The 72,089-nt window shown below is 43.8% G+C and overlaps 3 protein-coding genes and 2 pseudogenes across 3 annotated transcripts; 2 read left to right on the top strand and 3 right to left on the bottom strand.

Annotated features, from left to right (window-relative positions):
- The first annotated feature begins 22,658 nt into the window (after positions 1 to 22,658).
- LOC148935045 (uncharacterized) lies at positions 22,659 to 26,887 on the top strand (annotated as a pseudogene).
- Positions 26,888 to 35,666: 8,779 nt separating this feature from the next.
- Positions 35,667 to 39,332, bottom strand: LOC148935044 (uncharacterized; annotated as a pseudogene).
- Positions 39,333 to 41,508: 2,176 nt separating this feature from the next.
- LOC148935043 (uncharacterized) lies at positions 41,509 to 44,295 on the bottom strand. The gene has a single exon (XM_089082456.1). The coding sequence runs from the start codon at positions 44,070 to 44,072 to the stop codon at positions 42,096 to 42,098; it is 1,977 nt and encodes a 658-aa protein (XP_088938582.1). The 5' UTR covers positions 44,073 to 44,295; the 3' UTR covers positions 41,509 to 42,095.
- Positions 44,296 to 52,276: 7,981 nt separating this feature from the next.
- Positions 52,277 to 52,630, bottom strand: LOC105423011 (uncharacterized). Its single transcript, XM_011632629.2, has one exon. It carries the CDS (start codon positions 52,628 to 52,630, stop codon positions 52,277 to 52,279), a length of 354 nt encoding a protein of 117 aa, XP_011630931.2.
- Positions 52,631 to 68,676: 16,046 nt separating this feature from the next.
- LOC148935042 (uncharacterized) lies at positions 68,677 to 71,805 on the top strand. The gene has a single exon (XM_089082437.1). It carries the CDS (start codon positions 68,703 to 68,705, stop codon positions 70,683 to 70,685), a length of 1,983 nt encoding a protein of 660 aa, XP_088938563.1. The 5' UTR covers positions 68,677 to 68,702; the 3' UTR covers positions 70,686 to 71,805.
- Positions 71,806 to 72,089: the final 284 nt, after the last annotated feature.

Here is a 72,089-nt window from a genome sequence, read left to right as displayed (position 1 = left end):
ACGTGACACCCCCCCCTTATAATAGAAATGGAGGCACTCCGACCGACATTTCTCATCTTAATCCTAAGTACAAAAGATATAAAGATATAAAGGATATAATAAATGATCAAATATCAGCTAAGACATTACCTAAAGGTTTTAGGAGATACAATTTCTTTTACATTATTTTATAACAACGCTTAATTTAGTGTTTCTTACATTCGTTCGTTTTCATGGAGATATTTTCGCAACTCTGCGTATGATTGTTCCGGCACTGTTTTCACTTCACTATCCTTTTCTTGAGGGGATGGCGCTGATGCTTCTTCTTGCCGTCCTTCTTCTTCGTTCGTTATCTTAGTTTTGCTGGATTTTCCCAGGAATAGCAGGAGGTGAGTTACTGACGACCAGATAGCTCCGATTAAATGGATACTCCAGCCATAGATCGAGTGTAGAGCATAGCCATGGATTATCGTGTCCACTAACAGTTTAATAGTTCTGCCGATTATGAATAGTGCCAAGACACCAGCACTCGCCGATCCAAATGTGATAAAACCGTCCCAAAGTTTTCTATCTGCGTTCTCTGCGATATGGTCTAATGAGGCTTCGTCCAAGAGGTTGAGCATTGCTATAGTTCCCTTGGGTATTTCTCGGCCCATTGCGCCACGCGCAATTGTATTAAGCATCGAAGGTTTCTCCACAGGAAACATAATATGGTCTCTGAGTCGATCCAAGTCTTCAGATGTGTAAATCCCGCTGGTGGCCAATGCATCAGGGCTCACATACTTCCACGAAGGTTTGGTGAGTGGTTGTATGGTTGGTGGGGGTAGCGATTCCGTTATACTACCTGTCAATCTGTACCAGATGGTATCAATCTTATAGAGATTGGGTAGCAACTCGTTGCAGTCTTTGGGTGTGCCCGTCTTTGAGAGGATGCGCGATCTTGGTTGCAGGTATAGTGAGTGATTTCGATAAGTCACTGGGAGTTCGTTATAGCAATTGTCGGTGCGTCGTAATTTACATTCCACCGGTATGCACTTTATTATGTGGATAACTTCACCGGTGACTGCAGTATAACCCGGTGTTTTCATGATTCTGAATGCCATTTCGTCTGGAGCGATGCTGGATAGTGAGAGGGCGTTTTGCAGGATTTGTTTCTCCAGGGCACATTTTTGCTCCATTATATCCTTGTATAATCGTGTTAGTTGTGTTTTAATATGTTTCTCTACGTATACAAACTTAGAGTTAACATATGAGAAGATATCTAGATTGTCTACAGAGGTTTTAGTTTTAGATTGGAAGGATCTTCCGGGCTGCGTCTCAAAAATGAGTAGTTTGGGATGTTCCGTGTGGTATAGCTTGTATCCGCAAAGATTTGTCTCTGTAGTTTTAGCTAATGCGAAGGTAGTATCCTTCGTGGTCACTGTATATACTTCGGGTGCTTGCTCGTATTTCTTTGGTGATAATTTCGTTGCTGTACCCTCGTATAAAATATCATACTTGTTGAAATGGCAACCGTCTGTGTAAGGGAGATTCCAAAATGTCTCCGTGCCGTCCCAGTCATTGCAGCCTCCTTGCGCTGATGGACACTGGGTTCCCGAAGGCAGATTCACTTTACCTATCTATCTTTTAAAAGGCATCGTGAACGTGCGCAGAGTTATTTCAACGGCTGCTTGCACCACGACGTTCTCCCAGGTTCCGTAGCCGTCCGTATATTGTGTGCCTGCGCAGCGACCATCAGTAAAAGCTTGTCCTGCCAGTGTTACGCTGCGATGGTTAGTGGCATTATTTATTAGCCGGTCAACGAAAGCGGTGCCAATGGCCAAGGATCCGGTTTCGTGTATCTTTTGGCAGTTGTATGCTCCGATTTCTTTCACATATTGTTTTCGACCCTCGGTTACTATTGAGACATGTGAGTGCATTCCGCAGTAATATATTGTTCGGTCGATCTTAACCTTGCACTGGTATGCAGAGATTGTCTCGTATTCGGCCGTCTGGAGTAGTTGTATATGGACAGATGTTTTGACTGGTTCAATATCTTCCACGTCGCAGTCTCCTACGTCAAGGAGGGAGAGAGTGGTAATGTTGAGTCCCGTTCCACCGCAGTCATATCCTGTGAGGCAGTGGACTGTTGCTGGTAAGAAGATGCAGGCGATGGTAACGATTATCGACATGTTGACTTGTCTGGGGTCCGTCGGTAACTGGCTGCGGTAGCACACTCCTTACTCCTCGAAGTGCCATCTGGTGGGGAGTCAGTTGTGGTGGGGCTCCGATTCCCCGGTGTCTTTAACTTATCTACGTGTACAACGCGCGTTTTTCCTGATTTCAACGCAATTCTTACATTATTATTTTTGAAAATCTCTAAGATTTCATGCGGGCCAGAATCTTGGTCGGACAGTTTATTCTTCCTAGGTTCGCTAAGTAAATATACTTGGTCGCCTATACAAAAGTTTCTCTGCACCGTTCGCTTGTCGTAATATTTCTTAGATTTTATTTTAGCGTTTATCAAATTACGTCTGGCCATTGCCTGAGCCTCGGAAATTCTATTATATAGCTCCGTTAGGTAACGCGTATAACTTTCGTTTTCGTCGTCGTCTGGCGCCGGTTCGCTAGTAGGAGTCCTTGCCAACCTACCATAAACTAACTCATGGGGAGTGAATAATGTCCCTTCGTGTACGCTGGTGTTATATGAGAAGCTTGCTAGCCTAAGATGATAGTCCCAGTCGCTGTGTTTATTCACAAATTACTTTAAGTATTCCCATAGAACTTGATGGGAGCGCTCTATGGAACCGTTCGATTGCGGTCGATACGCTGTGGTTTTGTAATGTTTTATCCGGAATTTCCGTGCAATATTTCGCATTAGATTATTAAGGAAATGTGTCCCCTGGTCTGTCAATAGAGCTTTCGGAGCACCGTGAATACATATGAACTCATTCGTAAATGCTTCGGCTACGTCGATTGCCGCGGGATTTTTTAAAGGAACGGCTATTGAATATTTCGTCAACAAATCTTGAATAGTTAAAATATAAGAGTTTCCGGCGGAGGTTGTCGGCAACGGTCCCATGATATCCATAGAAACCTTATCGAACGCCTATCGGGTGTATCCGTTAAAATCATTGGTTGTCTTGGTTTTATTCGGACTAGTTTTTTAATATGGCATTCCTGACAGTTATTTATTACATTCTGTATATCTCGTTTCATGCCGGGCCACTGATATCTCGTTTTTAATCGATTGTACGTTTTAGTTATGCCTTTGTGTCCGCCCATTGCAGAGGCGTGGCACTCTTTAATTATTTCGTCGCGGTTTTCGCTATTAGGTATACTGGTTAAGTTATTACAAATTGTGATTTTCGTTCCTTCGTCCCAGAAGGTATCCCTGAGCATTCTATATATTGTTCGCCATTCTATCGTGCCTACGTTACTTTTACAAATCGATAATGTGGCTAAGTCTAATTCTCGAGTTGCATCAACTAACGAGCCTATTGCAGTTCGAAGGGCTTGCATTTCTGTTAGCGCGGAGATTCCCTTTCCTTGTTCAATTACCATGGCGATTATGTAACGTTTTTTGTCGCGTGTTACCTTTACTTTTCCTATCGATAATTCATTCATGGCAGGATATCTGTTACTTTCTTTTAGGTCGAATGCTCCCTTGTCTAGGGGATCACCGGTTTGAGATACGAATATCGCTAAATTATCTTTTCTCCAAGACAAGCGTTCGTTCGTTTCGTTTAAAAATCGTCTCTTAAGTTCAAAAGGGGTATTGACTCTGTCTACAAGCGGTTCATTTTCGGAGCCGTCGTCGGAGTCGGTCTCGTCATGGTCGTCATTGTCTGAATCTAGTTCCGTGCTCTCTTTATCGCTCTGTGGAATGTCGGCATGTGATCCGTTCGACTCTTGAGCGTTATCTTTGTTTATGTTACTGAAGAGGGGTTCGTCTGAATCGTCGCTGAGCGGTGCCGCATGTTTCTGCGGTCGGACTGGGAGAATCGGATTACGGGAGAGTGCATCAGCGTTGGCATTTATCTTTCCTGCTTTATAGATTACTTCGTATTCGTATTCAGCTAATTTAAGACGCCATCGAATTAAACGTGAGGTCGGATCTTTCACCGAGTGAAGCCAGGTTAATGGTTTATGATCCGTAACTAATTTGAATTTTTGCCCATATAAGTAAGGGCGGAAATGATTTACGCAGTATACTATTGCCAATAGCTCCTTCTCGATAGTTGAATAATTTTGTTCGGCGGTGTTCAGTATACGCGATGCGTATGGGTAGATCTTTTCCTATTTCGCCTTGACTGAGTACGCCTCCCACAGCGCTTTTGGAAGCATCGGTCGTGACAATGAATGGACACGTGAAATCGGGGTATTGTAGTAACGGTTCGGTACACAGGGCTGTTTTTAAATAATCAAAAGCGCGTTCCTGTGATTCCAGCCATTGGAAAGGTGTGTCTTTTTTCAATAATTGAGTGAGCGGTTTCGCGACCTTAGAAAAGTCAGGGATAAATCGCCTGTAATAGCCGGCGAGGCCTAGGAATTGTTTAATGTTTTTAACGTTGGCTGGTCGCGGAAATCTTTCCACTGCCTTTGTTTTCTCGGGGTCAGGACGTACCCCGTCTTTTGTGATTACGTGTCCGAGGTATGTTACCTCTTTCCGCAAAAATTCACACTTGTCTGGCTGCAATCGCAGTTTCGCGGCTCGCAGTCTATTCGCCAACTTATTAAATTTCGCTTCGTGTTCCTTCAGGGAACTAGCATATATTACGATATCATCGAGGTAAACAAATAATTCTATTCCTTGGAGTCCGGTCAGCACTTGATCCATAAGCCTTTGGAAAGTCGCGGGAGCGTTTTTTAATCCAAACGGCATTCGTTTGAAATGGTAGTGCCATAGAGCGTAGAAAAGGCTGTTTTCGGTGCGTCGGCTTCGTGCATGGGAATCTGGTGGAAACCGGATGCCAAGTCGAATATACTAAAGTATTTAGCGCTGCCTAATTGGTCTAATATTTCTTCGATGTTAGGCAGGGGATACGCGTCCCCTATAGTTTTTTCATTTAATGCTCTAAAATCGATAACCATCCTCCATTGTTTATTGCCCTTGGAGTCTGGTTTTTTGGGCACTATCCACAAGGGAGAATTGTAAGGAGATTTTGAAGGTGTAATCACATCATTTGTCAAAAGTTTATCAACTTGTCGCGTAATTTCTTCCCTGTGGATAGGCGGATAGCGATACTGCTTAGTGTTTATTGGTTGCTCATCACGGGTAACTATGCGGTGCGAACATACGTCTGTGTGATCTAAAGAGTCTCCCGGCAATTGGAAAAGATCTACGTTGTTCTTTATTAAGCCTTTGACATGGCTTGCTTCAAATTCATTCAAATGTTCCAAGCGGAGCAGTTTCTCGATATTGGCAATTCTATCATTGAAATTCGTGACTTCTACCGAATTAATTTGGGAGCGCCGCGCGGTGGGTCTAGCTTCCTCCGCGCGTTTATTAGATAATGCCTCGATGGCTTGTAACTCGATTGTAGGGACCGGCACTTCGCGGTCTGTATTTCCCGTATTAATCGCATGGAGGTAGGCTCTGCCACAGCGATTTGTAACGACTGCCTCGCCTATATATACTTCCGATTCTGTCGCGATGCGAGGGACATATTCTACTTGCACGTCATGATTTAAAACGTTTACATAAAAAGCAGCGCGGGATCGCGCTGGGATTACTATCGATTCGCGTTGCGAAAAGGGCAAGGGGATACCTTGCCATATTACGACTTTCTTTGCGAAATCTATCGTGGCGTTATCGCGTAGGAATTCGGATCCTAAAATCCCTTCCTGTTCTATTGGAAAGTCGTTCGGCACAAGGTGTAATTTAATTTTATTTCCGAGAAATGTTGTATTGATTGATCCCAGAGTGGGGATGGTACCTTCTGTTATGCCACTAAGGAACAGCAGGTCATGTTTGATTACTTCCGTCTCGTCTCGTACGTTACGTTTTTTTATTAAATTGGGGGCGGCCCCGGTGTCTACCATAAATCTTACGCGGGGTAACAACCCGTTTATAGATACGCTTACCGTTGGCGCATGACTGAATTCGTTAGGGTTTAAGGTAGCTATTCTGACTTTTGATCGTTCGCGCTTGTTATATTTTCCGTCGGATTTATTAAGTTTATTGGACGCGTTGGTCGCGGCTGATCCGCCCTCGCCGCGTCCTGTCTGCGAGGCGAATCGTTCGCGTTTCCCGACTGGCGCTCGTTATAATATTGCCTCTTTCTGCATTCGTCGATTTCGTGTCCCGAATTTTTGCAATATCTGCACCACTTAGTTTGTCGTTGATTTTCAACGGCGCGCGAGTTCTCATTGCTTCGCTGGAATGAGCCAGTCCTTTCGACATACGTCGGACGGGCGGCGCGGTTAGTGTAGGAATTATTTGTATTAGATTGTGATATCACGGGCGGAGTATCCGCATACGCCCTCCTGGAATTGTTTTCTCCGCGACGCGGCGGGTCCTGATATCTCGCGCTATCTTGTTGTGTACGGGAAGTATAGTGCCCGGATGTTTGTCGCGGTATCGGAGATATGCGAGCGCTGTCTAATCTGTTGTCCGACCGGTTATCATATCGCTGTGTTTCTAGACGGGAAGTGTAGTGTCCGGATGTTCGTCGCGTTATCGGCGATAAGCGAGGGCTATCAAGCCTTCCGTCCGGACGATTACCATATCGTTGTTTTTCCAACTCTTCCCTCTTGGCGATTGCCTTAGCGGCGGCAAAAGCATCGGACGGACAATGGTAATGCTCGGGTTTAAGCTGTAATCTGTATACTGTTGGGAGTCCCTCACAAAAACTCTGAGCGGTGAGGTCATCGATCTCCCTTGTTATCTGACTATTGAGAAAGCCTTTGGCGCGACGTTCCCCGTCTCGGATAGCCGCGCGTAATTCTTTGACGCGATCTATATAATCAAGAATATGTTCACGAGCTCCCAGGTGGATCGCGGTTAATTCTCCCCTGTACTGCGCGACTGTTTTAAATGACCCAAACGCTCCTACCAAAAGATCGGATAATTGCGTTACCGAATCGCACGTCTGCTACTGCCGAATGCGCTCGGCCGCGAAGTTTTGCTATCAAAAGACGCGTCAGCGATTTTTCGTAATTAGCAGGGAGTATATCACGGGCTTGACGGCATGCACTCAAGAATTTAGAGAGGGGAATGTTATATCCATCAAAATATGGCACGAATTCGGTCGCCTCTCGGTATGTAATTTTAGGAGCAGGCGGCAGCTCAGATATCGAATCATTCAGCTCGCTCGTTAATACGGGTGGTTCTGAAAAGCGTTGCCCCGACGGGCATTCTGCAGGTTCACGGCGTGTATCTACTTCTCGTCGTAATGAATTGAAATCGCCCCGTAAAATAGTAAGGGCTTCCATCATTTCGCGGAGCATTGTGTTACTGTTTTCGGCCTCGCATCTCTCTTTACGCAATGCTCGGAGTTCTGCTTGGCATTCCGCTCGTTCGCGAGCCAGAATCTCCGAATCGGTTTGTAATTTAGCGCTGGTTTCTTCCTGCGCAACGCGAACACGCTCCAGCTCCTCTTCCGAAAGAGGTTTCCTTGGGCCTTGTCGCGTATTCATATCGATATTTTTCGCGGCCTTGACAGGTGTCCGTTGCATTAATAATTAAGGTGAGAAATAACTGCTTCTCTTACACGCGCGAAATATTGGCAATGACGATTATTGTCCGAATTATTAATAATATTACGACTCATTCGGATATGAAATTTAATCAAACCGACGGGAGCGGTCTACCGGGTTCGATAAGCGGCGTGGTGGAATACCCAAAAATGTATCTATCCCACCGCTGTCACCAATTTGTTGTTACGTCGCAGGCGAGACGTGCTACGCGTGGAGCGAGTCTGCTCGCACTGGGCTGCGTGTTGGTTTTTTTTGCAAAATAACTTGACCGGATTACTGATATAAATTGCGGTTGTATAATCCGTATAGAAAAGTCGATAGTCTCCTGGAAAAGACGATATCATGCGGTCCTATCTCTGCGTCTACGTCAATGACGGTAGGATTCGGTAAATCGTAAAAAAGAAGTACTTTCTTCGCGTAAATATTCCAGAAATGCCACGAATGCCTCGGAGCAGGGATCGCAGTCGGTTACCTCGCGCCAAATAGCCAATCCAGTGCCGCAAGAATTGCAAAGCCTTTCTTCTCGAGTAGTCCCAACGTTAATATAATGTCTTAAGATAGCGGTGAATTGTTGATCGAAATTATACTGGGATTTACACTCTAGGCATATAAGACTGGCGGAATTTGTATCGGTAGCTATACCGACAAGACCATAACCGAATTCGACTACACACCGAGAGATACTTATTTGGTCGTTAAAGACGGCGGCTGGATGTGTTCTTTCCTGACGCGAGCTTCCCGATCGTCCTCTGCACATAACGCGTTTCACGAACAAGAAATGAAAATTCACTTACCTTTCGTTGGCCCGATTCCTGGATTCGGGCTTCCGATTCTCGTTGTCGGCCTGGCGGGTCTCGGGATGCACACTAGGGTGCGGCGTTGCTGAATTCGGAGGACTTGGAGCCCACAGGCGGTTCTCGAAATACGCTTCGTATTCCGGCTGGTAGGTTTCTTCACACCCGAGCAGTTCACTCAAATCACCGGTGAGCGCGGATTTAATTTCGTATAAGGCGCGGCGAATTGCACGCTGACGTCCGGCACGGTTTTTACGATTCTTAGGCATCGGGAGTGACCATGAAGGGAAAATACTACTTCCCTTACAAGTTACGAGTATTAAATTGAACTTTCTAACGCGATGACAATCTGTAACCCTCTGTGGAGAGTAGTGCGGGTGGACGCACAACTTGCTAGCCAAGAGGCGGGACAGGTTATCAGATATTTCGTAATTTGACGGTTTAAAAGTGCGTGAGAAGCGATACCTCTCTTGGGGGTAGTGCGGGTGGACGCACAACCTGCTAACCAAGAGACCAAGCACGGCCTCCCTGGACGCTTGCGTTTGATTGAATTTCGCGTGGTCACTCTACCTCGCGAACTCTGTCGATTGTACGTTTCGCTAGGAGGGGTGGAAGGGTTTGGATTTAACACTGATCACTTTTCACTTATATATATATATATATATATATTGTAGAATATTCAGATACAAGATTAATACAGAGATTGATTAAATTGTAAACGCTTTTACAGTTAAGTTTAAATTGAATGATGTTAATAAAATTGAATTGATTCGAATTTATTTCTTAACACTAGAATTGGAATTGATTTGAGTTAACACTTAGAATTGGAATTGATTCGAAATTATTCTCTTAGCACTAGAATTGGAATTAGTTTGAAGTTATTTCCTACTACTAGAATTGGAATTGATTTCTCTTAACACTAGAAATTGAATTGGAAGAGGGAGTTCACGGACTGGAGGTCCTCTCCAGTCGTATTCGCGGGATGAACTGAACGCAGTCGGCCGTGCACTGATGTGCTTCGATTCGGCGGCTCGAAACTGCGGCGACGCTATGGTGGGGTGCGCGCCCAATGTGGGAAGCGCTGGCGGTGGGAGTGCGGCGCTCGCGTGGGAGGCCAGAGAGTTGCCCTGGTGGGGCTCGCGGTGGCCTAGGGACGTATCACGTCTATTCCTTGTTCCGTGCTATACAAAAATTATCTCTATAAATTTGAAAGGAGTAACATTTTTACCATAGGGCATAAAATTATTAATTTATTCGTTTATTCTGACGCGACAGACGTGACAACGGCCTCCCTGGACGCTTGCGTTTGATTGAATTTCGCGTGGTCACTCTACCTCGCGAACTCTGTCGATTGTACGTTTCGCTAGGAGGGGTGGAAGGGTTTGGATTTAACACTGATCACTTTTCACTTATATATATATATATATATTGTAGAATATTCAGATACAAGATTAATACAGAGATTGATTAAATTGTAAACGCTTTTACAGTTAAGTTTAAATTGAATGATGTTAATAAAATTGAATTGATTCGAATTTATTTCTTAACACTAGAATTGGAATTGATTTGAGTTAACACTTAGAATTGGAATTGATTCGAAATTATTCTCTTAGCACTAGAATTGGAATTAGTTTGAAGTTATTTCCTACTACTAGAATTGGAATTGATTTCTCTTAACACTAGAAATTGAATTGGAAGAGGGAGTTCACGGACTGGAGGTCCTCTCCAGTCGTATTCGCGGGATGAACTGAACGCAGTCGGCCGTGCACTGATGTGCTTCGATTCGGCGGCTCGAAACTGCGGCGACGCTATGGTGGGGTGCGCGCCCAATGTGGGAAGCGCTGGCGGTGGGAGTGCGGCGCTCGCGTGGGAGGCCAGAGAGTTGCCCTGGTGGGGCTCGCGGTGGCCTAGGGACGTATCACGTCTATTCCTTGTTCCGTGCTATACAAAAATTATCTCTATAAATTTGAAAGGAGTAACATTTTTACCATAGGGCATAAAATTATTAATTTATTCGTTTATTCTGACGCGACAGACGTGACACTATCGTCATTGACGTAGATGCAGAGATAGGACTGCATGATATCGTCTTCTCTAGGAGACTATCGACCTTTCTATACGGACTATACAGTCGCAATTTATATCAATAATCCGGTCAAGTTATTCTGCAAAAAACCAACACGCAGCCCAGTGTGAGCGTACTCGCTCCACGCGTAGCACGTCTCGCCTGCGACGTAACATCCCTTGTTGGTACTTGTTGATTTTATTGTCGCGTCTGATGTAACTATTTTACAATTACTTGATAACATTATTTTTCCTGTATTTGTAATAGTTCTACAAATTTCTTTATTATTTTTACATAAAATTGTAATAGTTTGTTTCGCTGGTGTGGAATATAACCAAGAATATGAATTATTTAAGGCTATCCATATGCTATTTTTTATTGTTATATATTTAATTTTACAATTGTTATAACAGTTGTCGTTTTCTACATATATATCTATTTCGCATAGCGGGTCGGTTTTTACATTTCTTGGAAAGATTTGTTCACACAAGTATTTGTATTTATTTGCTTGCATTGTCAACTTTTCGTGAGTCAGTTTTGCGTACGTGTGTCTGTCAGTATCCAAAGCTATTTATGGATTGTTTGTTTCAATTAATGCGGATATGTTTTGCTTGTATGGTACCAGTAGTGGAATTATGTTTAATATTTCGTATAATTAATATTTCGTGGAAGTGAAATTAGCGAGAATTGTTTAGGATTGTATAGATGTTTGTTTTGTCACAGTGTGCGCTCATTTTCGTTATTTTTTCTATTTTAGGCCAATCCTCTTCCCTTATTTTAAACGGAAAATATGATCCTTGCGATATTTGTGTGATTGCTTCCTTAAGATTCTTCATTATTTCTTCTAACAGTATTAGTCGCTGGTGTAGTATTCCATTTTTTATCGCAGTTAGATATTCTAGTGTGTCCTCCGCATTTTGTGTCACTGCGGCAAGTATTGTGTTGATGATTATAAAGTGTTCTTTTATGTTTTCGCTACTTATTTCCGCTGTTAGTGTCATTTCTAATTTTTTGATTGCGTTAGCTAAAATGTTTTCATTATTTTGGATTATTTTCTCGTGATTACTTATATGCGCTATCGTCGCGTTTATAATTTTAATTTGATTTTTTATTATATGCTCTATTGTTTGTTGTTTGTTATATAAGATATTTAACTGTTCATTGATTAGTTTTCTGTCCTCATTGTCCATTGTTCCGAATAATGTTTTGGCAATAGTTCCTATTCCATCTATCAGCCCTCGTTTCGTTTTTGTATCTTGTGTTTTATACAGAGAGTTTATTCTTTTTGTTAAATGTTTTAACCGCTGATAATTGTTTTCAATTATGGTATTATAGTTATGACATGACCCTTTGTTTGTAAATTATAACATAGTGCATATGTTTTGCGTTTTTAGAACGTATTCTTCTATTTGCTCTGCTCGTTTTTCGATTGGTGAGATATCTATTTTTATAACTATTTTCCAGAATGACTCGATTATGTTTAGTTTTCCTATTTCCTCGAAGTATATTCCGGTATGGTGTATGAAGCTCTCTACTTCAAATGGTAGTTTTTCTTTTCCTTCTCCATTGGTTATCCATATCTTTATTCTGCAATGTTAAAATAAAAAATTCTTATTTCTCATGAAAATTTTGCGGTGCTCGAATTCGGCGTTTCTTTTTTGTCATATTCCCTGGCGTAATATTACTTTATTCTTATTTCACTATTTTAGTTAAAAAGATTCTCTTTTAAATCTGTTGAGCTTGCTTTTTATAATGTTTATCATTTCTCTTGGTGTCCTATTTATTATATCGGTGTTAGATATTCCGTGTGACCCTTCTAATATTTCATTCTTTTGCGATGAGCTTTCTGGCTGCATATTGTCAGTTGTCGAAGTACCTTTCTTGCGACATCATGGGTTCCCAGGGGAATTGGGACCGATCCATAACGCGTCTAGTTTTTTTGATCTCCCTCGCCGAACTGTTTCGTCGTATAATAGGACTTCATCTCCTATTTCGATTGTGCGTATTTTTGTTTTTCTGTTGTAGGTTTCCTTCGCTTTTTGTTTTTCCTCTTTTACGTTTTCTTTCGCTATCTGATTCGCGACTCGTATTCTTCCACGGAGTTCTTGCGCATAATCATCGTATGTGTACGATGGTTCGGTGACCTAGTCAGGGCCGTGGGTAGTGCCTTGTCACGTCAAGCGCGTAGACATACCTTTTTCAAAACATATTTTTCTTCAGTTTATTCAATTCTAATTATAACGTACAATTCTATTATTTCAGTGTTATATATATATATGAATATATAAAAAATAAAAGACGTGATGCGTCTCTGGGTAAAGAACATCCCCACCACGGGGAGCCGCCGTGCTCCCCCACATGATCACCGGGGCCCTACCATCAGCGCCTCCCACGCAAGCGCCGCCGCTCCCACCAGAGCGCCGCCGCACTTCGAGCCGCCGAAAACGAAGGAGTCCAGTGCAGAGGCTCCTTCGTGCAGTTCACATCGAGTCTCCAGCCAGGAAGGTTCCTGGCTCGTGAACACATCCTCTCCTAGGATCGGATGCGAGTATTCTAAGTTTAATCCTCGGCACGTTAGCGTGTTAAACCGAGAGTTTTCTTTATTTCAATTCTAATTGTAAGAATTACTATTCAATTCTACTTATAAGACTAGTGCGGTTAAGTCACTAATATTATAAAGTTCATTATACTACTCACTCTTAATTTCAAATATACGAGGTGAAAATTGAACCGCGAGTGATCATTAGCGAATCCCACCTATCCTATCCCAGCGGAACGAATGAAACGATCGAGTTCGCGAGGATAAAGAGATCTTTTAAGCATATCGAATAAATTAAAAACTCCGAATGAAAACACACTAGTTCGTTGTATCGACCCTCTGGATTGACGCTGCTACGTGTTTGACACGCCGGCGCCTCGACGAGGAACTATAACGATCTATTTATTCTAAATTCCAAATTCAAGTATATTTTCGTTATCAAGGTTTCGTGTACTCGTGCATGCACCAAACGTGCGGCGCTCCTGAGAGTCGCCCGCGAGACACGACACCTTGTCGGAATCGTGGACAGTGCGTAAAATAAACGCAAATTAATACGGAATATTGTGTTCTCATGAAGCATTGAGTTGCGGCGCTCATTGCAGAGTCGCCCGTGAGACATAACAAACCGTAGATAACGCTATCACTTGCGTCACCAAGCGCATCTCTCTGTGCAAGAGCACAGCTTAGAGTCACGAAATAAAATTCATAATGAATTATTGCAGTAAGATCTCTTTGCGATGCCACCGAAACGTCGCCACCGTTCAGGCCGAAAACAATCACTGAAAAAACTTTTTAATAAATTGAACTATCAACTTCCGCGACATTTGCGAAATCTACTGGGTGTCGAGCCAGCCTACGACAAAAACTACGAACAATTATTCTCCGGAAGCTTTTGGTCACCGAAGCCGCCTCCAACGTGGAAGCTGACCCCCATCACCTTCCGTACCCCGAGATTGCCGCCGCTACTGATGCTCGCCACGGATCCACGGAAGAAGAGATATATGGAAATTAGGAGTAAAATCCTCTACAACTATTATTAAAGGTAGGACAGATTTTTATTGCTGCACGTACTCGAATTTAGAGAACCGCCAATGTGCAGGGGACAACTCGAGAGACCGCGAAAAACGAAAACTTCCCCTGCTGCAATATATACGCGTCGCATAAGTCTTTGCCATTGCATTACTGAATTCTGTTATGGGTTGTTCGGTATCGCCAGTGATTACAATGACGCGGGACTTTTGTGCCATCAGTGCAAGCTAGACTGTGAACGAATTCACCCCGAACAACAATTTCGATTGGTATTAAGACATTTTATTCATATCGGAAATAGTCCGGTGTCGCGAAAGTGCGAGCACTGCCCGACCGAGTTGTCCATTTGTCGTGAAATAAATAATTGTGACGCATGCATCGACGCCTTCGTTGCTTTTCTAAACCATTTACGAGAAGGAAATCAAACATTCGAGTCGTTGCCGGACCCGACTATCATAGACGTTGACAACAGTATCGGGACGCACGAAATTATTTTCTCAAGAAGACTTAGTTTCTTCTTACATAATTTACATAGGCGAAATACCCAACGAGACAATTAAGGTCTCTCAATCAAACAGAATCTTTGCCGCTCGAGATTCCGTCATCTAAATTTAAATCACTACAAACTTTTAATCTAGAACCTTTGCCGCTCGAGGTTCCTTACCATTACCAAAATAAAGTTTTTGGAATTTCCCCCATACAGCCCGGTGCGAATACGATTCGATAAAATCAAGTCAAATTTCGCTCGGACAAAACGACGTTGCGTCATTCGTGACGTAACAAACTGGTGACAGCGGTGGGATGGCGTAAAAACCACCGTATGAATGAATTTCTCCTCTAAATTCGAGTTTCGACGTAACGCTTATATTCTTGCATGTCCATTAATTGCATGAAAAATAATAAATACTCGGGCTCTCCGAAAACCGATTATGCATGTTATTCCTACAAATTGTAAGAGTTTAAATCATTAAAACTTTAAGTAATCCACAAGGCTCTGATTGGCGGGAAAACCGGGAAAAATTCAGAATTTATACGGTTTAAGAAATAAGAGCGAAGTCTTGAGACCAGCGACGACGACCGTAGCGACCACGATCGCGCAACACGGGCGATTCCGTGGATCTGTGCGCGTTGCGACGCGTCGACACGGTGTTGGTGTTAGAAAATAGAATATACGTGGCATATCGACGCTACTTATAGTCGATCGACTTAAATGGAAAATCTTATCGCAGATCGTTATTATTGACTATCTGCGGTTCCTTCCCAATAATTTTACACGTTTGGCGGGCGCGTATCAACGACCCTCGGGCTAACTCGTGTTGTTCGTAGATGATACGGTTTATACGGCAGAATATCCGAGTTTCGAGTTGGTACCGAGGAAACTAAAGGATATGAATCTTTCTCCTAACGCGAAAATCAACGCTGTAGTTAATACTAACGCGTGACGAACGTTCGCTATTTACAACGACGAGATCGTGGTCGAGATTGACGACTGCTCGATGATAGCCGTCAGACATAACGTTGCACGCAATATTTCCGGGGATTTCACCCGCCGTAACGTCCGCCATTCGATACATTGACGGTAATCTGTACTTTCTCGTTAAACGACAGTTCTTCAAGTACAACGAGTTTACCAGAAGTTTAACTATGGCTGGTAAATTCGATCCGGAGATTTTTGATATCGTGTGTCCAAGGGACGGACTGTTAGAACAATTGCGCGCTCTTTTGAAAAGACTCGCTCAGATGAGGAATGTATTTTCGAGCGAGGACGATTTAGAGGAGGAGAGGGAGGAGGAGGAGGAGCTACGGAAGTTTTCGTACAATATATAGAGCGAAGGATACGAAACGTTTACGAACGATCGCGCGATCTTTCCGATCGTAAAGATATCGAGCATTCGCAGGGTTCCTAGACGCATCAAGTCGACGAGAGCGAAGAGGAGAAAGTGAATGCTCTACGATGAAAGGCCGATCGCGTCGAGTTATAACAATGCCGGTTGTACGAATAATCCAATTAGAGTTCTAGAACGAAAATATTCCTTGACTAAGACGGGATACAAGTTCCTCAACGTATGCGTCACTCTTGAACATTCCTCGCGCGTGAACATTATCGTGGGAGATAGTCATGGCAAGATCTCGATGTCACTCGATATGTGGAGGCAGCTTCTCAAGCAACGACACGTTCTCTCGAAGTTCTGCAGAGTACAAACGGAGAACCGTCCTTTCCGGCTCCGTCGCATATTGAAAATATGACCATGCATTTCGGAAGAATCAACAACCTGATTACGTCTCAACAACGATATTACGCGTCACAAGCCTCACGTCTACGTGATCGCGCACGTTCTCCATTGTCTTGCCGAAAACCGCATTATTCATCAGCTTATACAGATTCCTCTCGAACTCGTTGCTCGCGCGAGTTCTTCGTTCCGTATTGAGCTCGATGTACGCGCGCAGCCAAGGAGACTGCGCGAACCGCAACACGCGATAGATTTTCGTCACGCGTAAACTGTGTCGCACGTACTGTTGAAGATTGCGATAGTGCGTCACATAACGCGATTTGTCATAGACCGTGGCGAGTAGCTTTTTGTTTCGATTTCCCGATTTCGCGTGTCGGACAGAACGGAAGATCCACATGGCCATCGTGAAGATATCGCGGATATTCGAGATCGACTTCTAGAATATAACCGATATCGGAGTCAGGTGGCACGGACATAACGTCGAGACCTTCGACGTCTTCGACCCACCGAAATTCTGCGTACAGTAAGGGCTCGTACATGGCCCTCGTAGAGATTATTCACATCGTAGTACATGAGATACGACGACGGTTGAGACGAGTCGTATGACAATTCGTATTGGTTGTTACTCGCGCGTATCTGTTCGAGCATTGACTCAGACCGCCGCGTATACCGCGCTCTACGAACATCACCATATCGATATCGGTAAGCAGATCGAATCGAACATTCGTGTATTTCAACATAGCGTCCCACGTGTATCCCAGTAATGTGAAATAATGCGCTGGATCCAAACCGTAACTCTCCATACAGGTATCCCGAAAATTTTCAAAAACATTTGCCAAGAGAAGCACATCCGTTTTCAAATATAGATGGCTGTACTCGCCGAGAGTCCTCACGCGAAAACGCTTCCATACCCTTCGCGCGTGCTCGTAATCGCTCACAGTTTCGCCAGTTAAAGAACTATAAAAAGCTTCGATCGGCGGTAACTCGATCTCTAATAGTTTATCAACGCTGTCGTACTCGTACGGAAATACGCCCTTGCGCGTGAGCAACTCGAAATCCTCCGCGACGAGACCGAAGAATTCGAATCGCGCGATCCTCAATTTTTCCCGATCTAGATACGAAGCTACTTTTTCTAAACTGGTATTGAGAAACTTAAACGAATCTACGAAACGTAGCTTAACACAATTTTTCCATTTTCCGTACACCGAATCGTTGACGGTTTTCGAAAATGCGATGTAATTTTCCTTAATCAGCGGTAACAGACTCTACTTTCGAAAGCGTTCGCTACATCCTTGATAATAAAATGCGCGTCGTAACTGGATAGATTATGAAAGAAAACGGAAATAACGAACGCGTTCTGATAGTTCAAATTGCAGCTCGCGTGCGCGAGTCCTCTGTAACGTCCGAGAGATGACAGTGATCGCGCGAACGTCGTACGGCCCAAAGATCCTTCCGCACACGTGACAATTTGTCGTCCTTTGAAAAGCGCTCCGTTCGTCCGGCGTAAGCCCCGACATCGGTACGCTCGCGCAGAGAACCTTCCTCACGCGACACGCGAGAGCGCGCAGCTCCTCGACGAACCAAGAGACGCAGTCATCGCCTCGACAAGATCTATACGCGGATACGATTTGTACGATTTCGTTGCACGATTTCGTTGCTATGCATAATATCCCACGCTGAACGCCTTGTGATGTTGTAGGTGAATCTACTTTCGAGATTCTCCGTGAACTGTCGAGCTCCCTTTTCTAAAACATACTCCAGATCGGCGTACACGACGAATCATAATCTCTCCAAAAGGACCAAAAGGTCGTGATTGCGGAAGGAGAGCCACTTGTCGTCCTCGCTCGGAAGAATAACGGCGCAATCGTTCGCTCTTCCGCACTCGACGCTATGCGCGACCAATTTCTCGTTCGAGTAAAAGTAATGCAGACATCTGAAAAAACAATTTATAATTAATACAAAATTTATCTCGTGACGAGCATAGTCTCTCTCTTACGCTTACCGCATATGTACTTTTTCTCCTTATGCTTGTTTATTTGTGACGTTAACAGTCAAGACAGGTGCTTTATCCATACGAAGTGACCGACATCGCCACGCCGCTCGTTCGACAGATAGAGCAAATTCACGTAGACTTTTTATTCCCCGTGAGCAACAAAGGAACAACCATGATGCCATTCCTCTCCCTTTTCTCTCGAATGGCAAATACATTGATAGACAACTCGTTAAGACGTTCGAATCTAGCGATATTTCGTAGCGTCATAGGAAAGTTGATACGTCGAAATTCAACACTAATGAATAATGAGTATACGACGAAGGTCTGTCCGAATGTAGATCAACAGGAGCGGCCATCACCACCCACGCGAAGTCGTTTGAATGTATGTTGATCACGTACGTTGATCACGGCTTTCTTATATCTTATCTTCGGAGGAAGTGACATCCAACATCCAGCGTGCAGAATTACACTTGTTCACATTGATCATCAAATTTAATATCCGAAGTAATGCCCAACCACTGTTGCGTTCCTGAAATTTTTCCAGCGATGTCAAGATAATATCCTTAACATCTTCGTTGTACCATTCTCGTAGATCGGACATATCGAATAGCTGAAGATTCCTTGTACGAATGCTTTTAACAGCGCTGTTATTATTCGCGACGAAACGCGGTGTTGACCTTCAAACACGCGTGCGTCTCGAGATCGACGCGCACTCGCTCGAGCCATGTCTCTCATGTCTTCGAGAAACCGGAGCTTAACGTACTCGTTGTTTACTACTGCATCCGTTTGTACGCGAAGGCCATCTAAATATCCACCCATTCGAACCATCGTATCCCGCACCCGAGTAACCGAAACGTCGACTCAGAGCGAGTCACGCACCCTCCAACTGCGCTACTCGAGAGATCAGAGAATTTATCGTTCTGGTAACTGTAGGATCGACTCTATTCTCGCACCTATTTCTCAAAATCTCGAGACACTCGACGCATTTCCGTTCCCAAACGCGATAGGCGTACACTCCTTCAACTCCCGCCGCGCTCGAGAAGATTGCGATTTTTCTCCATATCGCACCTCCCACACGGTGTTACCCCGATCGTAGGAACAATGAATTTGACGTCTCGAAATTTTCTCTCTCTCGCTATTCTCTCGTAGATCATCGTTCTGTCGCTCAGAGCGAGCAACGATCCACAGTTTTTCTCGCGGGCTCTCCGTACCGATCTCCCGTCGCAAGTGATACGTGACCACATTCCAGCGAATGTCCTCTCTCATCGCGATCCACTCCTCGTCGTTGCTAGGCACGATAGTCTCGTGACACTCTAAACTATCGTCATTCTCGGTAACCGAGTCGCAGTTATCGTCATCACCGATATCGCTGTCGAAATCGCGATGCGTCACGTTATGATCGAACGCGCGTAAAAGCGGATCGTCACTCTCGCTCGAAGACGAACCACTATTAAGCACGACTTCTACCATATACCACGTTCTTGGAAAATGGAAAAAACTGTCTTTTGAGACTAGATATATATATTCCGAGGCAGAGTCGGAGACGCGCCAAATCGCGACAATCGCGACATCCTGAAATGACAGAACGCGCAGCATCCTATATAATCAGAACACGCGCCTTCCCATCGGCGCGAAAACTGGACGCGCTAGACCCCGCGGAAAACGCCTAGACACAGTACGCGCGCCTAATCGCAGTATCCTAAAAACTTCTTTCCTCTTTTTACATTCCTAATAAAATATTCTCTCCGTCGTTATCATTAACACTTCTATGACGATCTTCTCCTCGCGCGACTCCTATCTCTCGTCTCTCATACGTTCCCGATAACGTCGCCCTTGATATCGCAAATTGACTCCCTCGTTATTATTAACACTCCTATGACGATTTTTCCTTGGGCGACTCCCACCTCTCGTCTCTCTCATATGTTCTCGATAACGTCACCCTCGGTATCGCAAATTGAAAATTTCCGGCGCATCGCCGATTCACCTCTCATATTTACGATATGTAAACGAACGAGGAAGGGAAAGGGAACTTCGTCTTTCTCGCGATTAGTTAATCGCTACAATAACGATGCGTATTAATAGCGATTCACATTGTTTTTTTTATTTCAGTATATCTCGTACATATATTCATTGTTTTTTTTTATTACTCAACACATACCTATACGAATTCGTTATATTCGTATATATTTATATTCTTATCATATATTCATATTGGTATACATATATTTATATAATCTTATACATAAATATATACTCGCACAAATTCGCTTTCTCGCGATAATTCGTACGTCATGGCGATACATCCTTACTCGCTGTCGCACTCGCTTTCGCTTTCCCGCGCACTCCGGTACTCTCCCCAGATCGTCGGCGGCCCGATCTATCAACTGTCGCACCAACTCCTTCTTCCGATCCGACGCGAAGTTTAAAAATTGAACTCAATTTCGCGTGTTTCCACCAATTGCGTTTCTTCTTCTTGATTATATCCTTAACGTTATACACGTACATTCGAACCAACTCGCAATCGATCCCCTTCTCGGGAGATCTCGCCTCGAGCTGTCGCCCATCCTCCAACTTCGTCACATACTGAACGAATCGGTCAGTCTCCTCCAGATAGGGACGCGAATAACGCGTCTAAATCGCTGCCATAACTCTCGTCGTTCCTCCTCTTTTTCACCGTAGCCAGACGCTCAAGATACTTCTCGTACTCGTCGTCGAGATTCTTCCTCGTCGTATTCAGACGCACTAGATATTCCCCGTACTCTCGTATCCAGCTCGAGGAAGCCTCCCTCGCTATCGCTATCTCCTTAGCGACGCGCGCTCGTCCGGCGTCGCAGAACTCTCGACGAAGAGAACCGTGCTCTCCCCAGAACAGTACGAGTTCAACAGATCTTTCCAACTCCACATGTCGGTGACGATACGTATAACGCTCGGCCTCGCGTATACGCGCGATCGATTCCGTTCCTCGACGAAGCGTCAGATGTCTAGACAGAAACGCCATCATCAGCCGCAAATTACATGTCGTCGAATGCATAGACGTCCACATCGCGTGTATCAACTCGAGCGAGTAGATCGCGTCGCTCTCGGCTTCCGCCGATACCCTATCTTCCTCCTCTTCCAGCTTGATCGTCGGTCATTTCTCTCGTTCCATCATCATCGCGCGTTTCTCGAGCTCCACCATCTTTCGTTCCATCGTCATCACGCGTTTCTCGTGTTCCACCATCTCGCGTTCCATCTCTCTCGAGAGCTCGAGCGGTTCGTCTAAGAGCGATATTATCTCCAAATCCTTTAATTGACTCTCCAGACTTAGACTGACTCTCCATCTCGCAAACTAACGATATATCGTCGATACCCTTAGTTAAATATATATTCCAACGCAACATTGAAAACGCGTCAACCTACAGGACGCACTAGATCCTGCGGAAAACGCCTAGACACAGGAAGCGCGCAAACGGGACGCGCTAGACCGCGGAAGATGCCGTGACCGCCCGGGAGGAAACCACCCCGCGAACACCAGGCGGAGGGAAAAAACTGCCCCTCACCGAGAAAAAAACAGGAAAGCCACCACGCGACCGCCAGAGGGAAACCATCCCATGACCGCCTAGGAGAAACCACCCCGCGACTGCCTAGGGGGAAATCATCCCGCGACCGCCTAGGGGAAACCACCCCGCGACCGCCTAGAGGAAATCACCCCACGACCACCTAGGGGAAACCAGCCCGCGACCGCCAGGGGGAAAGAAAACCATCCTTACCGACGTGGCCTCCGGATGCGAACTGCTTGGGAATCTCATGACCCCCCCTTCCCCCTCCATCCTTGACCCCTCCGAATGCGAATCCCCGGGGGATCCCATGATCCCCCTCTTCCCCCCTTTCCCCCCCTGGGAGCTCAGGACCCCCTTTGTTAATCTACTAAACTGTATATGTAAAGAAAATAGCAAAATAGAATTATGAAATTTATGTCCTTTATGTCCTTTTATATATTTTATGTCCTTTTATATATTTTATATCCTTGAAAATACAATTTTGTTACAAATAATTTTTGCATTATGTAAACTTTTCAAAGTATTGAGCATGTTATGTGTGAAATTCATCCTATCTAAAATAAAATAAATATGAATATATTTATGTTATTGAAAAGTTCTTAAGTAAATATTATATTATCCGATGTACGATTAAGTTTTTAAAATAAAATTATTAAAAAGTATCTTTATTTTAAACATAATAAATAATGTACTAATATAAACTATAATGTACTAATATAAATTTATAATTATAGTAAGATTTTTTTGTAAGACTGCCCCGAAGATTTCAACACTCAATTTATAGATAAATATAATTCATTCCTTAGTGAATGGTCTTTATGATTGTATGACGAAAACACATGCAGAAGCTTTATTAATGTACATGATACTAAGTTCTTTAACTTTAACTGCAACAATTGATATTTTAAAAATGATAAATCTAATTTTATGATAAAAAATGTAAACTTCCCGATAGCAAACATAAAGTATCAAAATATTTTTCAATACAACACAAAATACAATAAAATATTACTTCTATTACCCTTTTTGTATAAAGTATTTAAAAACGAATAAAAATAGAAGCAAAAAAAAATTACTTGTACGTATGGTTTAATAATTGATGAATCAAGTGCAAATGTTTTTATAACTTTAAATTTTTACACTCAATTAAAAAGTTTATTAGAAAATACAGATGTACAAGAAAGTCTAAAAATTAGATATTATAAAAGAAACAATAATAATTTTTTACAATATATATGCGGTGCAATATATAAAAAATTATGCGAACCCAACAAAGTTTTAACAAATAAATGGAATTTTTCATATACTTTTAATACAGATGGCTGTCAAATTCTAGTAAAGTTACTATTTGGCCTATTTGCTACATTAAACGAATTACCATATGAAATTAGAGCAAAATACATGATGTTAATTGGTATATAGGTCAATAAACATGAATCAAACATGCAAATATTTTTACAACCTTTTGTAAAAGAGACAAATTATTTATGATATGCAATAGCAATATAAAAATACTGTAATTAATACTGTAACAAGTCGTATTATTATTATGTTGTTGCGTAGATTCAGTTGCTCGACCAGTCATACTGAATATGAAACAATTTAATAGTCATTATGGTTGCACATTTTGTGAACATCCTACCGAATACGTAGAGAGCTATTGAAAATACACTGTTTCAACAAAATGTATCTTTTAATAGAACTGATCTATAAAGCGAAATATGATTATTCATGCTAGCTCGATTCCTGTTAAAGGCGTGAAAGGACTTTCGCCATTAATGAATTATTAATTAATTTAAAATATTTTGATTTGGTAAATAGAATGGTTCCTGATTATATGCATTCAGTATTCTAGTCTTCTTAGTTATAAGACAGTTAACGGAAATATATTTATCTTCAACAGAACAAAAATTTTATGTGGGAAAGCCAAATTTGTTCGAAAACATAAATAATCGATTGTTATTATATAATACCTCCAAAGAGTATTACACGTCAACCGAAAAGTTTACATGAGCGATTTTTATGGAAGGCTTTTGAATGGAGATCATGGTTGCTTTTTTATTTTTTGATATATTTACATAGCATTCTACCAAAAAAATATTTGCACCATCTTGCAATGCTAGTTCATGCAATTCACATTCTTTTACAAAAATCTATTTCAATTCACATGATACAAAAATCACATATGTTGCTTTGTTGTTTGCAACAAAATTTGTCATTTTGTTTCAAAAATATTTTGGAAAACATTCCATGACGTACAATATCCATTTATTGCTTCATCTTTCTAAGAATGTAGAAAATTGAGGTCCATTATGGGTAATAAATACATTTCCATTTGAAAATGAAAATAGATTATTAATACAAATAAAAAAGTGTCCTACACATATTGCATTGCAAATTTCACACAGGTTTCTATTGGAAAAATTTGTTATGACATATTCTAAAAATGTTGAAATTAGTAAGTTCAAATTAGTAAGTTCAAAAGTTTTGTGATAATATAATATATAATATATAAAATGAAATTGAAATTTACATTATATACACAACATTATTCTTTATTTGATTCTGGAGAAAAGTATAAGTAAAAGTACCCTTCGTCCAAAAGAAGCAGAATGTCTTCAACATAATGTAATCGATTGTAAATTATATAAGAAAATAATATACAACAACATTCGTTTTACGACAGAATGTTACGCAAATGCAAAAAGAATAAAAGATTATGTCGTAGAGATTAAAAATAATATTTTTGGTATAATTACTAATATTTGCAGTTATAAGTATAATGGAGAAATTTAAAATAATTATTTTTATGAAAAAAATAATATTAGACCCAATTCCTTTTATTTCAACAAATGATGTGATAACACACATACGAAAATGCTACATTAATAACTGTTCTCTACAAGCTATTAATCCTTAATCTTTATTGGGACAATGTATTTTAATAAATATCGATATGTATTATATATATATATATATATATATATATATATATATATATATACTATTCTGATAAGTTTCGGTGATTGAATGATATACTACAGATATGTTTTCAAATATTGCAAATCACTTATATAAAATAAGGGTAAAAACATAAAAATCGCTATTAAAATTGTTACTGGTACTTTTTATATATTATCTTTAATATAATAATTAAAAATATAATGTATAATCAAATGTATCTTCTACAAACATAATAAATAAAAATATAAATAAATTAAATAAAGAATTTGTTGATGAATTATCTCAAAATTTTATGAATTTTTGTGTTTTGAATTTCATATGTTTTTGTGTTTTCGTTAAATTTATTTTAAGTAAGGAAACAAATAATTTTGGTAATTTTTTATTAATCCTCAATTTTTGAAATATGAGAATGCAAAAAAGTCTTTCTGAAAATTACTAAGATTTTTATTAAAAAATATCGATCAAATATATTTAATGAAATTATATATCAAGAAAAGAATATTATTATCATTTTACTTTTAAAAATATTATATAAATAAACTTAAAATAAAAGTAATAAAATAAGATTTGATATATATTCATGAAAAAAACTTACAAAAATTTTAATTTTGTTGAAAAATGATTTATATTTGAAATAGATTCTGGATTTTTATTGACTGTTTGAAAAAATTAAAAAATTAATTATTTTTAGAAAAATTTTTATGATTTTTTTATTACTCATTTGAAACTTATTGCTTCCATTTAACATGAATATAATATATCTTTATATTAGATAACATTTCAATTTCAGTAAAAATCATATTTTATGAGGGAATTTCAAAAAAAGTATACATATTATTTCAGAAAAAATACGCATATTCTTGAAATTTCTTGAACAAATATAATTTTAATATGAGAAGATTATATTAAAAATACAAGATCAGAGAAGACATGTAACATAAACAGAAAAATTATAATTTTATCCTAAAGGATATTTCATTTTATATTATTCTGAAAACAATTAAGATTTACGAAAATCTCTAATTATATATCGGATATTAGATAGGTAAAAAAATCTCTTACATCCAAAATTTTAATTTTTTTTATACATTCAGAATTTCACTACAAACGAAAAAGAAAGTTTTAATATTTCAAAGAAAATTTCGCCAATTTCGCCAATGACAAAGATTAAGAATGTTTTATATTCTATGAAAAACTTAATTTTTAGAAAAAGTCTAGAAAAGAAAGTTTAGAAAAAGATATATTTTCAAAAAAAAATTTTTCACTAAGTATACATAAATATATATACATATACACCCACACAGAACAAAAACCTCCAATATAGACGTCCATTAAAAATTCACCATGGAGGTTTATAATCTCCACGAAACCTCCATTAAATGTCTATTGAAGATCCATAATTTCGCGTTTTTAACCTCCTTTAAATCTCCATTAGACCTTTATGTAGATGTCTTATGAAGGTTGTATGGATCAATTATCAATTATGTTTTATATTGATTTTGAGAAAGTTTTATATTGATTTTAAAAAACACACATTGGAGACTTTATGAGAAATATTTATTAACAGTTATTAACAGAATATTAAATATATCAATTATTTTTTTAGATTATCATAATTAAAATACTAAATAAAATTTAATTAATGTTATAAAATAATCAGAAAAAGTTAATAAAATGAATTTTATAATGCTGAACAAAAATATTTCTACAAAGACACGAAGCGCATATATATGCATATATATATGCAGCGTGCACTGGAACTAAAACTTCTGTAACGCGGTCACCTCGCTCGACGTTCGGATCGGCTCGTCGGTGTCCGGGTTCGAGAGGAGGGGAGACTCAAATTTACGCGAACATAGGTTGCAGCGAAAAGACCGTTTATTTAGAGAAAGATAGATACAGAGTAGTGCAGGGAAATGTCGCAGTGTCGCTGGTAGCAAAGCGGAGACGCAAAGTGGAGACGCAAAGTAGTTGGCATAACACGGCGAGAAGCGCAGGTGCGGTCGACAACGGTTTATTTACACGTGATTACGGCGCGGTTACAACTGAAGAACTTAGAGCTACCGGCTTATAACTAGCGGACTTAGTCGCTATCGCGTGGTATTTACATGCACTTACAAGCTAATGTCAGGTTGGACGGCTAGGTATTGCGGGCAGAGCCGAGTGTCACGTCGAGCCCTGCCTTAGCAACGGAAACCGGCGAAACCCAGTGGAGCTGAGCGAAACCTCAGTCCGCGGAGTGGTGACAGGAATCGGCGAAATCCGACTGGGCTGAGCGAAATCTCAGCCCGAAGGTAGAGAAAACCGGTGAAACCCGGCAGAACCAAGCGAAACCTTGGCCCCGAGAGGTAGTAGGTATTGGTCAGGTCAGTGTCAGGAGTCGGATCGCAGGATGGAATCTAGTCTCGATGTCTCGGCCAGCCGGACTTATACCCGGCCGGCGTTCCCCACTGTGCGCCGTCAGCCCGGCAGTGGGGAGTCGATATCGGTGAGGCACCGTGAGAGAGATGGCGCATGCGATGTACATGCAAGCGAGTGAAATAGCGCGAGCGGTGTGCGTGCAAGCAGGATAGGTAGCGCAAGAAATAAGCCAGGTGTATATCTAAAGAACTTAGAGCTACCGGCTTATGACTAGCGGACTTAGTCGCTACTTGTAGAATAAATATATATATATATATATATATATATATTTATTCTACAAGTAACGGCCGTTACACTTCTAATTAAGCTCTATATATGATCCATGAAAATTTCATAAAATATTCATAATTCATCCATACAACTTCCATAAGACATCTATATGAACATCTCTATGGTAGAAGTCAGATGGATCTCTAATGGAGATTCCATATTACTTCTATGATGGACATCTAATGGAGATCTAATAGAGCTCCATTAGAGCTTCATCATAGAAGTAATATGGAATCTCCATTAGAGATCTCCATTAGAGATCCATCTGACTTCTACCATGGAGATAGATGTCGCATGACATTTATCTCCATGGAGATTATGTGGATCTCCAATGGACATCATGTTCTGTGTGTGTATATGTGTGTGTGTGTGTGTGTGTGTGTGTGTGTGTAATTAGCTGGAATATAGTCGAATATGTTCTACTAATTGATAAGCAGTTATTACATTCATTTGATAATAAACACGTTTTTACATATCATTTTAATGAAAAATAATTGTAGTTTGAAAATATAACTTAATTAGGATTTTCGTTTCCGATCGGTTAGATGACAGGTGCGAAATTTGAGAGAGAAAGTGAAACGAGAGTATGAAACGTGGAAAAGAGATTGATAGAGTGAGAGAGAGTGGTGAGAGTGATGATAAAGGAAGAGGGAGTGGGGAGAAGGACAAAGGATTGGAGGAAGGGCAGCGCAGCAGGGAGAAGATCAGAGAGAGAGGGAAAAGGGATAAAGGGTTTGTGGTTAGAGAAGGGTGTAGAGGGTTGAAAGAGGAAGAGGGAAAAACTAGTATAGCGAAGTAGAGCATAGAAAAGGTAAAGAGGTAGAAAGGAATAGAGTGAAAAGTGAGAGACGGGAGCGACAGTGTCGCCAGAGATCATAGGCTTATACAGAGAGCTATACATAGAGAGGAAACTATGCAAAGATCGAGGCGAGAGCGATACGATAGTAGGAGATAGCGTGGAAGAGCAAGCGAAGAGGAAGAGGGAATTGTTGGGGAAGGATTCATTTGAAGGGAAAGAGGAGGAGATTTTTCAAAAAAGTAAAAAGATGATAAGATCACCAGTGAAAAGGGAAGGGAAGGAAGAGATGATTGGAGGTCTCAAAGAGTCAGCAGAGGAGATGAGAGAGGGATTAGGAGGGGTGAGAGAAAAGATAAAGAAAATGGCAAATGGACAAAGGGAAGTGATTAGGTTAGAAGTCGAGAAGATGAGAGAGGAGTTAAAAGAGAGAGAGGAGAAATGGATAAGAGAGAGGGAGGAGATGAGAGGAAGAATTGAAAAAATAGAAGAAAAATTAGAAAGGCTGAAAGAATGAGAGTAGGAAATAATGGGGGAAGTGGAATAAATGGTGAGGAGAAAAGAAGAAGAAGGAAAGATAATGAAGTAGAAGAGTGGAAGGAAAAAATTAAAAAACTAGAAAGGAAATGAGAGAAGAAAGAAAAGGGAGAGAAATACTATAATGAAAAGAGTGAAAGAAAAAGGAATAAGAGAGAAAATAGAGGATATATTGAAGAAGGTGGAGGGAATAGTGAAAGTGGAAGAAATATGAAGGATAACAGCAGGTAGATGGGAAAAAGGGGAGATGGTAATAGTGAAGTTGGAAAATGAAGAAATGAAAAGAAAGATTGTGAGGGATACATGGAAACTGAAAGGGGATGAAGTCTGGATAGAGGAAGATTGACATGGGAAGAAAGGAGGATAAGATGGAAATTGAAATAAATTATGATAAAGGAGGAATGAAGAGGGAAAAAGGTGAGGATGGGGGAAGGGGAGATATGAATAAAAGGTATTTGGTGGAGATGGAATGAAGAGAAGGAGAGCTGGGGGTGGAAAAGGAATTAGGAGATAAAAAAGGGGGAAGAGATAGCGGGAGTGCAGGGGAAGGGGGATTAGAAGATATGGGAGGGGATAAGGAAGAGAATCAGATGGGGAGGGATCGAATAGTTGAGAACAGAGGAGGTAGAGAGGAGGAGAATGATAAGGGTAAAGATGTAAGAGAGAGCGAAAATAGGGACGAAAGGAGTGATATAGGAGGGGAGGGAGTGTATGAATAGGTTTCTGAAATGTCGGGTCTAGGAAATAAGAACAGAAAGAAATTAGAAGAATAGGAAATTATAGTATTAATTGAAAGTGGACTGAAGAGAAGGGATGGAAGAAGATGTTAAAGATGCTACCAGATGGATATGTGTGGAAGATGCAAGCGACGAGGAGAAGGAGTAAGAAAGGAAGGGCGATGGGGAGCATAATTTTGGGAATCAGGAAGGAGATAGAGAAAAAAGAGGAGAGCCATAAGAAAGATGGAAGGAATAATAACAGGTAAGGTAAGATATGGGAAGGGCAGTTACAGGGTGATAGGGATTTATGTGAATGGTGACATGAAGAGGAAATTAGTGGATTTGAGTGAATGGATGGAGGGAAAAGAGGAAGGAATGAGAATAATAATTGAGGGGATTTTAATGCGAGAACGGATGAGGAGGGAGGAAGAATAAAAGGTGAGGAGAAAGAGACAAAGAGGAGATCGAAGGATAAGAAGTTAAATAAGGAAGGAAGGAAATTAGTGGAACGGATTAGAGAAAGGGACTGGTCAATTCTGAATGATGGGGTAAAGAGGGATGAGGAAGGATACTGAATATATACCAGGGGGAGGGAAAGGGAGTCGATGATTGATTATATATTAATAGAGAAAGAGATAAGGGAAGAAGTGGAAAGTTTGGAGGTAAAGGACTTTATATATTTGGATCATCATCCGCTAATAAGGCTAAAAGGAAGGAGAGAGAGAAAGAGGAGTAGAGAAGACAAGGGGAAAATGTATAGAAGTATATGAGATGAGGAGGGAAAGGAACAATTTAGAAGAGAGCTGGGAGGAATGGAATGGAGAGAGAGAAGAATGGAAGAGATAATGGAGTTTTTGGGGACTTAAATAAGACAAACACTAGAGAATATAGAAGGAGTAATAGGGATAATAAGAAAGGAAAAGGATGGTGAGATGATGAATGTATAGAGAGGAAAAGGGTAGTAAGAAGGGATAATGTATAGGAGGATGAAGAAAGAGTATAAGGAGTTATGTGATAAAAAAAAGAAAGAAGAGATGAAGAGATGGGAGAAGGAAGCAGAGGAGACAAGATAGAGGAACAAGTGTGGGAGGTGATGAACAGAAAAGGAAAGAGATGGAAAAGGATTAATAGGAATATAGAGGTGAAAGAATGGGAAGAATACTTTAAGAATGGGAAAAATATTTTAAGAATCTGTTAGGAGGAGTGGAGGGGAAGATAGTGCAAGGAAGCGATGAAGGAAGGCGGAAGGAAGAAAGAGAACTAGAGAGAGGAGAAATCTATAGAATAATAAGAAAGATGAAGGATGGAAAAGCGATGGATATAGATGGAGTACCAAGGGAAGTATGGAAATATAGTGGAAGAGAGATGGAGGATTGGGTATAGTGGATATGTAAAGGGGAGAGATGGTCGGAGAGTTGAAAGGAAGGAATAGTAGTGCCGATTTGGAAGAAAGAACAAGGGGAGATAGTAGGAGACTACAGGAGAGTTACGATAATGCTATCATTATACAAAATATACGCAACAGTATTGGCGGAAAGGCTAAGGGAAGAGATAAAGGAGAAGGATTTGTTATAGCCAAACCAAATGAGTTTTAAAAAGGGGATGTCGACGATAGACAATATGTACTAAATTATTTGATAAATAAGCAGATAGGAAAAAGAAAGAGCAAAATAGTGGCATTTTTTGTAGACCTGAGAGCGGCATTTGATTCAAGGTGGACAAGGGGGTGTTGTTTAGGGCTATGAGAAAAAGAGGGATAAGGGGAGGTTTTCTTAACGGAAAGAATGGAGGAGATAATGAGGGAGAGATGAGGAGCAGAGTAAGGAATATAGGAAGAGAAGTGTTTTGGACGGCAAGGGAGGTAAGGCAGGGATGTCCATTGAGTCCAATTCTATTTAATTTGTTGCTGGCAGATTTGGAGGAAATGGGGAGGATTAGATGGGGAGAGGTGGCATTGGGGGAAAGCAGAATATATTCTCTAGCATGCAGATGATGTCGTGTTGTTAGCAGAGAAGGAAGGGGCTATGAGGAGTATGTTAGAGAGGCTAGAAGATTATTTAGAAAGAAAGAGGTTAGAATTGAATATGGAGAAGACGGTGGTGAGATTTAGAGAGGGGGGAAGAAGAATGATAAGTGGAGGTGGAGAGGGAAGAGGATAGCGGAAGGAGTTTAAATATTTAGGATACACATTATAGAGGAATGGGGGATAGCAGGCTTATGTAAGAGGGTAGCAAAGGCAGCAGCAGTGATGAGACAAGTGTAGAGTATCAGGAAGAGGAGATTTGGGAAAGATTGGAAAAGAAGGATATGGTTGTTTGATACCTTATTGATACCTTAGTATGAACGGTAGCGAGATATGGGATGGAAATTTGGGGATGGAAAGAGAGGCAAAGGGTGGAAAGATTACAGGAAAGATTTTTGAGATGAGTGCTAGCGATAGAGAATAGAACGCCAGGATATGGTAACAAAATGTAAAAAGAGACGATGAGAAGCAGAGCGGGAAGAAGAGCAGTGAAATATGAGGAAAGGCTGGAGGAGGGTGCAGGGAGTGTATTAGCACAATTATGTCTGAGGGAGATGAAGGAAAGAGTGGAAAAAGAGAAAGAGTTGTCAAAATGGGAAAGGAAAAGAAGTCAGTTTTTTTAGGAATAGAGGGATAGAGGCAAAGGATTAGGAGAGGCAAAAAAGGGAGAGGGGGACAGAATTTGAGGAATTGGAAAACAGAAAAAAGGAAAGGCAGAATGAGGAAAGATAGGAGAGGATAAAGAAAGTTTAGCAGATGATATAGGAGAATAAAAGAAGAGATGATTCCAAAATACTTGGAAAAGGTTTGGGAAGAAAGTAGGTGGAAGAGAATAACGAGATTTAGATTAGGAAACGAGATGAGAGAGAGAAGATATTGGGAGGAGGAAAGTAATAGGGAGTGTAAACTGTGTGGAACATGCCTGGAGACATAGAAGCATGTTTGGGAAGAATGCAGAAGATGGAGAGAGGGAGGAGAGGGTGGTTGGCAAGAGGAGTGCGAGAGAATCTGGGAGAGGAGGGGGAGGGAGAAAAACGATGAGAGATGGAGGAGGAAAGAGGAAGGAAGGTTGAGGGAGAAAAGGAATAGAAGAGGGAGGGAGAGAGAGAGAGAGAGAGAGAGAGTGAATGAGAGGAAGAGAGATGTAAGTTGGAATAAGAGGAAAAGGAGTTTGTAAACGGAAAAGAAAGTCCCTAGCGGCGAGCTAGAGAGAGAGAGAGAGAAAGATAGGTGGGACAGAGAATGCGAGCGAGTAGAGCGGCTTAGAGTATAAGATTATATTATAAGTAGGTTAAGTTTTAGAATAAGATAAGTTATGTAAGAGCATGCGAGATTGTATTTTGCGTGTATACAGATTGTAACCCTGAGAGGATCAATAAAGCTAATGAATATAACTTAATTAATTGTATAGAAATACTGCAAGTTATTGTTTTTGTCATCATCTCAACGATTAAAACTGATTGATCTATTAAATATTTATGGATATTACGAATAATTAACGAAATATACTGAAATTCCTCATTCCAGCATTTTATGTTAAATAAAAAGTATAAAAGTATAATACTAATTAGTCATACCTTTTAATATACTTTACAGCAGCATTAGACAATTCATTAAACAATTCTTTATACAATTCATAAACGTATTATTTTTCAATAATTTTTTAATTATATGAAGAGACAGGATGTCAAGTCAACCGAGAACACTATCGTGTGACTTTACACGTGTCAGCGAGATGCGAACATCCGAAATTATCGAAATTATCGAATACTCAGTAACTCGAAATCGATTAAGTTCTAAGATTTGTTCTAGATTTGATCGATAACTTGAATTCGTAATATATAATATTTACAAAAATTTCTGAGATTGTCATGATAAACATATTTAATATAAATCAATAAAAAATTTACATTGCAGAATGAAGATTGATTTTTTATAGAGTTTTTTGATATAAGCGCTATTAAAAAATTTTTTTCTATCATAATTTTGTAAAAATAGTGAAGAAATAAAACTTTAAACAAATAAATAGTGTAACATTTACATATTATATTAATTAAAAGTTTGAGCAGTTACATTTATAAACTGTAAAAAGGACACTACTTATGTTAGTTAATTTTATCATAAAAATTGTGTTGTAATACAATTAACTTCAAATTAAGATCAAGGGTACATTTTTTTTTATTGAAATATTAACATAGTGTTGATGTTACTATTTAACACATCCAAATTTTGCTAAATTAACACAAAATTTATGTTAAACACATCTAATTTAACACCTAATTTAACATCTTTTCCAACACATCTTTAATATAGCTGTATAAAATATTTACATTAAATAACCTTTTTTCCGCTCCTCTTCCTTTCACTCTCTCTTCCTCTATCTTTTCTCTTTCACTGTATCTTTTTTTTCCTAACAAATTTTATATTAAATTTAGTTTCGGTATTTAGGTTAGTATTTATTTTCGAATTAAATTTTACATATGCAAATTAGAAATTTTTAATAATTTTTTGCGAATTTTATATCAGCACACACACACACACACACACATACACACACACACACATATTTAATACAATTTTATCTTTATAAAGATATCTTGTCACATTACATACATACTTTTATATATTTTACATATTTTTTATTTGTTATTGTTTATTTTATTTAATAAAATTAATTTGTTTTTGTACGCTTTGCATGCTTTACATTTATTTTAACATGGCATATATACTTTATAGTTCTGGAAACATATGTAAAAACAAATTTCGCTGAAATTTTTGATTTAATAAATTTAACGAAATATTCGGTTACGGATCAATAACAGATGGCAATTATAAATTAAAAGTACATACGAGTATAATAAAATTTTTCTATGAAAGTTATACAGAAATATTAGAAATATTATTAAAGGAGATAAAATAGAAATAATAGAAATTATGCAGACAACATATTGATATTTATTAATTTTGAAAAATTTTAAATTTATTTCTCTTGTTTTGATATTTGATACTCTTTCAATTTAATATTTAAAACATATAAATGTATATACAGATACAAATATATTTTTGTTGATGCAATTTTATCCGTTTTAATTTTTGTATTGCATATTGATATTCAGATTAAATAATATTTATATATTATTGAATCAGTATTTGTTATCAGTACCCTTCTAATATTTTAAATAATCAAAAAATAATTCTTTTGGATTTTTACTTATTTTCTTTGTTTTATTTATAATTTTTAACTTGTATTAATTCTTATTTTTCTATCATGTTATATATGTAATTTCAAATTTTTATTATTTTATGGTCAATCCAATGTATTTACTTGTCAATGCCTTAAACAATATATACGTAAATTAGATGGATATATGTCATTAAATGTTCTGCTAAAAGGTATGTATACCAATAAAAAGGTACATATATCAATAAAAAAGAAACTTGAAAAAGATTAAGCAAAAAGTGTAAATTAGATCATTTAAATACTAATACTTTATTTTCAATTTAGAAGATATTGTAAATTATTAAATTAAAAAAGTTTAGAAATTCTTAACTCACAATCAGAAAAATATCATATAAAATAAATTAATATAATTTGTATCAATTAATAAACTAATTTATTATTTTTAGAAAAGAATAATAAGCAGAACATTATAAAAAAAATCAATTTTTTTTGAAAAAAGTAGATGCAATGTGTAATGTTAAAATGTATAGTGTGTAATATTTTTATTTACAGATGCAAAAGAAAAGGATTTCTATGTAAATAAAAAAATAAAAAAAGTTTATATATATATATATATATATATATATGATACAGTTATATTGAAATATTTTTTGTGTTTCGTGTTATAAAGTTGAATTATATATTTATATGGTTATATATTTATATGTAAACATAGAAACACATGTTTTATTATAAAATTATTTTATTAATTATTAATTATTTTATTCTGTAAACTTAATTGTTTGCGAATTAGCTAAATTGTCACAAAAACGCTGGGATTGCGAGCGAAAAAAGGTTCCTATAGTCTATGCCGCGATTTTTAGTTTATGTCACAGATCTTACTATAACCATCTTGAGTGTCTCCATTATTAGTTTTTTACGCGTATGCTGAACGAAGATCAAGCTGACACAATGACAAGTCTAAGCTGAACACTGTATTAAAACCTTGGAGAGAATTTTCTCCAAGTAAGCTGATTAAAAGGAGAGGCGCGAGATTACGATTGCACGGCCACGTGAACACCATGTGGTAAGCACGAACGCGGCGTGATGCTGTATTCTTTCAATGTACGGCAGCATAATGATCTCGACACTTCAATCCTGATGAGGGATAGTAGAGCAGTGTCGGTTCATTCATCGAAACGAGCATAATCTTGAGCGACGAGCATTACACAAGATAGCCGTAACGAGAGTGATATAATAAGTGCACAAGAGAAGTGCTGGAAGCGCTTCAGGCGGCTACCTTGCGCGCTCATGCATAATGCGTGTATCGGCGCGGTGCTGCCATCTGATAATGATCTCCCGCGCAACCTTCTTCGAATCTAAACTCATTTTCGAACATTTCGCCCATCATCAGCAAGTTTTTGCTGATGTTGATCTTCAGAATAAATTAGCAGAGGTGCGAGCTTGGCGATGAGTCGAGTGAGTGTTGTGGTGTCTTGAGTGTGACAATCCTGATGAGTCCATCCTTTCCTGGGTGCAACTTTAGACTCCTTGCTAGAGGCCACTTGCTTGGTGATAGTCTCTCATCGTAAGTAGAAAGATTCAACCTTGATGTTGGATGGGTGATGCCACTTAAAGATGGATTGTTGCCGCTGCTGATAGTGTATTGACTATTGAAATCAGAATTGTTGAACCCGTTGTTGAATGAGTTGTCTCCTAGATAGTCTTGAAGAGGAGAGATCAGTAAGTAGTAAAGATGGTTTCTGGAACCGAGTTGAGAGATGTTAAATGAGAAAATGACCTGGAGTTAGAGTAGAGACGTCTTCAGGGTCATCACTAAGCGGTTCGAACGTTCGAGAACCGCTTCCACTTGAGTGAGAAACGTTGAGAACTCTGCATAGGTGAGCAGAGTGTCTCCAATTGTTCGTCGAAGGTGGAATTTGATAGATTTCACAACAGCTTCTCACTTGCCATTCATATGTGGCGATGCTGGAGCGTTGAACTTCCAATTGGTACCGCCTGTTGAGATAGATGAAGTTATGACCTTGTGTTCTGCAGAGCTGTCGATGAAAAGTTTCTTGAGAACCGTGTCTGCTATTATGAAGTTGGTTCTGCAATTCGAATAGAAAGTATGAGCTGCTTCTCTTTTTGGCAAATCTTCTGTATGCAGTTAAAAAATTCTCCGTCGAGTAGTCGTTGATGACTTCTAGATGAGTCGCAGACGTTGCGAGACACACAAACACACAGATCTAACTCTTGTGTATTTTAGAGCCTCGATCCTTCCACGCGTTGAGCTGCACTGGTCCTGCGTAGTCTACTCCAGTGTACAAAAAAGCAGAGAGTCATTCGTGCGAGAGGGAACTGATTCATGAGCTGACATGCACGAATTCCTCGTTGTCGAGCGCAGATCATACATTTGAGTATATGAGATTTGACTGGAGCTCTCCCACCAATTATCCAGTAGGTCAGACGGATTTTAGCAAGCGTCAGTTGAGTGCCACCATGGAGAGTGGCCTTGTAAGCATCATCGATGATGAGAGATGAGAGCTAAGAGTAACGTGGCAGAATTGCTGGATGTCTTTCTTGATAGTGTCACATCTGTCGCGTCAGAATAAATGAATAAATTAATAATTTTATGCCTATGGTAAAAATGTTACTCTTTTCAATTTTACAATGATAATTTCTGTATAGCACGAAACAAGGAATAGACGTGATACGTCCCTAGGCCACCGCGAGCCCCACTAGGGCAACTCTCTGGCCTCCCACGCGAGCGCCGCACTCCCACCGCTAGCGCCTCCCACATCGAGCGCGCACCCCACCATAGCGTCGCCGCAGTTTCGAGCCGCCGAATCGAAGCACTTCAGTGCACGGCCGACTGCGTTCAGTTCACGCGAATACGACTGGAGAGGACCTCAGTCCGTGAACTCCCTCTTCCAATTCAATTTCTAGTGTTAAGAGAAATCAATTCCAATTCTAGTATTAGGAAATAACTTCAAACTAATTCCAATTCTAGTACTAAGAGAATAATTTCGAATCAATTCCAATTCTAAGTGTTAACTCAAATCAATTCCAATTCTAGTGTTAAGAAATAAATTCGAATCAATTCCAATTTTATTAACATCATTCAATTTAAACTTAACTGTTAAAGCGTTTACAATTTAATCAATCTCTGTATTAATCTTGTATTTGAATATTCTACGATATATATATATATATATATAAGTGAAAAGTGATCAGTGTTAAACAATTAATAAATCCAAATCCTTCCACTCCTCCTAGCGAAACGTACAATCGACAGAGTTCGCGAGGTAGAGTGACCACGCGAAATTCAATCAAACGCAAGCGTCCCGGGAGGCCGTGCTTGGTCTCTTGGTTAGCAGGTTGTGCGTCCACCCGCACTACCCCCAAGAGAGGTATCGCTTCTCACGCACTTTTAAATCGTCAAATTACGAAATATCTGATAACCTGTCCCGCCTCTTGGCTAGCAGGTTGTGCGTCCACCCGCACTACTCTCCACAGAGGGATACAGATTGTCATCGCGTTAGAAAGTTCAATTTAATACTCGTAACTTGTAAGGGAAGTAATATTTTCCCTTCATGGTCACTCCCGATGCCTAAGAATCGTAAAAACCGCGCCGGACGTCAGCGTGCAATTCGCCGCGCCTTATACGAAATTAAATCTGCTCTCACCGGTGATTTGCTCGGGTGTGAAGAAACCTACCAGCCAGAATACGAAGCGTATTTCGAGAACAGCCTGTGGGCTCCAAGTCCTCCGAATCCAGCAACGCCGCATCCTAGTGTGCATCCCGAGACCCGCCAGGCCGACAACGAGAATCGGAAGCCCGAATCCAGGAACCGGGCCAACGAAAGGTAAGTGAATTTTCATTTCTTGTTCGTGAAACGCGTTATGTGCAGAGGACGATCGGAAAGCTCGCGTCAGGAAAGAACACATCCAGCCGCCGTCTTTAACGACCAAATAAGTATCTCTCGGTGTGTAGTCGAATTCGGTTATGGTCTTGTCGGTATAGCTACCGATACAAATTCCGCCAGTCTTATATGCCTAGAGTGTAAATCCCAGTATAATTTCGATCAACAATTCACCGCTATCTTAAGACATTATATTAACGTTGGGACTACTCGAGAAGAAAGGCTTTGCAATTCTTGCGGCACTGGATTGGCTATTTGGCGCGAGGTAACCGACTGCGATCCCTGCTCCGAGGCATTCGTGGCATTTCTGGAATATTTACGCGAAGAAAGTACTTCTTTTTACGATTTACCGAATCCTACCGTCATTGACGTAGACGCAGAGATAGGACCGCATGATATCGTCTTTTCCAGGAGACTATCGACTTTTCTATACGGATTATACAACCGCAATTTATATCAGTAATCCGGTCGTTATTTTGCAAAAACCAACACGCAGCCCAGTGCGAGCAGACTCGCTCCACGCGTAGCACGTCTCGCCTGCGACGTAACAATAGCTAATTGAGAGTTCGTTGAATCTTCCTCCAACCCGAATGATGCCCTGTTCATCGATGAATATTAATTTGGAGAAGGCATGAGCGGATGACAATTGAGATCCGCGGTTAAGCATCTTGATTTCATGAGAGAAGTATGCTGCTTGAGTTGCTGCCTTGATCCAGCAGAGCTTAGCTTCAATATCTTGTGTGGGAATGATATTAGTTGGAGGAGAGTTAAGCTTTTGCTTGTGTTACGTCGTAGGCGGTGGCGAGATTGCCAAAGCAAATCGCCACGTGGCACTGGACCAAGGCGGGAATACGCTCGCCTCTCGGCGACGCTGCCAGCGATCGAGCGGCAAATCGCCAACAGCGGTTCGGAAGAATTAAGGAATTAAGGAATTAAGGAGTACGAAACCCTGATTATACTGCTCAAATCCGCGGGAACCCCTCCGATAATGTCAGCGGCGAATTATTAAGTTCTCAGGAAATTTCAGTGAATTACACGGCTAACGTTGCGTTTAACCAGACGTTGGGCGATTATTAGACTGTAAGCGGATCAGTGCAACAGAGAAGTTGATTAGCCGGCGCGATAGGATGCCGTCGGGAGCGGGATTGGTCTCGTCGAGGTAGTATCGCCCGCAGATGTTCTCTATAGCGTTGCCTAATTCCCTGAGCACTTCTAGAGACACAGTAAAAACTTCGGTGCAGTCAGGGCAGAGCTCAATGTCGCGGACTATTACAAGACTAGCGCGGCAGCAATCGCAATGATCCCGGGCGGAAGTATACCCGAACTGGAACGCGTGGGCCAATTCAAGACGATACGTAAGAGTTCCCTCTGGTATTTCCTCCTTACATCGAAAGCAAAGATATTCGGCACTATTAGGGAGTAACTCGGCGATAGCGTCGTCCACGCGTCGATATCCGAACGTGGTAAGGCAACGCACCGTGCTCCTACGGTATCTGTATACGGCGGCCGGGTGAGTGCGCGAATCTCGTGGCTCGAGAAAGCAAGGCGGGCACATTACGTCAAATAATGGGAATTAATATTACGCGGCGAATATTCAATACTAAAATGATATTACGAAACTGGAATATTTCCGTGCGTAGCGATAAACCGGCTCAAAACCCTACATGCCTTAGGAGAAAGTGGCAAGGGCGGCAAAAAAAGGGTCGGTCGTAAAACCCTTCCGGTCGGGCGATGCAACTATGCGACGGTCGGTCGACGCGAACAAAACGAGTGACGCAACCCGAAAGAATCTTGAACGCGAGTACTCTTATATTCATTCACGTCTAATTCCTTTATACTCTATATTTTACTGAAACGTATGCAAGATGGGAACGCAAAAGCAATCGGGAATAAAACTTGATGTATGATTTTCACCTACCTTTCGGTGTCCGCTCTGCGCAGATACTCCTCGAGGGAGATGCGTGGTCCGAAACTGCTTCCCTGGTAAGCTGCTACGGGGGTGGACGGGGCCGGTAAGGCGCTCCAGAGGCGGTCGTGCACGAGAAGTTCGTACTCGCCGTCGTAACTCACTTCCTCGCCGATGATCGCGTTATGATCGTAAATCGCGGCCACGTGGAGGTCGTATTCAAGCCGCCGAAGTGCGTTGTTACGACCCGCGCGATTCCTCCGTGCTTTAGGCATTCGGCAGAGGCTCCAGGCGTATATTGTATTTAATTAAAAGATTAGAATTACCGCGTGCTCGAAGTCCAATGTTTCCCGTGGTAAGTGCGGATAACGCACAACACCTTGCCCCCGGAAACGATTGGAATTCTCGCTTTAACTGCTAATTATTCGGTAAAATAAGGTTTGAGTTGTTAATGCCCGTTGCCTCTTTAGCCTCGCGAACACTTCCGATTTCTCGCGGCGATAGGAAGGATGATGCAATGAATGACACGTGGCGAATACACTGTACTTACTATATTCAAATATTCATGAATCGAATTACACTCGCGTAACACTTGGTTAAATTTAGAGCAATACAAAATTTAGAATACAAATGATCACTTAATTAACTTAACTAGATTGAGACGAAATAGAATTGACTTAAAATTAGAATTGGAATTGGGATTGGATTTGGATTGACACTCGCACGATGTGTACTACTCGACGGCGCGTACAAGAGTGAACGAGCATGGCCGCGCGTTGTAACGCGTGCCTGCGGCGGCGCTGTTGCGCAACGTGGCGGTAGCGTGGGTACGCCAACGCACGTGGCGCAAGATGGCGGATGGCGTGGGCACGCCAAAGCACGCGGCGCAAGATGGCGGATGGCGTGGGTACGCCAAAGCACGTGGCGCAAGATGGCGGATGACGTGGGTACGCCAAAGCACGTGGCGCAAGATGGCGGATGGCGTGGGTACGCCAAAGCACGTGGCGCTCGCGACGGTCATAGCCTATAAAGCTAGACCAGACGCACATATCTATAATGGTCGTTGGTCGGCCAATCAGCGCGCGGCTGACTGGAGATGATGCGCAACAGCAACGCGAGCCTTATTGTAGTATTAATAATTTTACAATTATTTAGGTTCATTGTTAGCGTGATTTATTTATTATTATTATTTAATTTTATTACTTATATTTATTACAGTGTATATTCACTGGCGGTAAGGCGCAACGCGCGATATGTCAACGGCAGGAGAGCCGGTTGTTGCCAACTTTGGCTTGAATAGTGGCGCTTCTGCGCAGGTGGGAAAAGGGGAAGAAAAGAAATTTTTACGTTGGCTCTCCTGACGTTACACCTCCCCCCCTAAGAAGAAATGCAGGGCCAGGTGCCGTGCATTTCCCCTGCTCTACTAGAGGTTGAGTTGCAGAAGGTTTGAGCTACAATTATTTTACTTATGTTTATTCGTCTTATATTCTAACGCTTGTAATTAGTTATCGCACTTATTTGTCTCTATACTACGTCCTCGCGTAAGTATTTTTGGAGTTCACTGTATGACCGCACATGCTCACTAAACTTTTCCTTTTCAGCACTAGGGGCGATTTCGGGCGCCGTCGGTGTGTCTTCTGTCGAGCTCTGAGCTATTGGCATGAGGCGTTCCCTGCTAGGCGAGTCGGTTTTTGTTGCTGGGTTACCCATATGCAGCAAAAGGTTAGTGACCGACGACCATACTGCTCCCAATATATGAAGGCTCCATCCGTATATTCTGTGCAACGCGTATCCGTGGATGATTGTATCGATCACCAACTTGATAAGTCTGGCTATCACGAATAACGCCAAGACTCCTGCGCTGGCCGAGCCAAACGTAATAAATCCTTGCCATAATCGCTTCCCTGTGCTTTCAGCGATCCGATCTAAAGACTTTTCGTCGAGAAGATTCATCAAGGAAATACTCCCGCTCGGGACGTCCTGTCCTAAGGCCCCTCGCGCTATTGTATTCAGCATAGACGGCTTTTCGACTGGGAACATTATGTGGTCTCGCAGTCGGTTCAGATCGTCCGCGGAGTAGATTCCACTGGTGGCGAGTGCGTCCGGACTGACGTATTTCCACGTGGGGGTAGAAAGCGGCTGGATCGTCGGCGGAGGAAGCGACTCGATCGGCTTCAGGCCTACTCGGTACCAACTGCCGTGTAGTTTGTACATGCCAGGAAGCAACTCGTTGCAGTCTTTGTGTGTTCCTGTCCTGGTCAGAATTCTGGTGCGTGGCAATAAAAAGTGTGACGAATTGCGGTAGGTAACTGGCAACTCGTTGTAACACTCTTCGGTATGTCGCAGCTTGCATTCTACTGGGACGCATTGGACAATATGGATGACTTCTCCGGCTGTGACCGCCGTGTATCCAGGGGCTTTCATTATCCGGAAGGCCATTTCGTCTGGGGCTATAGTTGCCAATGAGAGCGCATTCTGGAGGATCTGACGCTCTAATGCACATTTCTGCTCCATAATGTCGTGGTAAAGCCTGGTAAGTTGCGTTTTCACGTGTTTCTCCACGTAAACGAATTTCGAATTCACATAGGAGAATATATCTAAGTTGTTAACTGAGATCTGTGACTTAGATTTGAACGTGCGTCCTCGCTGTGTTTCCAATATAACAAGCTTTGGGTGCTCGGTCTGGAAAAGTCGATAGCCACATAGGTTGAATTCCGTCGTTTTTGTCAAGGCGAACGTTGTATCTCCGGTGGTCACTGTATATACCACTGGGGCAGTTTGTTTGGGCTTCGGCGACAGTTTTATGGCCATACCCTCGTAAAGTATATCGTACTGGTTGAAGTGGCAGCTGTCGTCGGACGGTGTTTTCCAGAAGGTTTCCGTACCGTCGAAATCGGCGCAGCTCCCCAGTTGCACGGGGCAGCGCGTTCCAGATGGCAGATTTAATGAGTTCGCTGACCGTTTGAATGGTGCTTCAAACGTCCTCAATACCACCTTTAAGGATGCTTGTACTACCACGCTCTCCCATGTTCCGAATCCGTCCGTGTACTGCGTTCCGGAACAACGGCCGTCAGCGTGCGTTTGTCCAGCCATAGTGACGCTCCTATGATTCGTGGCGTTTACAATCAATCTATCCACGAAGGCGGTTCCCAGCGCGAGAGTTCCAGTCTCGTGGATTTTCTGGCAGGTTTGCCAGCCGATCTCTTTGATGTACACCTTTCGACCGTCGGATACAATTGATATGTGCGAGTGCATGCCGCAGTAGTATATGGTCCGGTCGATTTCAATTCGGCATTGAATTATTGGCAAGCTCTCGAAATCGGAACTCTGCATGAGTTGTACGTACGTCTCCGTGCTCGCTGGCTCCTCGACATTACAGGCGCCGACGTCCAGCAGCGACAAGGTTGTGATATTGAGTCCGCTGCCTCCGCAGTCATAGCCCGTCAAGCCAAAGCTGAGCGTCGGGAACAGTAAAAGCGTTAAGATTCGTTGTGGCTCCATGTTTCTTCAAGGGGTGACATGTGTCGACTGCCGCTTGGTTGCTCGCTCGCCCCCGGCTCTGGTTGTGGTGGGGCACGGCGTGTGGTGGGGCTCCGATTCCCCGCCTTCTTCAGTTTGTCCATATGGATAGTACGCAATTTACCTGGCCTTATCTCTAATTTAACATTATTATTACTTAGCACGTCCGCTATTTTGTAGGGACCGGTGTATTGTGGACTTAGTTTATTTCTCACAGGTCCTTTAAGCATGTACACCTGGTCTCCCGCTTCAAAGTTGCATGCCTTAACCCTTTTATCATAGTATCGCTTTGATCTAACCTTCGCAGCATTCAGGTTACGACGCGCGGCTCTCTGGGATTCGCTTATTTTCGCATTTAGTTCGAGTAAGTAGCCAGCGTAGCTTTCGTCGCGCTCGTCCTCGGGGAAGGGATCGCTTTCGGGAGTACGCGCGACGCTCCCGTAGACCAATTCGTGAGGGGTGAACTTCGTTCCCTCATGTACGCTCGTGTTGTAAGAAAAACTAGCTAATTTTAGATATTCGTCCCAATCGTGGTGGTCATTGACAAATTGTTTCAAGTACTCCCAAAGTACATGGTGCGAGCGCTCCACGGAGCCATTGGACTGAGGGTGGTACGCAGTGGTCTTACACTGTTTAATTCTGAATTTGCGAGCTATGTTGCGCATTAAAGAATTTAGAAAATGAGACCCTTGGTCCGTTAGTACCGCTCGCGGGGCACCATGCACGCAAATGAATTCGTTTACGAAAGCGTCGGCCACGTCGATAGCCGAGATCCCCTTGAGGGGGATAGCTAGTGAATACTTCGTCAAGAGATCTTGTATAGTAAATATGTACGAGTGGTCCTTGCGAGTGGTGGGGAGCGGCCCCATGATATCCATAGATATCTTATCAAACGCTTTGTCGGGTGTATCCGTTAGAATCATGGGCTGTCGGGTCTTTACTCTAACCAATTTTTTTAACTGGCAGCCTTCGCAATTATTTATGAACCGCGTTACTTCTTCCTTCAGTCTAGGCCAATTGTACCGCGATTTGAGGCGCGCGCATGTTTTGTTTATGCCTTTATGGCCTCCTATTGCGGACGCGTGATATTCCTCGATCAAGCGGATTCTATCTTCGGGGGGTGGAACAGTGATTTTATTACCGCATATCGATATTTCTATATCTTGGTTCCAAAATGCGTCGCGAATAACCTTTTCTATTTTCCTCCACGGTACTCCACTCGCATCCCCCTTGCAGACAGATATGGACCGTATGTCGAGTTCGTTCGTGACGTCGAGTAGTGACACCACGGCCTCTCTAATACTTTCTAGCGTGGTTATCGCGGAGACATTTACTTCAATCGGCAATGCAATAATTCGCCGTTTGCCGCTTTGCGTGACGTTTGCCCTGTTCAGCATGACGTCCCGCAATTTAGGCAGTAGTCCCTGTTGGCTGAGCATCCGAGCCCCTAAATCGCAAGGTTCACCTTGGACGCTCACGAATACCACCAGGTTGTCGCTTCTACTCGTAAAGTTATCTACGATTTCCTTCACTTTCGCGTGATGGAATTGAAACGGAGCGTTATTCGCGTTAAATAGAGATTCTTCGCTGGTGTCACTGTCGAGGTCCTCGTCGGAAGTGACGACGTGGGGGCGGATTTCGGTATCGTCGTCGGTTGACGAATCTTCCTCGGGCTCGCTATCGTTCCGTCTCGCGATATTCGATGTGCTCTCGAGGGGAAGGACGGGAAAAGCGGGGTTTCGTGACAGCGCGTCTGCGTTTACATTAGTTTTGCCGGCTCGATACATAACTTCGTATTCGTATTCGGCTAATTTTAATCGCCATCTGACTAATCGTGACGTGGGGTCCTTAACCGAATGCAACCATGTCAAGGGTTTGTGGTCGGTGACGAGCTGGAATCTTCTTCCGTATAAATATGGTCTAAAGTAATTTACGCAATAAACTATAGCGAGCAATTCCTTTTCGATCGTGGAGTAGTTCTGTTCCGGCGGGTTTAGTAATCGGGACGCGTATGCGATAGGGAGATCCTTGCCAAGCGGTCCCTGACTGAGGATTCCGCCGATCGCGAACTTGGAGGCGTCTGTAGTTACGACGAATTGTTGAGAAAAGTCGGGATATTGGAGAAGGGGTTCCGTGCATAGGGCGTGTTTAAGCTGCGCGAACGCGTTTTCCTGTGGATCGCCCCATCCGAACGGTACCTCCTTTTTTAATAAGTCCGTCAGAGGTTTAGCTGTTTTCGAGAAGTTCGGTATGAATCTCCGATAGTAACCCGCGAGTCCGAGAAATTGTTTAATGTTTTTCGCGGTATGGGGGCGCGGAAAATTTTCAACGGCGTGAATTTTTTTCGGGTCAGGCTTCACCCCGTCTTCTCCGATTACGTGGCCCAGATATGTGACCTCTTTCCGCAGAAATTCGCATTTGTCAGGCTGGAGGCGGAGCTTCGCGCCTCTCAATCTTTCGGCCAGCTTATTAAATTTTATTTCATGCTCTCGCAGTGAGCTAGCATATACCACAATATCGTCGAGGTACACGAATACCTCGGTTCCTTGGAGGCCGCTCAACACCTGATCCATAAGTCGCTGAAAGGTCGCCGGGGCGTTTTTTAACCCGAACGGCATGCGTTTAAATTCATAGTGCCCGAAAGGCGTGGAGAAAGCCGTTTTCGGCGCGTCCGACTTATGCATCGGTATTTGATGGAAACCCGACGCTAGATCGAAAATGCTAAAATATTTCGCGCTTCCCAGTTGATCTAGGATTTCGGTTATGTTGGGGAGGGGGTACGCGTCGCCTATTGTTTTCTCGTTGAGCGCTCTGTAATCTATGACCATGCGCCATCGTTTATTACCTTTCGAATCCGGTTTCTTAGGAACAATCCACAGAGGGGAATTGTACGGGGAATTGGAGGGACAGATTACGTCGTTTTTTAGTAGCTCGTTTACTTGCTTAGTAATTTCCTCTTTGTGTATAGGCGGGAATCGATACTGCTTTGTATTGACGGGTTGGTTATCCGTCGTCGTAATCGCGTGAGCAGTAGCGTCTGTGTACCCGAGGTGATCGGAAGGGAGCTGGAAAAGATCTGGGTTTTTTTCGATGAGCCTACCGACATGCTCTGTCTCCACCTGACTGAGGTGCTCTAAACGAAGGAGCGTTCGAATCGCTGAGATTCTTTCTGAATTCGATTCTACTTCCTGGATTCTACTTCCTATAACCCCGCAATTAAGAGAGGACTCTTCCCTAGGGAGGTCCCGTGAGATTGATTCGATCTCCTTGAGTTGGATAGTAGGGATGGCGATTTCTTTATCGGATTCGGTCGAGTTGATTATTTGCGAATATGCCCTTCCGTTGCGATTAGTCACGACCGCTTCGCCGAGGTATACCCCATCGCAGACTCTAAGTCGCGGGATATAACCGACTGCTATTTCTGGGTTCGCGACGTTCATACAAAACGTGGCGCGGCAGCGACCTGGTATTACGATAGTTTCCCGTCGGGCAAAAGGCAGGCGTATTCCTTGCCACTCTATCTGTTTTCGCCCGAAATCGATTTTGGCGTTATCGCGCAGGAATTCTGATCCTAGGATTCCTTCCTGGACGATGGGGAAATGGTCAGGTACCACGTGTAGGGTTATCTTGTGGCCCATAAATTCTATACGAGCCGACCCGAGAGTTTCCAGCCTGCCTTCGGTGATTCCAGTCAGGTATATTGTATCGCGCTTGAATACCGGAGTCTCGGGATGTAAGCAGCGCTCTTTTATTAGATTCGGTGCCGCTCCTGTGTCGACCATGAAATTAGTTTCCTTGATTAAGCCACGCGCGGACAATGTTATAGTGGGGGCGTGTGAATACTCTTGCGGATTTAAGATTGCGATCCTGACGCTTCTTCGGTCGTCTCCACGACGTTCACCGGACGCGTACTCCTTGGAGGATCCGCGCGCGCTGCGTCCGACCCACGGGGCGGATCCCGACCGTTTCCCGGTTCGTTGAGGCGACTGTTATTATATTGTCGTTTCCGACATTCCTCGATTTCATGGCCGCGATTTTTGCAATATCTGCACCATTTATCGTTAAGCTGCGATCCGTAATCGCGCGGCCCTCTGTCGCCTCCCCCCGATCTAGGCGATTCGCGTTTCTCGTAAAGCGGCGCAGTTCGTCTTACTTCGTCGCGGCGCTCAACCCACTCGGAGGGGTAGCGCGGTGCATAGTTCCGATCGCGATCTCTGTATGCGTCGAGTCGCGGCGGCGAGCGTCGTCGTTCCGGCGGTGCGGGCTGCCTGTAGCGCAGGCTAGGCCCCGCACCTGTTTCGGGGAAACGACGGTTTGCGCTGAGGGTTTGTTTGTTTGGGCTCAGCCCTTGACGGGGCGGCATTCCGTAACGCTGCCGTTCTATCTCATCACGCTTGGCTATAATCTTCGCGGCGGCAAATGCCTCGAACGGCTGGTAAAAATGTTCCGGTTTGAGTTGTAAACGTAGTGGGGTGGGCAGACCCTCACAGAAACATGAAGCGGTGAGTTCGTCTATCTCCCGGTTCGTCGCGGAATCTATCGTACCGTGGGCCCGACGTTCTCCGTCCCTTATGGAGGCTCGGAGTTCCTTGACGCGGTCGATGTAATCTAGCATATGCTCTCCCGATTTGAGGTGCACAGCGGTCAATTCCCCGCGGTATTGCGCAACACTTTTTATCGAGCCGAAGGCACTATTTAATAAATCTGACAGTTGTGTCACTGTGTCGCACGGTTCGTCGGCGACGGCTGAGTGAGCGTGGCCGCGCAATTTCGCTACCAGTAAACGCGTGAGGGGTCTCTCGAAATGAGGCGGCAGGATGTCGCGCGCTTGCCTGCACGCTCCGAGGAATTTCGACAAAGGGATGTTATAACCATCAAAAATTGGAACGAACTCGGTCGCCTCGCGATAAGTTATCTTCGGCGCGGGAGGGAGTTCCGTGCCCGACTCATTCAGCTCGCCAAAAGGGGCGGGCGTTTCCGTGAACCGTTGCCCAGCGGGAAGGCTAGGGCTTCGCGGTGGTAGGTCGCGTCGTGTCTCGATTTCGTGGCGAATGTTATTCAATTCAGCGCGCATTGCAGCAAGCATATTATTCATCTCGCGCACGGCGGTTCGACTCTGTTCCGCTTCAGCGCGGTCTCTTCGAAGCGCTGCGCTCTCCGCCCGAATTTCTTCTCTTTCCCGTTGTAATGCGTCGGCGTCGGCTTGTAATTGTGCGGCGCGCTTGGCCATGTTGGCTTGCATGACATCGAATTCGCTGTCGGTATACTTAGTTTTAGGGGCACCCGGCCTGTCTACGGAGGTCATCTCTGCGTCGTCGCTCGCGAGCTTTCCCTTTTGAGCGCGCGTGGTCATGTTCGTTTCTTTCTCGCCCTTTACCGGTGTACGAAGCATAAGAAACAGCTACAGCGCGAATATGACGCGGGTCGGTAGGATGTGTCGAAATTTTTCGATTCCTCCGATTAACGCATCCCACCGCTATCACCAGAAATATGTTACGTCGCAGGCGGTGGCGAGATTGCCAAAGCAAATCGCCACGTGGCACTGGACCAAGGCGGGAATACGCTCGCCTCTCGGCGACGCTGCCAGCGATCGAGCGGCAAATCGCCAACAGCGGTTCGGAAGAATTAAGGAATTAAGGAATTAAGGAGTACGAAACCCTGATTATACTGCTCAAATCCGCGGGAACCCCTCCGATAATGTCAGCGGCGAATTATTAAGTTCTCAGGAAATTTCAGTGAATTACACGGCTAACGTTGCGTTTAACCAGACGTTGGGCGATTATTAGACTGTAAGCGGATCAGTGCAACAGAGAAGTTGATTAGCCGGCGCGATAGGATGCCGTCGGGAGCGGGATTGGTCTCGTCGAGGTAGTATCGCCCGCAGATGTTCTCTATAGCGTTGCCTAATTCCCTGAGCACTTCTAGAGACACAGTAAAAACTTCGGTGCAGTCAGGGCAGAGCTCAATGTCGCGGACTATTACAAGACTAGCGCGGCAGCAATCGCAATGATCCCGGGCGGAAGTATACCCGAACTGGAACGCGTGGGCCAATTCAAGACGATACGTAAGAGTTCCCTCTGGTATTTCCTCCTTACATCGAAAGCAAAGATATTCGGCACTATTAGGGAGTAACTCGGCGATAGCGTCGTCCACGCGTCGATATCCGAACGTGGTAAGGCAACGCACCGTGCTCCTACGGTATCTGTATACGGCGGCCGGGTGAGTGCGCGAATCTCGTGGCTCGAGAAAGCAAGGCGGGCACATTACGTCAAATAATGGGAATTAATATTACGCGGCGAATATTCAATACTAAAATGATATTACGAAACTGGAATATTTCCGTGCGTAGCGATAAACCGGCTCAAAACCCTACATGCCTTAGGAGAAAGTGGCAAGGGCGGCAAAAAAAGGGTCGGTCGTAAAACCCTTCCGGTCGGGCGATGCAACTATGCGACGGTCGGTCGACGCGAACAAAACGAGTGACGCAACCCGAAAGAATCTTGAACGCGAGTACTCTTATATTCATTCACGTCTAATTCCTTTATACTCTATATTTTACTGAAACGTATGCAAGATGGGAACGCAAAAGCAATCGGGAATAAAACTTGATGTATGATTTTCACCTACCTTTCGGTGTCCGCTCTGCGCAGATACTCCTCGAGGGAGATGCGTGGTCCGAAACTGCTTCCCTGGTAAGCTGCTACGGGGGTGGACGGGGCCGGTAAGGCGCTCCAGAGGCGGTCGTGCACGAGAAGTTCGTACTCGCCGTCGTAACTCACTTCCTCGCCGATGATCGCGTTATGATCGTAAATCGCGGCCACGTGGAGGTCGTATTCAAGCCGCCGAAGTGCGTTGTTACGACCCGCGCGATTCCTCCGTGCTTTAGGCATTCGGCAGAGGCTCCAGGCGTATATTGTATTTAATTAAAAGATTAGAATTACCGCGTGCTCGAAGTCCAATGTTTCCTTCGTGGTAAGTGCGGATAACGCACAACACCTTGCCCCCGGAAACGATTGGAATTCTCGCTTTAACTGCTAATTATTCGGTAAAATAAGGTTTGAGTTGTTAATGCCCGTTGCCTCTTTAGCCTCGCGAACACTTCCGATTTCTCGCGGCGATAGGAAGGATGATGCAATGAATGACACGTGGCGAATACACTGTACTTACTATATTCAAATATTCATGAATCGAATTACACTCGCGTAACACTTGGTTAAATTTAGAGCAATACAAAATTTAGAATACAAATGATCACTTAATTAACTTAACTAGATTGAGACGAAATAGAATTGACTTAAAATTAGAATTGGAATTGGGATTGGATTTGGATTGACACTCGCACGATGTGTACTACTCGACGGCGCGTACAAGAGTGAACGAGCATGGCCGCGCGTTGTAACGCGTGCCTGCGGCGGCGCTGTTGCGCAACGTGGCGGTAGCGTGGGTACGCCAACGCACGTGGCGCAAGATGGCGGATGGCGTGGGCACGCCAAAGCACGCGGCGCAAGATGGCGGATGGCGTGGGTACGCCAAAGCACGTGGCGCAAGATGGCGGATGACGTGGGTACGCCAAAGCACGTGGCGCAAGATGGCGGATGGCGTGGGTACGCCAAAGCACGTGGCGCTCGCGACGGTCATAGCCTATAAAGCTAGACCAGACGCACATATCTATAATGGTCGTTGGTCGGCCAATCAGCGCGCGGCTGACTGGAGATGATGCGCAACAGCAACGCGAGCCTTATTGTAGTATTAATAATTTTACAATTATTTAGGTTCATTGTTAGCGTGATTTATTTATTATTATTATTTAATTTTATTACTTATATTTATTACAGTGTATATTCACTGGCGGTAAGGCGCAACGCGCGATATGTCAACGGCAGGAGAGCCGGTTGTTGCCAACTTTGGCTTGAATAGTGGCGCTTCTGCGCAGGTGGGAAAAGGGGAAGAAAAGAAATTTTTACGTTGGCTCTCCTGACGTTACACTTGAGCCTGCACATGAGCCTGGAACAAAGTAGTGTGATTCTAAGCAATTTATTGAATGATGAGTACCTGTACACTAAGTCCCAATGATGTGCTGGTGCTAGAGCAGCAGCAAGCAATGTCACTCCAGGACGAGCCTCCATATTAATGAACCCTGGAGAAAGTTCTGGCTGAGCTGGCCAGACCTTTTGAGACTGAGTAAGTCATTGAGGTCCGGTCCACCATAATGGATGAGCGATGAGTCGTTGATCAATCGAAACACTTCGAGAAGCGCAGTCTGCTGGCTTCATAGAACCAGAAACGTTCCGCTGGCATTTGTTGACAATTGTTGGATTTGGGCCACTCTGTTCCTGACATAATCCTTCCAACGAGATGCATAAGATTTGATCCATGAGAGTGACTTGAGAATCCGTCCACAAATGAATTGAATCCACTTTGAGTTTAAGTTTGCTTGAACATGAGACATGAGTTTTGCGAGAAGTAATGAGTTCTAATCTGGGAATGGTTAGTTTCTTGAGTGGAATAACCTTAGTCCTTGAGCATACAAGTGGCGTCATAAAGTCAAGTGGACGGTGAGCTGACAGTCAATAAATGACTGTTACCATGGCAAGTTGAGATGCATCTGAAAAGCCATCAAGTTCCACTCTTGAGTAGCTCCATGTACCAAACCATCATGGAATCGAAATGCTAGCTAGCGATCTGAGCTCGGTCTTTATTGTCGATCATTTAGAGCTGAGAAGGGCTGATAATGGATCGTCCCAGCCCAGATTATGCAATCAGAGCTCTTGCAAGAGCATCTTTGTCTTGATGACGACCGGAGAAAGAAAATCGACCGAATATCTGTGCCATTTCAGATAAGATGAGGCGTTTCAATGAGTTTACCTAACTGATCACTGAACTTGGATGAGAAGATGAACTTATCTTCTTGAGGAAGCCAACTTAATCCAAGTAATTTAGTTGCGCAGTCATCAAGAGTTAGTGTTAACTTTGATGAACTATTGGATGAGACTGATAGTAACTTTTGATTTGTCGCATGCCATTTTGCGAGTGGAAAACCACCCGCGCACAAGCCTATGACTTGTTGAGCAATGGAGATGAGTTGGTCAATTGTATCTGCACCTCCGAAGATATCATCATGTATCCACCATAGGTGAATGATGGTATAGCAAGCGGGTAAAAATGTCCTTCATTTTCAAGTTCATCTTCAAGTTCAGTTGAAGAAGAGTCGGAGTCGTTAAGAATGGAGCTTTGTTCCGTACATAACCATAGTGAGACTGGAACGAGACTTCATTGAGCTCTCTCCAGCTCATCTATCCAGAGGATATGTTGAAGGTCCCAATTTTCTGGATGAACTCTCACTTGTCGATACATCTTAGTGATGTCTGTGGCGAATATATTCCGATGATGGCGAATCCAGATGAGAATGTCCATAATATTAAGCAGCAGATTTACTTTGCCCTATGCATGATGTCATTGATGATGTAGGACTTGAACCGTTGAACACAATTCGAAGCTTAGTGATTGAACTTATCGGCCTTAAATACTTTATGATGAGGAAAGTAATAAGGAACATGGAGGAGAAGAGCACTTCGACGAAGAGCCACCCAAGACCTTTCTGATGCCGAAACATCATGTGACAAGGTCATGCTCCCAGGAGCATGATCGTCTCCGCACTATGTATCGTCCAGATGAGTCTCTTGAATGAGTAGTACGAAAATGAGTCTCGCATTTCTCCTCTTCAGATGATAGCTGAGAGTGATTGTCGATAGATAACTCTTCCTGAACCCAAAACTTGGTGAGTAATTCCTTGATGTCGTCCTCTTGTTGACCAGAAACTTGATGAACAAATCTAGTATGTGAATGAGACGTGTTGATCAATCCTAGTATTATCCAACCGAAGATTGAAAGCTGAGCAATTGGCACTGATGGATGGTGTTTGATAATATCGGGTAATTGACCCAGAGTCGCACCGATAATGATATCAATCGGACGAAGATGATAATATTCTGGATCTGCAAGATACAGTTTCTTCATGTGTGGTCATTCCTGAGTTGACACTTTGCTGGAAGGCATAATTGACGATATAGTTCTTAGAATATGAGCATTGATCTTGACTGTGTCTTGAGAAGTTAGAGTCTAATTGTAATTGCACAACGCCAAGAGTTTGAGTTGACTTAGAGCCTTCTATTCCACGGTTAATGAGCGATGATTGTTGGCGAGGAATGTTGAGCTGACGTACGAGCTGTTCGAAGATGAAGCTGAATTCTAAGTCTGAATCAATGAGCAGACGTACTTTGTACGCCGTCAAAGAAACTTTAACTTGAGCCCAAAAGAGCTGAATATGATTTGGTGTTGGCATGTGATGAGCTGACGACTGTACTGTCCCTTTAATAAGCTGACGATGGTGATTGTTGAGATAACGATGACGATGATGGTTAAGCTGACGGTGATGAGCTTGAAGCTGCCATAGTTGAGCTGGGCTTAGCCTCATGGAGCATCATATGCCGTCCAAAACAGGTCTTGCACTCTTTTGCGCTCTTGCACGCCTTGACGCTGTGGCGTCCAAGGCAATTAAAACATAAGCGCTTGCGCTTATTTCAATCTTCGGGCCGAAGATGCAAGATTTCTGAATTGCCCGCATGAGACTATATACTGTTGACCTTCACAACAGTCACAGGGATAAGCTGTCAAACCCTGAGAGAATGCCGCGGTTTTTGAGACAGCCATTTTGTCTGATCAAGTCGAGATCGTAAGAATGGTCTTCCTAGGTGCCTGGGCTGATGGAAGATGAGAGGTTTCGATACGCTCGAGCGCTCGAACTCGAGCATTCAGAAATGCCATCAATTGTGCAAGTGATGGATAATCTTGCGATGAGCCTAGAGAAGTCTCCTTCCCGAGTTGAGCGGTCCAAGAGCTGAGAAACATGATACACCAGGATGTGATCACCCAGGTCAGTGACACTCAATGTCAAGGCCGTATGAGTCTTTGTCACGGTGGTGATGAGCTGATTGAGAGCGTTGGCATTCTTCTGAGCGTCGCAATAGTGAATAATTGATCCAGGTGACTGAATCAACAGTCTGTTATTTTCATATCGGTCCGTGAGAAGCTTCCATGAATCTGTCAGAGATGCACCAGTGAGCGGCAGGTTTGATATGAGTTGAGCCGGTGGACCTTTGACACAGCTTCTCAAATAGTAGAAGATGCTCCACATCAGAGAAGTGATGGTTGTCCAGGATGAAACTCCGGAACATATTGCTAAACATGGGCCAATCTGCATTGTCGTCCCTGAACTCAGGCAACGATATGTCCGGCAACTTTCCCTGTGAACTGGCCGACGAGCTAGGAGGATCTGAACTGACAAGCTGTGTTTTGGCTTTGGCGATTTTCCGTTTGAGAGTAAAGTACGTCCTCTGAGTCTGCAGATAGAAATTGCTCAAGAAGTCGTGATCGAGGAGATTCGATGGCCATGAGACTTCAAACAATGCGTGCTCCTTGGAGATCGCTCTGAACTCTTCGTCAACCTGAGCCTTCCATTCTTGAAGCTTCTCGAGCGAAAGTTGAGCAGTCAAACTCGCTGAGCAGTTCCCGCAATATAGCCTGCTGTTCTGAGACTTCATCTTCAGAGCAAGATTTGTTGGCAATCCAGCGGGTGAGTTGCTTCGTGACGAGTGCACCGAGAAGAGCGCCGTGAAGAATAGCCTGACGCGGGAGGATGAGCGAAGTCTGACGGACCGGCAGCGCCAACTACGGAAACCGAGGCGCACCTCCAGCTTGGCAATTTCAGGCTTCTTGTCGTCAGCCATATTGTACACGCGCGAACCTAATGACTTTCACGTGCACAAACAAACACAAATACAGTCTTGACACGCGCTGTTCACGAAGAGATCGTGATGCGAGTCGATCACGACACTAACACGATACAAATTTTCACTCACGAATCCGGCTGGAAGGACCAAATGTTTGCGAATTAGCTAAATTGTCACAAAAATGCTGGGACTGCGAGTGAAAAAAGGTTCCTACAGTCTATGCCGCGATCACTTAGTTTATGTCACAGATCTCACTATAACCGTCTTGAGTGTCCGTACTATTAGTTTTTCACGCGTCATACGATGACCGAAAATCGAGCTGACACAATGACAAGTCTGAGCTGAACACTGTATTAAAACTTTGGAGAGGTTGAGAGAATGTTCTCCAAATGAGCTAACCAAAAGGAGAGGCGCGAGATTACGGTGGCACTTGCCACGTGAATACCACGTGGTGAGCACGAGCGTGATGCTGTATCCTTTCAATGTCCGGCAGCACAGTGATCTCGACACTTCAATCCTGATGAGGGCTGATAGTAGAGCAGTCTCGGTTGTTCACTCACCAAAATGATGCACAACAGAAAAAACACCGAAACGAGCACAATCTCGAGCGACAAGCGTTACACAAGATAGCCGTAACGAGAGTGATGTAATAGATGCGCGCACAAGAGAAGTGCCCGGAAGTACCTCAGGCGGCCATCTTCCGCGTTCATGCATAATGCATGTATCCATGCCGCCATCTGATAATGAGACACGCAACCTTCTTTGAGAATCTGAACTCATTCTCGAACACGTAATATAAAAATAAATAATATATAAAATAAAAAATTATTCTACTATTATTCTCATTCAGTTGAGACATAAAAATCATAAACTGCTATTTAATAAATTATATTATACTGTACAAATTATGAGATATATTTGTTTTATAAGTATATTTGTAACGTTTATGCATAAAAAATATATACAAATGTTATATAAGTATAATACATATAAAATTATGTACATATATATTTTTTTAATAAAAATATATAACATATATGTAATATATATCATATACTACATTAAAAATAAATGCATATATTATATATAAATTTAATGTTATATATAAATATTAATTATATATAAATAAATAATTAATTGTAAAAATAATAATAAAAATAATTAATTAATTGTATAAATAATTTAATGTTTCATATGAGTAATAATTTTTCATATTATATAAATTTAATGTTGTCTATGTATAATATATAAACTTAAAGTTACATATTTGTGTTATTTATTATAATGATATAAAATTCAATTATATAAAATTATATTTTATTTAAAGTTTTTTAATCCCGTAACACAATATAAAATTAAATAATAATAAATTAAATTAAACTTTATAATGTAATATATTTTTTTAATGTACAGAACAAAATAGAATATAACAAAAAAATTTTTTAAATAATGTATATCATATAAATAAATGAAAAAATTAAATGCAACAGCAATTAACAGAAAATCACAATATACGTAAATTATAGTTTTTTTAACGAAAAGCAGCATTGATCGCAGTCGATATAACATACAAAGAGTAAATGAAGTAACAGCTGTTTTTTCCATTACGGCAGATGGTGAAATTCCGGAAATTTATGTGATTTATAATAACAATTATAATAAAAATAATAAAACATTACAACAGGTCAATACGTTGGATCCAAATAATATAAAACCATGGATTTATTCATTGTATTACTCATGGTAATTCATCAAAGTTGGCACTTCTCCAGGGGCCGTCTCCGCAAGGAGGCAATATGTATTTCGCGCACCGGAGTATCCGAGCTGGTGTGAATGGGAGCGAGTATTTGTGTGATGGATGTGTGAGGTGCGGTGGAAGGCTGCTGGATATTCCCAATAAACTAACCAAGGGGGGAATAATTATCCCCCGACCGTGATGGGACCGGGTCTCTGGGGGGCGATTTTAAGCCTCCTATGCAAACTGTGGGAAAAGCGCTCTCTCTCACCGAACGAAGCCTATATTGGGATTGAAGGCAGCTGGAAAGCATGTGTGCGGGATTACTGGAGCCGGTATTTCCTGATACCCGGAGCTGTGTAGGGTCATCATAGCATCATCTAGCCTAAAGCCCGGATGACCGCCCATCGGATGGGTACGGGTTCGGGTGATAAGAGTGACGTAAAACCTTTTGCATCATTTATGATGCGGATCTATCCCGTAACCCTTTTCTGTAGAGTCATTTTATAGTGCAGATAGGGTGTGATCAGTTCGACAAACCACTTCTCGGCTTTTGTATTCTTTATTAGGGCCTCTTTTTCAGCGGGGAAGTGGCTGCATCGAAGTGTAGCTCCCACGATGAGCGAACCGCTTTAAAATATCGTACTGGAATGGATCCTCAAAACGTAACCTTGCCGGATCTTTTAAATCGACTGAAGCTATGCTAATGGACAAGAGTACGACTATCCTTGTTGGTTCTCGTGGACTGAGGGTAGTTAGTTGTGAAGATGTCAAGGTTAGTGTGGAGCGCCTATCTTTGAGTACGCCTAGGAGGCTTAGTTTGGGGAATCTCGTTCCTCTCTCGCCAACGCTGAGAGATCGTTCAGGGCTCTGTTGATCCTACTATTCGAGATGAAGTGGCTTTAGGTAAGCCTAAAACTGAGGGGTCATCCTCCTGGCCCTAATTATAAGGGTCTCTACAGACCAGCTCCGAAGGAAGCAGCGACGTCGAGCAGTGGCCGACATGCGAGGTCGGCTGGAATTTGGTCCGACCAGAAGAGGACCAGATGTCTAGCAGTGTCGGATCTCGCTCAACGAGGAAGAGAAGAGCCGTGGTCATCGATAGCGATGACTCTGATGATAGTGCCAAAGCGGAAGGAGAATCAATTGAAGATCCTGTGGATTTACAAATCAACTGTATATCTTGGTGCAAAGTTGACGTATTTCGCGGATGAAGCCGAGTCTCTATGATCTCGATGTACAAAACTGAAGGGAGATTTTTCAGGCAAATTTAAATCGTATTTTGATAAGATGAAAATCATTTTAAAAGAAATGAGGAGGGAATTCAAATTTGATGATGTCAGGTTCAGACGTTTCGTGGTTTCGCTTACTAAGGAGGTTAAATCTCTGCATGAGGAAATTTAAAACCTTAAAAGGAAAAATAAGCGGTTATCATTGAATCAGAGATCGAGAGATTACGAGAGGATTTTAGATTTTCCAACGTCATCGAAAGAGATTTTTTCTTCCCCGCGTCTAAAAAAGAGGTCGTCGCTAAAGAAGCTTCCGGAGGAACCTAGAAAGAAGTTATATGTGAAGTTATAAGTGAAGCATATGCTATGGCAGAACAGGTAAATAGAGATTCTTACAGCTTACCTGTTATCGAAGAGAGTGGCAACGGCAGTTTTCAGTCGCATAGTTGAACTGTTTTCTGTTCATGGTCTCCTTGGTTCTTCTGTGACTTCTGCAGTTGAAAAGCGAAGATTATCTGGTGCCTACCCCTAAAAAGGTAGAAATTAGGGATGACAACAGTGGGAGAGAATTGCCTACTGGTAAACAACGGATATCATTGTTGAGGAGGGTCATACCTCTGATCCATCGGTCACTGATGTGTTTTCTCCCTCTGCTACTGACACGGATGGGGAATGGAGGATCATCAGAAAGAAGACAAAAAGGAGGAAAGTTCTAAGGAAGGAAACGAAGGGTTCGCCTCTTCCCGCCCCCTCTACGCAGTCTGGGGAGAGAAAGGAAGGGAACCTATCAGGAGGGAAAAAGAAATAGAGGAACTGGAAATCAGGAAGGAATTGGAGCCTATAAGTGTTCCTGATGACAGGCGTCGTCCACCTAGCGATCCTCCGCGATAATTATCAACTTTAAGGTTCCTAGCCAATTTGGAATTACTTACAAAAACCAGGTATACGTACTAGAGACATCTTGATAGAAGTTCAAGGTGAAGACAATTCTGTTAAAGCAGATTTTTTGGCGGAGAAGGTTAAGCAAGTGGTCAGCCCGAGTGTCAAGGTTTCACGTCCTGTTAGGATGGCTGAAATTCAATTATATAGTTTGGATGACTCATGTTACGTCGCAGGCGGTGGCGAGATTGCCAAAGCAAATCGCCACGTGGCACTGGACCAAGGCGGGAATACGCTCGTCTCTCGGCGACGCTGCCAGCGATCGAGCGGCAAATCGCCAACAGCGGTTCGGAAGAATTAATGAATTAAGGAATTAAGGAGTACGAAACCCTGATTATACTGCTCAAATCCGCGGGAACCCCTCCGATAATGTCAGCGGCGAATTATTAAGTCCTCAGGAAATTTCAGTGAATTACACGGCTAACGTTGCGTTTAACCAGACGTTGGGCGATTATTAGACTGTAAGCGGATCAGTGCAACAGAGAAGTTGGTTAGCCGGCGCGATAGGATGCCGTCGGGAGCGGGATTGGTCTCGTCGAGGTAGTATCGCCCGCAGATGTTCTCTATAGCGTTGCCTAATTCCCTGAGCACTTCTAGAGACACAGTAAAAACTTCGGTGCAGTCAGGGCAGAGCTCAATGTCGCGGACTATTACAAGACTAGCGCGGCAGCAATCGCAATGATCCCGGGCGGAAGTATACCCGAACTGGAACGCGTGGGCCAATTCAAGACGATACGTAAGAGTTCCCTCTGGTATTTCCTCCTTACATCGAAAGCAAAGATATTCGGCACTATTAGGGAGTAACTCGGCGATAGCGTCGTCCACGCGTCGATATCCGAACGTGGTAAGGCAACGCACCGTGCTCCTACGGTATCTGTATACGGCGGCCGGGTGAGTGCGCGAATCTCGTGGCTCGAGAAAGCAAGGCGGGTGTAACGTCAGGAGAGCCAACGTAAAAATTTCTTTTCCTTCCCCTTTTCCCACCTGCGCAGAAGCGCCACTATTCAAGCCAAAGTTGGCAACAACCGGCTCTCCTGCCGTTGACATATCGCGCGTTGCGCCTTACCGCCAGTGAATATACACTGTAATAAATATAAGTAATAAAATTAAATAATAATAATAAATAAATCACGCTAACAATGAACCTAAATAATTGTAAAATTATTAATACTACAATAAGGCTCGCGTTGCTGTTGCGCATCATCTCCAGTCAGCCGCGCGCTGATTGGCCGACCAACGACCATTATAGATATGTGCGTCTGGTCTAGCTTTATAGGCTATGACCGTCGCGAGCGCCACGTGCTTTGGCGTACCCACGCCATCCGCCATCTTGCGCCACGTGCTTTGGCGTACCCACGTCATCCGCCATCTTGCGCCACGTGCTTTGGCGTACCCACGCCATCCGCCATCTTGCGCCGCGTGCTTTGGCGTGCCCACGCCATCCGCCATCTTGCACCACGTGCGTTGGCGTACCCACGCTACCGCCACGTTGCGCAACAGCGCCGCCGCAGGCACGCGTTACAACGCGCGGCCATGCTCGTTCACTCTTGTACGCGCCGTCGAGTAGTACACATCGTGCGAGTGTCAATCCAAATCCAATCCCAATTCCAATTCTAATTTTAAGTCAATTCTATTTCGTCTCAATCTAGTTAAGTTAATTAAGTGATCATTTGTATTCTAAATTTTGTATTGCTCTAAATTTAACCAAGTGTTACGCGAGTGTAATTCGATTCATGAATATTTGAATATAGTAAGTACAGTGTATTCGCCACGTGTCATTCATTGCATCATCCTTCCTATCGCCGCGAGAAATCGGAAGTGTTCGCGAGGCTAAAGAGGCAACGGGCATTAACAACTCAAACCTTATTTTACCGAATAATTAGCAGTTAAAGCGAGAATTCCAATCGTTTCCGGGGGCAAGGTGTTGTGCGTTATCCGCACTTACCACGAAGGAAACATTGGACTTCGAGCACGCGGTAATTCTAATCTTTTAATTAAATACAATATACGCCTGGAGCCTCTGCCGAATGCCTAAAGCACGGAAGAATCGCGCGGGTCGTAACAACGCACTTCGGCGGCTTGAATACGACCTCCACGTGGCCGCGATTTACGATCATAACGCGATCATCGGCGAGGAAGTGAGTTACGACGGCGAGTACGAACTTCTCGTGCACGACCGCCTCTGGAGCGCCTTACCGGCCCCGTCCACCCCCGTAGCAGCTTACCAGGGAAGCAGTTTCGGACCACGCATCTCCCTCGAGGAGTATCTGCGCAGAGCGGACACCGAAAGGTAGGTGAAAATCATACATCAAGTTTTATTCCCGGTTGCTTTCGCGTTCCCATCTTGCATACGTTTCAGTAAAATATAGAGTATAAAGGAATTAGACGTGAATGAATATAAGAGTACTCGCGTTCAAGATTCTTTCGGGTTGCGTCACTCGTTTTGTTCGCGTCGACCGACCGTCGCATAGTTGCATCGCCCGACCGGAAGGGTTTTACGACCGACCCTTTTTTGCCGCCCTTGCCACTTTCTCCTAAGGCATGTAGGGTTTTGAGCCGGTTTATCGCTACGCACGGAAATATTCCAGTTTCGTAATATCATTTTAATATTGAATATTCGCCGCGTAATATTAATTCCCGTTATTTGACGTAATGTGCCCGCCTTGCTTTCTCGAGCCACGAGATTCGCGCACTCACCCGGCCGCCGTATACAGATACCGTAGGAGCACGGTGCGTTGCCTTACCACGTTCGGATATCGACGCGTGGACGACGCTATCGCCGAGTTACTCCCTAATAGTGCCGAATATCTTTGCTTTCGATGTAAGGAGGAAATACCAGAGGGAACTCTTACGTATCGTCTTGAATTGGCCCACGCGTTCCAGTTCGGGTATACTTCCGCCCGGGATCATTGCGATTGCTGCCGCGCTAGTCTTGTAATAGTCCGCGACATTGAGCTCTGCCCTGACTGCACCGAAGTTTTTACTGTGTCTCTAGAAGTGCTCAGGGAATTAGGCAACGCTATAGAGAACATCTGCGGGCGATACTACCTCGACGAGACCAATCCCGCTCCCGACGGCATCCTATCGCGCCGGCTAATCAACTTCTCTGTTGCACTGATCCGCTTACAGTCTAATAATCGCCCAACGTCTGGTTAAACGCAACGTTAGCCGTGTAATTCACTGAAATTTCCTGAGAACTTAATTCGCCGCTGACGTTATCGGAGGGGTTCCCGCGGATTTGAGCAGTATAATCAGGGTTTCGTACTCCTTAATTCCTTAATTCCTTAATTCTTCCGAACCGCTGTTGGCGATTTGCCGCTCGATCGCTGGCAGCGTCGCCGAGAGGCGAGCGTATTCCCGCCTTGGTCCAGTGCCACGTGGCGATTTGCTTTGGCAATCTCGCCACCGCCTGCGACGTAACATATTTCTGGTGACAGCGGTGGGATACGTTAATCGGAGGAATCGAAAAATTTCGACACATCCTACCGACCCGCGTCATATTCGCGCTGTAGCTGTTTCTTATGCTTCGTACACCGGTAAAGGGCGAGAAAGAAACGGACATGACCACGCGCGCTCAAAAGGGAAAGCTCGCGAGCGACGACGCAGAGATGACCTCCGTAGACAGGCCGGGTGCCCCTAAAACTAAGTATACCGACAGCGAATTCGATGTCATGCAAGCCAACATGGCCAAGCGCGCCGCACAATTACAAGCCGACGCCGACGCATTACAACGGGAAAGAGAAGAAATTCGGGCGGAGAGCGCAGCGCTTCGAAGAGACCGCGCTGAAGCGGAACAGAGTCGAACCGCCGTGCGCGAGATGAATAATATGCTTGCTGCAATGCGCGCTGAATTGAATAACATTCGCCACGAAATCGAGACACGACGCGACCTACCACCGCGAAGCCCTAGCCTTCCCGCTGGGCAACGGTTCACGGAAACGCCCGCCCCTTTTGGCGAGCTGAATGAGTCGGGCACGGAACTCCCTCCCGCGCCGAAGATAACTTATCGCGAGGCGACCGAGTTCGTTCCAATTTTTGATGGTTATAACATCCCTTTGTCGAAATTCCTCGGAGCGTGCAGGCAAGCGCGCGACATCCTGCCGCCTCATTTCGAGAGACCCCTCACGCGTTTACTGGTAGCGAAATTGCGCGGCCACGCTCACTCAGCCGTCGCCGACGAACCGTGCGACACAGTGACACAACTGTCAGATTTATTAAATAGTGCCTTCGGCTCGATAAAAAGTGTTGCGCAATACCGCGGGGAATTGACCGCTGTGCACCTCAAATCGGGAGAGCATATGCTAGATTACATCGACCGCGTCAAGGAACTCCGAGCCTCCATAAGGGACGGAGAACGTCGGGCCCACGGTACGATAGATTCCGCGACGAACCGGGAGATAGACGAACTCACCGCTTCATGTTTCTGTGAGGGTCTGCCCACCCCACTACGTTTACAACTCAAACCGGAACATTTTTACCAGCCGTTCGAGGCATTTGCCGCCGCGAAGATTATAGCCAAGCGTGATGAGATAGAACGGCAGCGTTACGGAATGCCGCCCCGTCAAGGGCTGAGCCCAAACAAACAAACCCTCAGCGCAAACCGTCGTTTCCCCGAAACAGGTGCGGGGCCTAGCCTGCGCTACAGGCAGCCCGCACCGCCGGAACGACGACGCTCGCCGCCGCGACTCGACGCATACAGAGATCGCGATCGGAACTATGCACCGCGCTACCCCTCCGAGTGGGTTGAGCGCCGCGACGAAGTAAGACGAACTGCGCCGCTTTACGAGAAACGCGAATCGCCTAGATCGGGGGGAGGCGACAGAGGGCCGCGCGATTACGGATCGCAGCTTAACAATAAATGGTGCAGATATTGCAAAAATCGCGGCCATGAAATCGAGGAATGTCGGAAACGACAATATAATAACAGTCGCCTCAACGAACCGGGAAACGGTCGGGATCCGCCCCGTGGGTCGGACGCAGCGCGCGCGGAGTACGCGTCCGGTGAACGTCGTGGAGACGACCGAAGAAGCGTCAGGATCGCAATCTTAAATCCGCAAGAGTATTCACACGCCCCCACTATAACATTGTCCGCGCGTGGCTTAATCAAGGAAACTAATTTCATGGTCGACACAGGAGCGGCACCGAATCTAATAAAAGAGCGCTGCTTACATCCCGAGACTCCGGTATTCAAGCGCGATACAATATACCTGACTGGAATCACCGAAGGCAGGCTGGAAACTCTCGGGTCGGCTCGTATAGAATTTATGGGCCACAAGATAACCCTACACGTGGTACCTGACCATTTCCCCATCGTCCAGGAAGGAATCCTAGGATCAGAATTCCTGCGCGATAACGCCAAAATCGATTTCGGGCGAAAACAGATAGAGTGGCAAGGAATACGCCTGCCTTTTGCCCGACGGGAAACTATCGTAATACCAGGTCGCTGCCGCGCCACGTTTTGTATGAACGTCGCGAACCCAGAAATAGCAGTCGGTTATATCCCGCGACTTAGAGTCTGCGATGGGGTATACCTCGGCGAAGCGGTCGTGACTAATCGCAACGGAAGGGCATATTCGCAAATAATCAACTCGACCGAATCCGATAAAGAAATCGCCATTCCTACTATCCAACTCAAGGAGATCGAATCAATCTCACGGGACCTCCCTAGGGAAGAGTCCTCTCTTAATTGCGGGGTTATAGGAAGTAGAATCCAGGAAGTAGAATCGAATTCAGAAAGAATCTCAGCGATTCGAACGCTCCTTCGTTTAGAGCACCTCAGTCAGGTGGAGACAGAGCATGTCGGTAGGCTCATCGAAAAAAACCCAGATCTTTTCCAGCTCCCTTCCGATCACCTCGGGTACACAGACGCTACTGCTCACGCGATTACGACGACGGATAACCAACCCGTCAATACAAAGCAGTATCGATTCCCGCCTATACACAAAGAGGAAATTACTAAGCAAGTAAACGAGCTACTAAAAAACGACGTAATCTGTCCCTCCAATTCCCCGTACAATTCCCCTCTGTGGATTGTTCCTAAGAAACCGGATTCGAAAGGTAATAAACGATGGCGCATGGTCATAGATTACAGAGCGCTCAACGAGAAAACAATAGGCGACGCGTACCCCCTCCCCAACATAACCGAAATCCTAGATCAACTGGGAAGCGCGAAATATTTTAGCATTTTCGATCTAGCGTCGGGTTTCCATCAAATACCGATGCATAAGTCGGACGCGCCGAAAACGGCTTTCTCCACGCCTTTCGGGCACTATGAATTTAAACGCATGCCGTTCGGGTTAAAAAACGCCCCGGCGACCTTTCAGCGACTTATGGATCAGGTGTTGAGCGGCCTCCAAGGAACCGAGGTATTCGTGTACCTCGACGATATTGTGGTATATGCTAGCTCACTGCGAGAGCATGAAATAAAATTTAATAAGCTGGCCGAAAGATTGAGAGGCGCGAAGCTCCGCCTCCAGCCTGACAAATGCGAATTTCTGCGGAAAGAGGTCACATATCTGGGCCACGTAATCGGAGAAGACGGGGTGAAGCCTGACCCGAAAAAAATTCACGCCGTTGAAAATTTTCCGCGCCCCCATACCGCGAAAAACATTAAACAATTTCTCGGACTCGCGGGTTACTATCGGAGATTCATACCGAACTTCTCGAAAACAGCTAAACCTCTGACGGACTTATTAAAAAAGGAGGTACCGTTCGGATGGGGCGATCCACAGGAAAACGCGTTCGCGCAGCTTAAACACGCCCTATGCACGGAACCCCTTCTCCAATATCCCGACTTTTCTCAACAATTCGTCGTAACTACAGACGCCTCCAAGTTCGCGATCGGCGGAATCCTCAGTCAGGGACCGCTTGGCAAGGATCTCCCTATCGCATACGCGTCCCGATTACTAAACCCGCCGGAACAGAACTACTCCACGATCGAAAAGGAATTGCTCGCTATAGTTTATTGCGTAAATTACTTTAGACCATATTTATACGGAAGAAGATTCCAGCTCGTCACCGACCACAAACCCTTGACATGGTTGCATTCGGTTAAGGACCCCACGTCACGATTAGTCAGATGGCGATTAAAATTAGCCGAATACGAATACGAAGTTATGTATCGAGCCGGCAAAACTAATGTAAACGCAGACGCGCTGTCACGAAACCCCGCTTTTCCCGTCCTTCCCCTCGAGAGCACATCGAATATCGCGAGACGGAACGATAGCGAGCCCGAGGAAGATTCGTCAACCGACGACGATGCCGAAATCCGCCCCCACGTCGTCACTTCCGACGAGGACCTCGACAGTGACACCAGCGAAGAATCTCTATTTAACGCGAATAACGCTCCGTTTCAATTCCATCACGCGAAAGTGAAGGAAATCGTAGATAACTTTACGAGTAGAAGCGACAACCTGGTGGTATTCGTGAGCGTCCAAGGTGAACCTTGCGATTTAGGGGCTCGGATGCTCAGCCAACAGGGACTACTGCCTAAATTGCGGGACGTCATGCTGAACAGGGCAAACGTCACGCAAAGCGGCAAACGACGAATTATTGCATTGCCGATTGAAGTAAATGTCTCCGCGATAACCACGCTAGAAAGTATTAGAGAGGCCGTGGTGTCACTACTCGGCGTCACGAACGAACTCGACATACGGTCCATATCTGTCTGCAAGGGGGATGCGAGTGGAGTACCGTGGAGGAAAATAGAAAAGGTTATTCGCGACGCATTTTGGAACCAAGATATAGAAATATCGATATGCGGTAATAAAATCACTGTTCCACCCCCCGAAGATAGAATCCGCTTGATCGAGGAATATCACGCGTCCGCAATAGGAGGCCATAAAGGCATAAACAAAACATGCGCGCGCCTCAAATCGCGGTACAATTGGCCTAGACTGAAGGAAGAAGTAACGCGGTTCATAAATAATTGCGAAGGCTGCCAGTTAAAAAAATTGGTTAGAGTAAAGACCCGACAGCCCATGATTCTAACGGATACACCCGACAAAGCGTTTGATAAGATATCTATGGATATCATGGGGCCGCTCCCCACCACTCGCAAGGACCACTCGTACATATTTACTATACAAGATCTCTTGACGAAGTATTCACTAGCTATCCCCCTCAAGGGGATCTCGGCTATCGACGTGGCCGACGCTTTCGTAAACGAATTCATTTGCGTGCATGGTGCCCCGCGAGCGGTACTAACGGACCAAGGGTCTCATTTTCTAAATTCTTTAATGCGCAACATAGCTCGCAAATTCAGAATTAAACAGTGTAAGACCACTGCGTACCACCCTCAGTCCAATGGCTCCGTGGAGCGCTCGCACCATGTACTTTGGGAGTACTTGAAACAATTTGTCAATGACCACCACGATTGGGACGAATATCTAAAATTAGCTAGTTTTTCTTACAACACGAGCGTACATGAGGGAACGAAGTTCACCCCTCACGAATTGGTCTACGGGAGCGTCGCGCGTACTCCCGAAAGCGATCCCTTCCCCGAGGACGAGCGCGACGAAAGCTACGCTGGCTACTTACTCGAACTAAATGCGAAAATAAGCGAATCCCAGAGAGCCGCGCGTCGTAACCTGAATGCTGCGAAGGTTAGATCAAAGCGATACTATGATAAAAGGGTTAAGGCATGCAACTTTGAAGCGGGAGACCAGGTGTACATGCTTAAAGAACCTGTGAGAAATAAACTAAGTCCACAATACACCGGTCCCTACAAAATAGCGGACGTGCTAAGTAATAATAATGTTAAATTAGAGATAAGGCCAGGTAAATTGCGTACTATCCATATGGACAAACTGAAGAAGGCGGGGAATCGGAGCCCCACCACACGCCGTGCCCCACCACAACCAGAGCCAGGGGCGAGCGAGCAACCAAGCGGCAGTCGACACACGTCACCCCTTGAAGAAACATGGAGCCACAACGAATCTTAACGCTTTTACTGTTCCCGACGCTCAGCTTTGGCTTGACGGGCTATGATTGCGGAGGCAGCGGACTCAATATCACAACCTTGTCGCTGCTGGACGTCGGCGCCTGTAATGTCGAGGATATGGAGCCAGCGAGCACGGAGACGTACGTACAACTCATGCAGAGTTCCGATTTCGAGAGCTTGCCAATAATTCAATGCCGAATTGAAATCGACCGGACCATATACTACTGCGGCATGCACTCACACATATCAATTGTATCCGACGGTCGAAAGGTGTACATCAAAGAGATCGGCTGGCAAACCTGCCAGAAAATCCACGAGACTGGAACTCTCGCGCTGGGAACCGCCTTCGTGGATAGATTGATTGTAAACGCCACGAATCATAGGAGCGTCACTATGGCTGGACAAACGCACGCTGACGGCCGTTGTTCCGGAACGCAGTACACGGACGGATTCGGAGCATGGGAGAGCGTGGTAGTACAAGCATCCTTAAAGGTGGTATTGAGGACGTTTGAAGCACCATTCAAACGGTCAGCGAACTCATTAAATCTGCCATCTGGAACGCGCTGCCCCGTGCAACTGGGGAGCTGCGCCGATTTCGACGGTACGGAAACCTTCTGGAAAACACCGTCCGACGACAGCTGCCACTTCAACCAGTACGATATACTTTACGAGGGTATGGCCATAAAACTGTCGCCGAAGCCCAAACAAACTGCCCCAGTGGTATATACAGTGACCACCGGAGATACAACGTTCGCCTTGACAAAAACGACGGAATTCAACCTATGTGGCTATCGACTTTTCCAGACCGAGCACCCAAAGCTTGTTATATTGGAAACACAGCGAGGACGCACGTTCAAATCTAAGTCACAGATCTCAGTTAACAACTTAGATATATTCTCCTATGTGAATTCGAAATTCGTTTACGTGGAGAAACACGTGAAAACGCAACTTACCAGGCTTTACCACGACATTATGGAGCAGAAATGTGCATTAGAGCGTCAGATCCTCCAGAATGCGCTCTCATTGGCAACTATAGCCCCAGACGAAATGGCCTTCCGGATAATGAAAGCCCCTGGATACACGGCGGTCACAGCCGGAGAAGTCATCCATATTGTCCAATGCGTCCCAGTAGAATGCAAGCTGCGACATACCGAAGAGTGTTACAACGAGTTGCCAGTTACCTACCGCAATTCGTCACACTTTTTATTGCCACGCACCAGAATTCTGACCAGGACAGGAACACACAAAGACTGCAACGAGTTGCTTCCTGGCATGTACAAACTACACGGCAGTTGGTACCGAGTAGGCCTGAAGCCGATCGAGTCGCTTCCTCCGCCGACGATCCAGCCGCTTTCTACCCCCACGTGGAAATACGTCAGTCCGGACGCACTCGCCACCAGTGGAATCTACTCCGCGGACGATCTGAACCGACTGCGAGACCACATAATGTTCCCAGTCGAAAAGCCGTCTATGCTGAATACAATAGCGCGAGGGGCCTTAGGACAGGACGTCCCGAGCGGGAGTATTTCCTTGATGAATCTTCTCGACGAAAAGTCTTTAGATCGGATCGCTGAAAGCACAGGGAAGCGATTATGGCAAGGATTTATTACGTTTGGCTCGGCCAGCGCAGGAGTCTTGGCGTTATTCGTGATAGCCAGACTGATCAAGTTGGTGATCGATACAATCATCCACGGATACGCGTTGCACAGAATATACGGATGGAGCCTTCATATATTGGGAGCAGTATGGTCGTCGGTCACTAACCTTTTGCTGCATATGGGTAACCCAGCAACAAAAACCGACTCGCCTAGCAGGGAACGCCTCATGCCAATAGCTCAGAGCTCGACAGAAGACACACCGACGGCGCCCGAAATCGCCCCTAGTGCCGAAAAGGAAAAGTTTAGTGAGCATGTGCGGTCATACAGTGAACTCCAAAAATACTTACGCGAGGACGTAGTATAGAGACAAATAAGTGCGATAACTAATTACAAGCGTTAGAATATAAGACGAATAAACATAAGTAAAATAATTGTAGCTCAAACCTTCTGCAACTCAACCTCTAGTAGAGCAGGGGAAATGCACGGCACCTGGCCCTGCATTTCTTCTTAGGGGGGGAGGTGTAACGTCAGGAGAGCCAACGTAAAAATTTCTTTTCCTTCCCCTTTTCCCACCTGCGCAGAAGCGCCACTATTCAAGCCAAAGTTGGCAACAACCGGCTCTCCTGCCGTTGACATATCGCGCGTTGCGCCTTACCGCCAGTGAATATACACTGTAATAAATATAAGTAATAAAATTAAATAATAATAATAAATAAATCACGCTAACAATGAACCTAAATAATTGTAAAATTATTAATACTACAATAAGGCTCGCGTTGCTGTTGCGCATCATCTCCAGTCAGCCGCGCGCTGATTGGCCGACCAACGACCATTATAGATATGTGCGTCTGGTCTAGCTTTATAGGCTATGACCGTCGCGAGCGCCACGTGCTTTGGCGTACCCACGCCATCCGCCATCTTGCGCCACGTGCTTTGGCGTACCCACGTCATCCGCCATCTTGCGCCACGTGCTTTGGCGTACCCACGCCATCCGCCATCTTGCGCCGCGTGCTTTGGCGTGCCCACGCCATCCGCCATCTTGCACCACGTGCGTTGGCGTACCCACGCTACCGCCACGTTGCGCAACAGCGCCGCCGCAGGCACGCGTTACAACGCGCGGCCATGCTCGTTCACTCTTGTACGCGCCGTCGAGTAGTACACATCGTGCGAGTGTCAATCCAAATCCAATCCCAATTCCAATTCTAATTTTAAGTCAATTCTATTTCGTCTCAATCTAGTTAAGTTAATTAAGTGATCATTTGTATTCTAAATTTTGTATTGCTCTAAATTTAACCAAGTGTTACGCGAGTGTAATTCGATTCATGAATATTTGAATATAGTAAGTACAGTGTATTCGCCACGTGTCATTCATTGCATCATCCTTCCTATCGCCGCGAGAAATCGGAAGTGTTCGCGAGGCTAAAGAGGCAACGGGCATTAACAACTCAAACCTTATTTTACCGAATAATTAGCAGTTAAAGCGAGAATTCCAATCGTTTCCGGGGGCAAGGTGTTGTGCGTTATCCGCACTTACCACGAAGGAAACATTGGACTTCGAGCACGCGGTAATTCTAATCTTTTAATTAAATACAATATACGCCTGGAGCCTCTGCCGAATGCCTAAAGCACGGAAGAATCGCGCGGGTCGTAACAACGCACTTCGGCGGCTTGAATACGACCTCCACGTGGCCGCGATTTACGATCATAACGCGATCATCGGCGAGGAAGTGAGTTACGACGGCGAGTACGAACTTCTCGTGCACGACCG

The sequence above is a fragment of the Pogonomyrmex barbatus genome, unplaced genomic scaffold (genome assembly GCF_055798465.1).
Source record: "Pogonomyrmex barbatus isolate J1 unplaced genomic scaffold, ASM5579846v1 scaffold6, whole genome shotgun sequence".
NCBI lineage: Eukaryota > Metazoa > Arthropoda > Insecta > Hymenoptera > Formicidae > Pogonomyrmex > Pogonomyrmex barbatus.
The sequence above is the reverse complement of the archived record's forward strand: the minus strand, read 5'-3'. Positions and strand labels throughout refer to the sequence as shown.

Excerpts from the sequence above, each read along its gene's own strand:
- LOC148935042 (XM_089082437.1), top strand. The coding sequence starts at position 68,703 with ATGGAGCCACAACGAATCTTAACGCTTTTACTGTTCCCGACGCTCAGC.
- LOC148935043 (XM_089082456.1), bottom strand. The coding sequence starts at position 44,072 with ATGGAGCCACAACGAATCTTAACGCTTTTACTGTTCCCGACGCTCAGC.
- LOC105423011 (XM_011632629.2), bottom strand. The coding sequence starts at position 52,630 with ATGACGCCACTTGTATGCTCAAGGACTAAGGTTATTCCACTCAAGAAA.